This window comes from Neovison vison, chromosome 11 (assembly GCF_020171115.1).
Source record: "Neovison vison isolate M4711 chromosome 11, ASM_NN_V1, whole genome shotgun sequence".
Taxonomy (NCBI): Eukaryota; Metazoa; Chordata; class Mammalia; order Carnivora; family Mustelidae; genus Neogale; species Neogale vison.
Window position 1 is genome coordinate 17,958,381 of NC_058101.1, and position 72,089 is coordinate 18,030,469.

Sequence of the window (72,089 nt, forward strand, 5' to 3'; positions counted from 1 at the left end):
TGCTCCATGCCCTCCTTAATACCCACCACCAGGCTCACCTAACCCCACCCCACCCCTTCCCCTCCAAAATCCTCAGTTTTTTTGCATCGCTGTGCTTAGTTATACTATACTATCAACAAAATACTTCCCAGTTAATCATTTTTGTGACACGTACTCCATTGCCCAGTGACTAGACTTCAGTCATGCCTCTATGTCTACTTTCTTTGTCAGCTTTATTTTAAATGTTTCTGAATGTTCAGATATTTTCTATTTTAACATGGAGAAAGTTTTTTAAAGTTTTAATCTGGAAAATTTATCAGTCTTTTCCTTATAATTTTCAGCTACAGGCTTAGAAAGCTTTTTTTTTAATTTAAATTTAATCTTAAATCAGCTAATTACTAGTGTTTTCTAGATTTTTAAATTCATTCATTGTTTGTGTATTTTACTTTTAGTTGTTTAATTCATCTGGGATTTGGGTGTTTTGAATATAACAATGGTCAAACTTGATTATATTTTTTAATTTAAATTCAATTAGCCAACGTATAGAGCATCATTATTTTCAGATGTAGAGTTCAATAATTCATCAGTTGCATATAACAAACACCTAGTGCTCATTACATCACATGACGATTACATTTTTAAAGATTTATTTATTTATTCCAGACAGAGAGAGAGAAAGATTGAGTGTGCACGTGGTGGGGGAAAGGGCAGAGGGAGAAAGCAGTGAGAATTTTAAGCAGACTCCGTGCTGAGCAAGAAGCCCAGATCAAGGCTCAATGTCATGACCTTGAGATCACAACCTGAGCTGAAACCAGGAGTCGGACACTCAACCAACTCTGCCACCCAGGAACCCCTTGCTTATTTATTTTTAAGACCACTTCTCCATACATTTGCAGAAACTTTTACTTCTTTCCTATAACATGTAACATCTTTACTATATAGTAAGAATATAATAAATACAATATACATATATATTGTATTTTGTTTTGTGACAGCTTGGTCTTTTCTACTGATCTGGCGTCAGTTGTATATTATTTTCATAATCGCATTATTTTGTTTTTATAACATAACACATTTTTATATCTGGTAAGGCAAATCTATGCTTGTAACATTTAAAAACATCTTAACAGTCTGCCTTTATTATTTGTTTTGGAAATTTTGAGAACAAGACGAAGAGGGGGAAAAGGCTTTACACTGAACCAACACATTTGGAGTTGTTTTGTTTTTGTTTTTGTTTTTAAATCATTTTGTCTTTTATTTAAAGATATGGCATGTATCTTACATTATTAAAACTTTCCTTACTTTTCTAAGCAGAGAGGGTGAAGAACTTCAAATAAGTGTCATGTTTTTCTTTTTAGAGTAATTTCTAAATATTTACAATTTATTGGTAGTGTTTGCTGTTGTTTCCACAATTTAACTTCTGAGTATAGCTGGCATAATAAAAATGCATTTAAGAGCCCCTGGGTGGCTCAGTTGGTTGAGTACCCGACTCTTGATTTTGGCTCAGATTATGATCTCAGGATCCCAAGATCAGGCCCAGAGTCTGGCTCTGCTCTGCAGGGAGTCTCCTTGAGAGCCTCCCTCCCTCTACCTCTGTCTCCCACTGCTTACACTCTCTCTCTTTCTCACTCGCTTTCTGAAACAAGTAAATAAATCTTTAGAAAAATACACTTAGATTGTGTGTATATAATAATCAGCATATTAAATATTCTCATTATTTACAGGAATTTTCCATTGCTTCACTTTAGTTTTTTAATACTTAATTGTGGCAGAGACTACCTTGTCCTTACCCAATGGTCCTTCTCATCTCTGTTACAAAGAGATCCCTGATTTTATTTGATGTATCAATGTAAATTTTAAAACTATCTCTCCATTTCACTTGGAGAATAAGATGCTCGTGGGATATAGTCCATGTAAATGGAAATTCTTAACTGGACTTCCTAGAAAAAATGTATTTAAATAACAGGAAGACTCACCAAGCCATGATTTTTTTTTTCTCCTTTACCTTTGTTCTGATCCCTCTTGCCCAAGCTAGATAATGATGGCTAGGTCCAGTAGCTATCTTAAAAACATGAAGACTAATCATGCTCTAAAGAAGATGAAACAAAAATTAGAAGAAGCCTTATTCTCCAATGATGTCAGGAAATTCATACCAGTACTAAACTTCCTACCTCCAGTAGTCTTTTATGTACAAAAATAATAACAATAAATTCTCATTTTGTATAAGGCACTGTTTTTCAGGGCTCTCAGGTAAAATGCAGTTTCTAACAAATATAATGCTATATCATTTGTAAATAATGATTTTTTTTTTACCATTTATTGTGTACAATTTTATTACATTGGCAGGATGTTACAGACTATGTTAAAGAATAATGGTGACAGCTTCTTGGATCTTGAACTTGGTTCAAACATATCTCCAAGTCTATTTGAGGCTTGCCTGACTATATACTAATCACTAATATTTAACATGTTCTGGCTTATACTCTGGCGGGCATCCTTAGAATTAACAGGTCCCTGTATTCATTGCCATACTCAAATTCTAAGCTTTGGCTTTACCTTGCAGAGGTCACTATTCATTCATACTCAAAGTGATTGAAATGATCTCACCTTAACCCTTCTTCCATTCGTAACTGTGGTGAGCGTGAAAGAAACACAGCGGCCCGCGATGAAGAACAAGGTGTTGCTTATAATAGCCTGATCAGTGGTTTGGAAGCTACATTGAATTCTACTACCATTTGAAGTTTAAAAATAAAGTTGCTGAAGGAAAATTAAAACCTGTGACATAAAATGTGAAAAATTGTATCAAGTGAGTGAGATAAAAGCTAGCATTTAGCCTTTGATGAAAAGGCTCCAGGAAATTATATGTGGTCATGAAAATATTACGTTTCAAAAGACTCTTTCAAAAGAAATAGTACAAAACTCTCTTTTGAGGCACTTTTGTGATTATGAAAGAGAATTATGTCCTACAGAACAATGCACCTAGGATAGCTAAAATGGGAAAGTTATTTTTTATATGTAAGTGCTTCTCTGATTATCAATAAAAGCAAATATTAAATTGCAAAACAGGGAAAAAAAAACCTCAATCAGATCATAACTGTGATGTTCTGATAAATGAGTTTCAATATTTGACGTATTGAAACTCTCAACCAACTACCATAAAACAAGTATAAAAATAACTTTATTAAAAATAAATGATAATAATGTATAAGAACTAACAAATTGCCTAAGACAGTAAATAATGTATGAAGCCATATTTTGTTTAGGGAAGTCATGATTAAAAGGCTATACATAATACAAACATATGCTGGCTAATTACATGCATAGAAATATGACACATGGAGTATTCATTTGTGGTGGTTAGGAACTGTTATATCAAAGACTGGCTTATTTTCATTTCCACTGAATACTCCTTTCCCTGTCCCACATAAGGACATCAGAGAAAAAGAACACTGTAATCTCCAATATTAAAAGAATTCTATACCTGGTATTAGAGAGAAAAGGAGAAAAAGGCCAGCAATTAATTGAACCTGAATTAAGAAAGCTGATTTCCCTCTTCTTAGCTAGGGAAGAAGGAAAGTAGGCTGGCAATTAACGAGAAGGGCTGCGATCAGAAGTGACTGAGAGGGCACGTGCTATCTTCTGTTCCTACCTCCTCCATCCCGCTACCCCCCTAACTCCTGCTAGGGAAGGAGGGCAAAAGAGAGACATGTAAAATGTGAGCCCAGAAAAGTTACCTGCTGAGTACAGTACAGAGTGACATAAGTGGAGTTTGGTGATTTTGGAGATTTAATCTTTTGCCTTGGTGTCTCTCAGTACTTTGGCTTTGCCTACAAGCTAGCTCTACATCTGGTAGCTACATTTTTGTCATCTTCAAATGTCCACTCAAAACCATGTTCAGGGGTGCCTGGGTGGCTCAGTGGGTTAAGCCTCTGCCTTCGGCTCAGGTCATGATCTCAGGGTGCTGGGATCGAGCCCCACATCGGGCTCTCTGCTCAGCAAGGAGCCTGTTTCCCCCTCCCTCTCTGCCTGCCTCTCTGCCTCCTTGTGATCTCTCTCTCTGTCAAATAAATAAAATTTAAAAATCTTAAAGGAAATAAAATAAAATTGCTTTAAAAACAAAAGAAAGAAACAACAACAATGTTCATAACAAGTGTGTCTCTTTGGCAGAAATCCTCAGTCTACTTCCTCTCATATTTTAATAGCTAGAATTTTTTCTTATGTCCAAAGCTAAACAATTATCTGAAGGATGAAACTATTGAGTTAACCTTCCACCAGTTTGGCACATGACACCCTGGGAGATGTCCCAGGCAAGGATATTGGTGGTTTTTGTAGTTTTTTCTTTTCTTTTTTTCTTTTTTTTCCTAATCAGATGCTAGTAAACAACAGAATAACATTAATATTATCTAATCAGCGCCTACCACAAAACCTTGTAATGGTGATTTGTCTTCCCATACTGCCTGTCTACAGGGAGATGATATATAACTTTAAGACAGAAGTGTCTTGGCCCTTTCACAGGATCCCTCACACTAAAGTAACAAATTGGCTTGCTGATTTCTTTTTAAAAAGATAAAAAGGAAGATGGTGTTATAGTCAAAACATCCTGAAGCCAGCCTTGTCAAATATATCTTCTCCAAGAAAGTATTCCAGGGGCCTATTTACAAGGTGGGAGTAGAAAGTGAGAATAAAAATATGCATTGAGGGGCACCTGGGTGGCTCAGTGGGTTAAAGCCTCTGCCTTCAGCTCAGGTCATGATCCTGGAGTCCTGGGATCGAACCCCACATCGGGCTCTCTGCTCAACCGGAAGCCTGCTCCCCCCTCTCTCCCTCTCCCTGCCTATCTGCCTACTTGTGATCTCTGTCTGTCAAATAAATAAATAAAATCTTTTTTTAAAAAAATATGCATTGATTAGGTGGACCAGAATCAAATGCTTTCCAAAAGGGATGAAGTAGAGGTCATGACTAAAGCTAAAGTGAGGGCTTCCCTCTGGTTCTAATTTTAGGTGAAAATACTGGGATGCTGCCATGTTCTGGTCAGCTCCGCGCTATAAGCACTTGATGGCTTGATGAGATTCTTAGAAATCTATTGATTGTATGCTGTATAAATGGAGGAATATATAGTTAGATACTACATACCATTGGATCTTAAGAAGCCATTAATTTAAAACATACCATTATTTCATGTACCATTAAGAAATAAAACTACCAATTAAATCTTGACATCATTATCAAGAACATAAAGGGTCTAAGATTTTACTCTATTTCAAACCTAACAAGTTAGCTTTCCACAGTCTCACAAAGAAAGGACTGTTTATTTTTTCACAGTTAAAGCCAGAGTATCAGCATTTTTGTGCCAATTCCCAATTGCCAGTTAACACAGAGTAACATAAAAAGGATCATATGACACCTGTTCACATGGTAGCCTGCATTACCTTAGAGGAATTCTGTGCTAATGGAACCTGAATCTCTTATAATGGGTAGTCAGATACTTGGCAACCATATCAAATGGGTAATTTTCAGATCTTATTATCAAAAATATATATTACTTATAATATGATAATAAGTCTCAACTCATGAGATCATTTTGGGCATTACATAAGATAAAATGTATACATGTATGTGCAGAGTAACTGGCACATAATAGAGTTTAATGAATGTTTATTTTTCTTCCTTTCGTATTTTCCTCTGTGAAATAGATACTCCCTAAATGCCACACCCTACCTCCCTAAATTCTATACACTTTATCTGCTTAAAACTTGATTTTCTTTAAACAGGGAAAGGTATTGCTATTCCAAAACTACATGTATTGGTAATAAGTTAAATTCTTGCCTTACATAAAGGGACGAAAGAACAAGTCAAAAGATGAGTTTAAGAACACAAATGCATCAGTAAATGAAGGTAATTAATATGGATGAATGGGGAGTGAACATTCAGAAAGTCAAAGTGAAGTCACAAAAGAAACATGTAGATTGTTTCTTTCAATTTAGCATTTATATGAGTCCAAAATAATAATAACCACATGACTTTGCCCAGGCAATACATATTCCTCTATATGATCTCTTTTATGAAGTAGAACAGAAATTTTGACCAAAATTCAGCCAGGAGCTGTTAGGAAATTCCTAAGTTAGACTAAATAAACTAATTAATTCAATCAGCTCACCAAATGATCTGTTAACAAGTATAATGAAATTGTAAATGAATGAAGGATTGAATAAATGAATAAACAAGTAGACAATTAAGTACAGTTCTATACTTTCACCTACAAATCTTTTATCACAATTTGGAAGATATGGGTATCTGAATCTTGGAACTCCTTTTAGTATTTCTATTTTCTGTATTGTATCAAGTCCAGTAGATTTGAAATAATTATATAGCATTTCAAAGTAAATACGAATCACTTACGGTTTATTTTTTAAAATTTTATAATTAACTGTCCAATAATTTCTTTAAATATTTGCCCAAAATGGGGTATATTTTGAATGCAATATTAACACATTTCCAAATTATGAGCTTATTTAACTGAGAGCATTATGTTGGTTATTTGTTTCATTCTGCTTTATCATTTACATTTAATGCAAATCCAAAGTATATTTGCTTAAGTTACCTTTTTGTATTATGTCTACTTTTAAAGGAAAATATCTCTAATAAGCTTAAAACTTCGTTAAGAATTATTTCTATTTATTTCTAATGTCCTCCAGTATTCCTCATAGGTAGTAACCACTTACACTGGGAGACAACTACATTTAGAATCTCCATGGTACATTTATAGAAATATGCCACAATAACATGTACTCAGATATGTATAAGATTATATACACATTGAGGAAAGCTTTTAAGTAACTGTTAACCTAATATATAGTATATCATTATATTTGATTTCAGTAATATTTTTATGGAAGTCACTAATGATCATAAGAAGTATCATTCATGATTATAGAAACTTCTGATAGTAAGACTATCTATTCTGAATATATATGGAGTCCTCAGCTTCCCTGTATCATCTGTAGTCTATGGTTGTAGATATGGCCTTACGAGAAATCAAGGATATGATGCCTCCATAGCAACTTCTTCCTAGACACGTCTCTGGAGGCAAGAATAACAAAGGCAAAAATGGACTATGAGGACTTCAGCAAGATAAATTCTGCACAGCAAAGGACACAATTGACTAAACTAAAATGCAGCCTATGGAATGGGAGAAGATATTTGCAAATGACACACCTGATAAAGGGTTAGTATAAAAAATGTATAAGAACTTATCAAACTCAACACCTAAAAAACAATCCATTTAAGAAATGAGCAGAAGACACAAATAGACATTTTGCCAAAGACGACATCCAGATGGCCAACAGACACATGAAAAGATGTTCAATATCACTCACTATCAACAAATCAAAACCATGATGAGATACCACCTTACATCTGTCAGAATGGCTAAAATTAACAATACAGGAAACAAAATATGTCAGTGAGGATGCAGAGAATGGAGAACTCTCTCTCACTACTGGTGGGAATGCAAACTGGTATAGCCACTCTGGAAGACAGTATGGAGGTTCCTCAAATAGTTAAAAATAGAACCACTCTACAACGAGCATTTAAACTACTAGATATTCAACCAAAAGATACAAAAATACAGATTTTAAGGGGTACATGCACACCGATGTTTACAGCAGCATTATCAACAATACCCAGACTATGGAAAGAGACCAAATGTCCATTGACTGACAAATGGGTAAAAGAAGAGGTGGTATATGTGTATGTGTGTGTGTGTGTGTCTCTGTCTGTATATATATATATACAGACACACACACACATATATATATAAAATTCAGCCACCAAAAATAATTAAACCTTCCCATTTGCACTGATGTGGATGGAGCTAGAGTGTATTATGCTAATTGAAATAAGTCAGTTGGAGAAAGACAAATATCATATGATTTCATCCATATGTGGAATTTAAGAAACAAAAAGATGAATATATGGAAAGGACAAAAAAGAGAGGACGGGGAATCATAAAAGACTCTTAACTGTGGAGAACAGACTGAGGGTTGCTGGAAGGAATGTGGGTGGGGGATGGGTTAAATGGGTGATGGGCATTAAGGAGGGCACTTGTGATTGAGCACTGGGTGTTGTATGTAAGTGATGAATTGCTAAATTTTACTCCTGAATCTAATAGCACACTATATGTTAACTAACTGGAATTTAAATAAAATTTTGGAAAAATAAAAAAAAGAAAGAGAGAAAGAAAGAAAGAAAATGATGCCTCCAATTAAAGGTTTCCTTGTTTTTTAGTAAGTCAAAGCTTTCTTGTTGATATATCTCCATATTTTTAATGTTGATAGCACTCAGATTTCTAATTATTTACCATCTGTATTCCCTTTTTCTTTCTTGCTTGTATTTCCTGCCAGTCAATTATTCTTTTACACAGCCATTTCAAAATGGATTGTTTTCTATGTCAGCACTGTACAATCCAGAAGGATGCAGATCCTGTCAATATAGAAATAAAAGAAAAGGAAAAAGAGAGCAGATACACACACACACACACACACATATCCACCCAAGCCACTAACCCTACTCAAAGGTGGTCACAAGAAAAATTCAGCTATGCCCCTCCCCCCATATTAAAAAGTTCATATTTAGCTGCTTCCCTTCAACTAAGTAAATACCCCATGGAAGAAAATGATCTTTAGGTAGAGTTTTTATCAGATGGAGAGTGATGAATTGACAGTCAGCTTCTAAACCAAAAAAGTGAGAGAAGACAATGTGTACAGGCTGGCCTCCAGCCACAGCGAGACACTCGTAGGCAACCTTATGCAGACATCCTCCTGAAAATGTTCCTCAGGTTTCCCAAATGAAATCCAGTCTGACAAGTCCGTGCTGTGAAAGCCACAGCCCGTGCAGTCTCCAGTTGCTGATCACAATGTCACCGCCTCCTCTGTCTTGTCAGAAAGACAGCACTTCATTGAACAGCAGCTTATTGAGTGCTACACTTGAGCACAAAGACAAGTGATGCCTTTACACCCCATTCCTTCAGGAAGCCATGGTGTTAAATATCTGGCTTCATGTTTTAAAAAATTCAGGAAGGTAATTTCAAATGACAGCCCCACATGAAAAAAATTAGAAACAGGTGACGTGGAATTAAGCATTTAATGGCATTAAGGCTAATTCTTACCTCCATATCTCTATGCATGCTGTTCTCCCTCGGAAGGCCCTTTCTTCTCTGTGCCTCTTCCACAGAGGCCACTTTGAAGCTCTATCGTCTATGGAGTCTTCCCTACATGTTTTCAGCCATATTGATTTCTCTCATCGCTGAACCTGAACTCATCATTCACAACACACGTTTTACTATTCAGTCTGTTTCTAGTTATTCTGCTCTTGAACTTAATTATAACCTTCTACAAAAAGAAAAGAATACCTTTATAGAATTTTTTTAATATGTCTTTTCTTTGAATACTAAAGATACAGAATTTAAAAAAAACAAGAACCTTGTCCACATGGAGGTGACTTTTTTATTTGAAGGAGACAATCAACATGAAGGAAAATAGTCTGTTCAGAAGGTTATGGGTGATATGCAAGAGAAATCAAAACATGGTGATGTGATGTACTTGATGAGGGAGCAGTATTTTCTATTGGTTGATTAAGAAAATCCTCTCAAAGGAAGTGATATACAAGCTAAGTGCTAATTTATGAGAACGAGCTAAGCAGGCATTGATCTAGAAGAATGTACAAGGCAGAGGGAAGAACAAGTTATTATTTTGTGAATTAAATTTTTTGTTTCCTTTAGAAAGAAAAAAAAATTAATAGTAGCACTACAATTTGGCCCCCACTCTATTTTTTGCCTCTCTAGCTCTGTCCCTAGCCCTCCAGTTTATCTTTTTAATCTCTCCAACTAGGTTTGCTTATCTTTTCCTCACCTCTGGGAGCAGATAAATAAATAAAGGAGTAGAACTAAGCTAACCTAAAGAAAACTCAGGAGAGCAGAGGTAAAAATTATGTTAATAAAAATTAATGGAAAAAAAAGGAGAAAAAGAAATAAACAGATTTGACCAAAAAGGGAGGTTTTCTATTAATATGGAAGAGCAAAATGATTTGAAGAAACCCCTATCTACTTCATTCAACACACTCCATTTTCATTGCCTAGCAGACACGTAGCAGAATACTTGAATCATTTTCTCGTATGGAAAGCAGAGGTATGGTCAATTTTTTTGTTTTTGCCCAGCAGGAAAGACACAAAATTTTAATAGTAAAGACATGACCCAATGAGTTAGGACACAATTAAAGTTTGCTTTAGATGCTTATCTGGGGGAGAGGACACAAGATTTGTATACAATTTAGAGAAAAAACAGAGTTGACTTTTACAATCTCATGTTTTGTTTGGTTTTATACAATGAATTATGCCAAGAATTCATAGGAAAATGTTCCCACAGCTAAGGCTCCTTTCCACTGGTTCTCACAAAGTGTGTTTCTCGGGGTAAAGCAGGTTGTTGCTTTAAGTGAACCCAGGAACCTTTCTCTTTGGCTTCCTTCTTTTTTGATCATTTTCCCTATTGAGTTCTAGGAGCTATCACAGCTCTTATAGTGTGTATGCTCAGTACAGGCATTAACTGTCTTGGCAAGACTCTTGCCTTTGTTTGTTTACAACAATGTCAACAGCATACTTACAAAACATGGTAGACTCTTCCATCATGGTAATATTTGTGGGGCAATCCTTTTAGAACAGTGCCCATTACCTCAATGTGGCCGTGTCACCTTGCTTGTAGATTCATGTGTATGTGGCTAAATAAGCAATTCTATGTTTCCTAAAAGACCTAAAGTGCATATGATGAGTGTTTCTTTTCTTTTCCCTTTGTGTTAATCATTCTGGTGAATCCCTGGAAAATGGCAGTTCCCGTGGAAAAGAGCACAGGGTTTTAGTTTTTTAGTTGTTGTTGTTGTTGTTTTTGTTTTAAGCCACTCAGGTCCAATCCAACATTTTTTTTTTTTTTTAGATTTTATTTATTCATTTGCCAGAGAGAGAGAGCATAAGTAGGGGGAGCAGGAGGCAAAGTGAGAAGGAGAAGCAGACTCCCTGCTGAGCTGGGAGCTGATGCAGGACTCAATCCCAGGACCCTGGGATCACGACCTGAGCTTAACCATCTGAGCCACCCAGGGGTCCCTCAAACTTTCAACATACATAAAAACAGCACCTATTGTTTCTCTGTAATTGTGAGGGGAAGTACATGGAAATGTATCTGTGAGAGATGTTCCAGGTTAGAGAAAATAGGCCAAATAAAGATATCAAAATAAAAACCAGTGCTCTTGCCTAAATAAGAAAATCATAATGGAAGCCACTGCCTATAGATTGATTGTATCTTTGGACTAACGTAATTGAGGATTATCATTCACTCAATATTATGTCATCTTTTTAGTGCCTCAAGGTGGCTGACATTCTTCCAATACCAAATGATCTCTCTTTATGTGCTATTACCCCTCTTCTTGATTAATTCATTCAAGAATACTATATGCACATATATTTTAATCAGCTCAGGTAAAAAAGATGGATCTATGCTGCGCTAACTGAATAGGAAAGTGAGGTGTCAGGAAGAATTCCTCCAACTACAAAAGTCATTGTTTGTTTGGTTTTTGTTTGTTTTCTGATTGATGAGAATTACTGCTTTGTGTAGCTTTAGATCTGGAAAGCCCTTTCAGCAAATAGTTTAAACCGCACACTTTAATATTTAAGCAGGAAAGTGGTGGCAAGATTTATAACACAATAAACTACCAATTGGTAACATACTATGTTAGTCAAGATTATTATTAAGAGCTACTTAACTAGGTATTTCACATTTCACATCTTCATTAAACACTGTAATACTTGCTCTCTTCTAAGTCTCCCATGCCTCTGAGTGGGAGAACTGGTTAATTCTATATTTTCTTTATTTTCTAGGTGCATAAGGACTATTTAAGTTTATTGACATGATTTAAAGATCTGTCCAAAGAACAAAAAAGAAAATGAAAATGTCTTTAAGAAAAATTTAAATAAGGGTTCATGTGAAAAACAAGCCTGTTTAAAAAGGTTTAAAAAGTATACCTTATAGAGCTTGTCCACATTATGTTTTTAGAAATCTTGAGTTTTTTTGTTTTTTGGTTTTTGGTTCTTTTAAGTAGTTCTAGGGACCCTGTCCCTATAGTGTATAGAACTGAACAAGGCACTTTAGGTGAGTAAAGAGCAGGTACAAAAGCATAAAATCATGAAATAACTGAACTATCACAATAATATAATATATATTATAAGTAATATATATTACCTATATAACATATATAATTATAAATACTAACAGATATGCATACATGCACACACACAAAATAGCTAAGACTTTACTTTCCCTTTGGGAAACTGAGAACCACTGCAGATAAGCCCTACAGCAACACAATCAGATTTCATTTCAGGAAAAAAAAAAAATCAAAAATTTTTTGAATTTATTTCAAAAAAGAATTCTGGTGAGAAAGTAAAAAAGGGATGTGGAAGGATAAAGCTGCAAGAAAATGTGATAAGGACAAGACTTGAGGAGGGAAATAAGGATTATATGAGATTGGCCAGTGGAAATAGTGCTATGAATGGAGAAATAGTTAAGAGATAAGATCAACAGAGAAAGAAATACAAGGACGCCTCCAGGATTCCAGTTGTTATTATGAAACAACTTTCACTGATCTCAATTTGTGTGCCTATCAGTATTCACCCACAACAACCTATTTATTCATAAAGGAATCGTCTATCATTCAGTGAATTTTCATGTTATACACATTTTAATATAAGAAGTACTCTAATAGGTCATGCCTCATTTTTGTAAAACAAGAATGATGCTTTATTTTAAAAAGTCTAAGTCAAATGACTAAGTCGAGGAAACATTGTGTTTTTCACCACTTTGCCTCCATTCCAAGGCAGCTGATGAGTAGAAGCTCATTCATGTCTCCCCCCAGGCTGACCTCCATGGCTGGATGCTTAAAAGATGCATACACCAAGCTAAGGATCTTCTGTAATGGTTTTCTAGTTCTCCCAAATGATTCATCCAACCAATCTTTCACTTCCTCTCTCTTAACCTCTCTTTTTTCTCTCATTAATAGCTGTCTCCAGGGCCACTTACAATGTAATAGTTATAACATATGTAAAAGTTCAATAACATGTTAGGTGGATTCCAGCCAGTGACTATCTAATCTTTTTTCAGTTTTTTTTTTAATATTTTATTTATATATTTGAGAGAAACAGCACATAACCAAGGCAAGTGGGAGAAGCTGACTCTCTGCTGAGCAGGGAGCCTGACACGGGGCTTGATCCCAGGACGCTGGTAGACAATTAACTGACCGAGCTACCGAGGTACGCCTCCTTTTTCTGTCCTCTAACCCGTTAGAAAAGTAATATATGTCCCCCTATTTTTCTCCCTTCCTTCCTTCCTTCCTTCCTTGCTTTCTCTTTATTTCTTTCTCCTTCTTTTTCTTTCCCCAAATATGTTTCATTATTAAAAAAAAAAAATTCTTCCTCAGTTCTCTTGAGGCATGTTGTATCCTCCAGGCCCCTGTTGCATATCTATAATGCATATAAGCCTGCTAAAGCCTAATATTTCCTGATGCAACAAAATATATTTTACTTTGTTTAACCCAGCATTTTCCAAAACATATGCAACCTGAGAATTATTAGTATATATGTCAACACCTAACTAAAAATAATTCAAGAAGTGCACTTGGGGACAATTATCAGAGTACTCTAAAGATGATTTGCTTATGAAAGTACCTGAAGAAATAGCAGGATGTTGTTGCTGTATGTTCTCTGAGGAGAAAATTGTGTATACATGTGCACGCGCGTGTGTGTGTGTGTGTGTGTGTGTGTGAATAGGCAACTTTCTGTTACTTATTTTAATGGGGACATAAAAACAGATTGGTTCATTTTAGTCTATGGCTAAGGTGCTACTTATATACATTTTAATATATGGTGGCATCTATTATACAGTAAAAATACAATTATTTTTACCTATTTTATTAACGCATAATTATAACACTGCTTTTAGTTGGAAAGAAAGAAAAATATATTTATTTTGTATGAACATATATATTTGTCTGCATGTTTCCTTATATATAAATGCATATTGAAGTTTAGCTATGAGAAAGTGGCTGAGATAAAAATACTGAAACCCCTATAAAGGCTCTAAAAGATTGGAGGAGGCTGAGGCTGCGGGCTACTGCTTTGAGCTGTGGAGGTGCTGGTTATATAAATAATGTTGAAAGATTTCTCCTTTCATACAAATAAAAGGATCAGGGATGCTCGCGGTTCCTGGTACAAGAGCCGTAATATAGCAAGGCCATGAGTGATGGCTTGATATCATGGACTATGACCAATTAAAACCATATCAGTGTGGATGAACCAGAAGGATCAAAATATGTGATTTCAAAGGGCATCAGTATAAGCTTGGAATGTAAGTACAGGAGTCATGAAGATCAAGGCTGCTGTCTTCTGCCCACCCTGTCTACTGCTGTCCTTTTGAGGCAGCACAGATCTGAATGGAATGAAGTCTCCTCTACATGACCTTTCTTAAGCAAGAAGGGTAGAGCAGCCACTCTGACTTGGTAGCCTTAATTTATATCTTTAGACTGAAGTTGGGCAAATGTGCTTTAAACACTAGAGTTTTAGGACAAAATTAATGTACCTTAAACAAATTTTATATATACAATTGGACTTTTAACACAATGCAAAATCACATTTCTTCTTAAGTTCACTGTTTTCACTCTCTGACTGGTGAAAATGACAATTCTTACAGTCTAGTCTGATCATACCTAGAAAAGCAGAGAAAGATTTAAAAGACAGAAGAAAGGACTTTATAGTTATAATAATGTTCTCCTTAGATAACATATCTCTAGATCCTATATTCTTAGGATAAGATATGATAACAAACATTTATTATCTCACAGTTGTTAAGGGTTAGAGATAGAAGAGTAATTTAGCTGGGTGTTTATGCCATGGCATCTCTCACAAGACTGCAAACGATGGGACAGCCATCGTGGGTCAACTAGGGAGGATCATTTCTGCGTCTACTCATATGGCTTTTAGTCTTAAGATGATTAATGTCCAAATTCACTTACATGGCTGTTGGAAGAAGCAGAAGATCTGCTGCCAACCTCATGTATGGGAGATCCTCCAGAAGGTTGCTTCAAGACATGAAATCTAACTTCCTCCAGAACACTTAATATAGTAGAGGGAGGGACAGCACCCAAGACAGAAGCCATAGACTTTATAAAAACCTAATCTCAGAAATGACTATCCACCATTTCTCTCCTTATCTTCTATTCATCAGCAATGAGCTGATTCAAGTCCATTTCACAATCAAAGGCACAGGATTACAGAAAGCTCCGAATGCTAGGTGGTCAGGACCATAGGGAGCTATCGCAGTGACTGCTAAATACATATAAAAAAGAAATTAACTGAATCTTCAAAAAGTTAGCTGACTTGGTCAATGGAACCTGGTTCTCTTGATTAGTTTGCATTCTAATGTCTATTTCTAGGAGTAATGTATGGCTGTTTAACATTTTTGAACAGTGATTTTTTTTTTGCATGATCTTTAAAAATGGTTACAAACAATATCTAGATAATGAAGAGTATGGGAATGATTCTATATAATATACACAGACAGGATTCTTTGAATAATAGAAGGTTTGCAAATTTTAACAAATGCAATTTTTTAATTCTTTGCTACATGGTATAAGATAGCAATGGTAACCTTATCCCACAAATATTAGAAGTTGAATGTATAGTATTTGTAACTTTTTTGGCATTGAGGTCCCAAATGCCCCTATCAGAAGACAAATAGACATTTTGGATATAGACACAGCTGCACTGCAACAGAGACAGAGTTCATCATCTTTACGGTGTTTTGAAAGAACATCTGATTCAATCCCAGGTGTTCCAGTGCAAGAATTCCTTATAATTACAGAACTAAAATTTAAAAAAAAATGCTCTCAGAAATCATTTGGTCTAGGACCATCAAATTTATTTCTTAGTGCCTGTTCAAGGGAAAGAGTAGGCTAGTCACAGCGAATAGGAAATGCAAAAATCTCGGAGTGGAATTTTAACTAGTGTATTTGTACACAGACCAAAGATGCCCCAAAGCCAGGCAAAACGGAGAAAGAAAGAGAAGATTGGAAAGAGATAAGATCAAAAAGATAATGGGTAGAGAGGGACAGCTCCTGTAAGGCTTTGTGATGTGAGATACCATATGGGGCAGGTCGTGTAGGGCCTAAGTGATAGGGATGCCATTGAAGAATCATGAGCGCAGAAGTGACCTGATTTTACTTATCTTTTAAAAAGCATTATTTGAGCTGCTCTGTTGAGAATAGACTGTAGGGTAACAAGGGGAGCAAAAGGGAACCAGTTGGGAGGTTATTGCAATAATACAGGTGAGAAATGATAATGGTTTTGAACATGGTTTATAACAGTGGGGATAGTAGAAAATGATCAGACTTTTGAAAATAGAAGCAGTAAGCCAGATGTGTCAGATATAGGCTGTGAGGGGGAAAAAAAGAGAGAGAGAGAGGAATAAAGGTGATTCTGATATCATTATTCTAATAGCAAAATCTTTCCTTCAATTAAAATATTTTTATCCAGTGGAAACAGAGTCAAACGGATTGAAGCAGAGGTGTTGAGCTCAAATCCCTCACCCAAGATACCCTTTTGACCCTGATATCACCCTGACAACCTGTAGAAATTCTCAGAGAACAGTTTGAGAAACACTTGTAGTAGGTACACATTTCTCAATCTACATGTGTCTTTTAAAAAATCATGCTTGAACTTAGCTTGAACTTAGTTTCAAACTTTCATCCCAAGTGATTACCAAAAACATAATCTTATTCAATCTCAGGTAAAGTCATTTCAGGTTATGATCAGTAAAGTTTTAGAACCTTCTGTAACTCCTTTGAACCAGGAATTTTAAGGTGCCAGAGTGACACTGGTGGAGAAGGTCATAATGCTAGCTAGTATTGTTTACTGGGCCACAATTTGTATCTAATGCAATGTAAATTATTATATAGCCATTGGCACCTCTCCATTCATCTTAGTGCCCCAAGTTAAATTCAGGCTACATATGTATGACTCTTTCAACTGTTACTTTGTTATGTCTCCTTAAACTGACAGAGACACAGTAAAATGCAGCTCTATTCTTATCCAGGTCTGGTGCTGTAGAAAGCTTGGTAGGGCGACTTCAAACCGTATTCACCATTTACAGCTAGAGCGATCATCTAATTTATCATTTGAAACTGGGACATGTTATCTGAGACAAATGATATTGAAAAGCAGATGTAAATCAGGACTGTCCTGGGCAAACTAAACTATATAATTATTCTATGTCCAACTCTGGTAACTATCTATCTTCTCTTGTTCTCATGCCATCACGTTATAGTAAACGCCTGCAAGGCTGAAGATTTTCAGGTTTTGACAGACAAATTTGGAGAGCACAGCTTCTTTAAAGTCCCAGATACCCAAAGTCAGCAGGTAGTTTTATTACCCTATAATCTCTTCTGGTGTGGGAGCAACTGTCCAGTGTCTTAAGTGCTCAGGCTGTTGTAACAAATGCCATAGATTGCTGCCTTATAAACAACAGAAATCCATTTCTCACAGTTCTGAATGTCGGGAAGTCCGAGGTCAAAGAAGATTCAGTATTTGGACAGAGCCTACTTTCTGGTGCATAGATGGCCCCTTCTAGCTGTGATTTTACTTGGAATAAGAGAGGAGGGAGCTTTCTAGTGTCCCTTTTAAGCACACGAATACCATTCAGGAAGGCTTTCCTCCATAATCGCCTCTCAAAGGCTCCACCCTCTAAATACGATCTCATTTCAAGGATTTAACATACAAATTTGGAGTAACACAAACACTCTGTATGTAGCACCTGGGAAGTATTCTTCCAGATCTCTTAAGTTTACCCATGTTATTTACTTAAAGGTCAAACATGCACAGTTTTTGTTTCCTGATTTTGCAACTATGACCATGTAAGCAACTGTAACCAGGTGACTATGGGATTCATCTATGGGATTAAAGGGAAGTGTGGGGTAGAGTAAAAACACAGTAGTAATTTCTACTGTCATTCAGTCAACACTGATCACATAGTAAGATAATAGCAATGTTGGGATGACGATCAGTTCTCCTGTCGCCTCTTCTATTGGACTTAATTCTTTGATGATACCTTTAAAACCACTGAATTATCTTGTTTTTATTCTTGTTGTTGTCCCTGAACTCTTGCCAAATAATATTGTATCAAGGTTTTAAATCTCTAGGCTTTATAACATGCACAACAGTTTAAGAGAAATTTGGTATCTCTCGGTATATGTCAACTTCTTGATTTAATGCCCTACATTTTTAACTTATCTCACTATATTTTAAAGACTACTATAAAATATGTAGTGAAATAATTCAATCAATTTGTTTAAGTAAAAAAAAAAGAAAAATCTTTATAGAAGTTAATATTGCTATAAAGACCACAACAATTTTGAAAATCTGCTCAATTTTAAAAATTATGGAGGTTTTATTACTTACTGGGTTTAGTAAAATATATCCACCACCTAATACAAAATTTCAGAAGCTTAACTGCACAAAATGTTGACATTCTTTAGATTAATAGCATTTGGGGATAATTAAAGGTTATACTGTTTCATTTATAAAGTACTCATTTATAAAATACTAAAATAAAAAATTAGTGAGGAGCAATTAGGAGCACACTTTGTTCCTAACTATAGATAAATCATAGCATGTAAGGCTAGAATATCCAAGACATAGATTATCAACATAAAAAGGAAATAACTCATTTTGTAAATATGGAAAATACTCGAAATATAAAATTAGGTTTCACTTACATTCATATAAACTCCTAAATTCTTACCTATGAGTTTAGTTTTATTCAGATTAATTTCTTGATCCTATTTGAATCTACATATACAATAAGAATAGAAAAAAGCAGGTGCTTTTAAGATTTTTATTTATTTATTTGACAGAGAGAGACACAGCGAGAGAGGGAACACAAGCAGGGGGAGTGCCACAGGGAGAAACAGGCTTCCCGCTGAGCAAGGAGCCCGATGTGGGGCTCAATCCCAGAACCCTGGGATCATTACCTGAGCCAAAGGCAGAGGCTTAATGCCTTAGCCACCCAGCTGCTCCAGGTGTCCAACTCTTGATGTCAGCTCAGATCTTGATCTCAGGGTTGTGAGGTCATGCCCAACATATAGTAAGAAGCATATGTTAATTGAAATATGTTAAATATGAAAACTATTTCAAATTTATTTACTTATTCATATGTTCATTTATTTGACTTTTTTTTTTTTAATACTATTGCTTAGGTCCTGTTCTATCAACTAAAGCAATACAAAGTATCCAAACTCAGGATGGTTTAGAATCTAATTAGGGAGTTCATTGTAAATGAATTTTAAAGTAATTATTTAGAAATATAATGTAAAGTAGTTTTGAGCTATGTAAAAATAAATAAATAAATAAATAAATAAAATGAGTGAGAGGAAAAATGAAAGATGTAGAGAAAGAGAGGAGGGTGCTATTTCAAATGTCTTGGTCTGTATCCATAAACAGAGCCTTAGTCAGGGGCATCTGGGTGGCTCAATCCATTAAGCATCAAACTGGGTTTCAACTCAGGTCATGATTTCAGGGTCATGAGATCAAACCCCACGTCAGGCTTCACACTCAGCACAGTGTCTGCTAAAGTTTGCCTCCCTCCCTCTCTCTCTCTGCCCCCTCCCCATGTTATCTCTCTCTCTTTCTTTCTCGCTCTCTCAAACAAATGAATGAATAAATAAGTCTTTTTAAAAAAAAGCCTAAGTCAAGGATTAATGTTCAAATGACTTATCAGGAAAGTATTCTCAGAGGAAGGGAAGAACTTGAAGTGAACATAGCAGAAGAAAAAAGCATAATAAGAATATGGTCTACTGCTAGAGACGAGCTTCAATCTGATCCCATGGGGAAGATGTAGGATATCAACTGACCCACAAACTTGGCCTCATATCCCTACCAGTTAGTGTATGGCCAGAGTTTTTGATTTTCTTTCTTGAGGAGAGGGTAAATTCCAAGTGATTCCTCTTGACCTTTTCCTCTAGCTTCTACTCTGCAGGTCAAGGAAGAAGCGTGAGGATTGTATCAATAGCTAAATATATTCATGAGGTACCAGGAAATGAGCATAGGCTGGACCAAGGTGGGTCCAGTGGACCCTCTATGAGATGGAACTGAGCTCTATTTATTAACTGCTCTCCTCCTCTCAATGGGGGGTGGAGAGATGATGAAAACACTTTCGATCTCAAATATCATTGTCAACTCAGTTCTTATATCCAAGAGTCCTCTAAACATCTATTATTCCCCCTCGTGTGTGTGTGTGTGTGTGTGTGTGTGTGTGTTTATTCAAATAAATGATGATAGGTCATTCTGGGGAAGAAGTAGGAACTGAACAAGTGATCGGGACTTTCCACTGGGGCAGGTGACCACCACTTCTGCTTGTCCATTTCTGATTATCTAATTATATACTAAGTAATAAACTGTCAGCTGCTTATTTATCTTGCTCCAGGAACAGGATGGATCTCTTCAAATCTTATCAAAATTCACAGACCATCTAAATTTATTTTCAACATTTTTATATATTTCACTAGTGCTGCATAATTAATGTTGCAAAATGCTATTCTTCATGTTATAATTTTAATTTGACATACCATCTGAAACTTTTAAAACCGAAAATAACATTCTGTAATGTAAAATAATAATAATCATCCTCTCTGTGTTAGGCACCGTGCTAGGCACTGTGTTAACTCAGATCCAGCAGTGTCACATTCAATTGGTAAGGTAATTTCAGAGAATCAGAGGCATAGTCTCTCAACCTCAGTTTTCCCAGGCTACAGACTGTAGATTCTCATAGTACTCCATGAAAATAAAAATATTTGCCCTATATTACCTTTCCATTTTAAAGTCCAAAATTAAAGATTTATTTTGAAAGATATAAAAGCCCTGTACACATTCATTTACATATATTCATTTGAGCAGATGTCTCACATTTGGGCTAGTTTAGAATACGTCTGTGTAGTTATGTATACATATATGTAGATGGAGAGAGAGAAATTAATACATAAGTGATGAGTTGGAACATTAAAAAAATTTGGTCTACAGATAATTTTATATTAATAACCACTTTGTTAGCTCATAGAAGAATGTTATTCTTTTTTTTTCCCCACTTTTTGAAATTCACTCTACTATTCTGGTCCTAAAATAAGAACTTTCTTTTTTTTAGCTTAAATTTAAAACTGGCCTTTCCAACACATGACTTTTCTTGCTTTCGAAAAGGCCTCCTCATAAAAGCTACAAAGGACTCTCACACTTCAAATAGTTCCCTCAGACATTTCGATAAGTGTAAATGAATTTTTTAATCTTCTGGCAGATTCATAATGCCCCACAGATGTGTCCCTGGCTAAGAAAATCACATAGACGTCTGTAAGAGGAATGCTGTCCACTCACAGCTGCTATATTGCTTCCAGGGCCTAAAGTGCTGTCCCCAGCTGCCATTTCATTCTTCCTAGAGTGCTTTTATGTTACAAACTTCCACGTTTAGGAGAGCTTCTCTTATTATAGCAGCTCAGGGGCATCTTCCTTCTGACAAACTCCCCTGCATATGACTCGAGACTGAGAAAATGGTCACCAAGTCCCTTTAAGGGTAACTTGTCAGGAGGAAAGTCTGTCTAGGTGTGTGGGGGGGGGGGGACCAAGGGAGGTAAAAAGGAAAGGACTGAGAGAGGTTTAATCAGAAGTGACTTACTTATGTGTTATAGGGAAGATGTAGTTTCTCACCCAGAAGGGTCTGTGTTTTTAAGGAAATATTGCTGAGGCATGTTCTTCAACAGTATTTGCTCTGAGGAACCCAAAGGGTAGACGGGAAATGGAAGAATTCAATTTGAACATGGCCCAGTGGCACAACTAAACACTTCTCATCTGTGAATCATGCCTTCCCATAAACTCCGTTTACAATACCCGATTTCTTGAGTTAAAGCAACCTACAATGCTATAGTTTAATATGAATTAAAAGAACATAATTGCATACAGCAAAAACATTTATTGAGCATGACATTTGTCATTTCCTGTTACCACTCCTGCTTACCCCTTCTTCTTCTTCTTCTTTTTCTTTTTCCTTTTTTTTTTTTTTAAATGAGGTATGGCTAAAAAAGGTAAATTTTATAGGTTATCAGTTTCGTTTCTTCTTTCAAGCATCAGGCATTTCATTTCAGTGCTTCACTTTTCAATTTCTTTTTCTCATTATACAATGTATTCATTTTAAAGATCTTGTAGTTTAACAGGTATTCACTTCAGAAGGCTTTTCTGGAATGGATTTTCTACCAGGAAGGTAATTTATCATATTGAGTACTGTCTCTCAAGCTAAAAAGGAAATTGGTAGATAATAAACATTCCAATGCACCCTTCGCATTTGCAAGTGCAGTCTTTAAAATAAGATGGATGTAGTTTAAGCAGTTTCAACAATGTAGAAGGCAGGGTCTGACATGTGTGTACATTTGGTCCAAACCACTTTTTGAAGTTGGCCATCTTTCTTGGCACACTGTATTAAGCATTTGTAAAACTTGAAACCTAGCCATGCTTTAAGATAACCAGAAGTGCTACTTTTATAATTCAGACACCTATTTTAGATACATCCTATTTTAAGAAATCCTTACACGAAAACACACTTCTCTATATACAAGTTTTTTTAAGTAATTTAAATGGTAAATATGAGACATATTTATAACACTTTATATTTTTCAAAATTTTTAATAAAAGTTGATTTCATAGCCAAGTTTTTTAGGAATGTTTCATTTTCAGGAAAAGAATGTTAAGGACTGTGTCAGACCTGTCAGTTTATGGGAGAATGAGCATATAACACAGGTGTTTCAATGTTGGGGACTTAGTTGGGGGCAAATTCTGCATGTCTTCCTGCATCTAAGTGCCAAATTATATTTTGTAAACATACGCTTAATGAGAGACTAGACACAATATTTCACAAAAACATTTTGATTGACTCCTGAGCCTTCTCCATCATTCCTGTTTGTGCAGAAATTACTGGAACATGGAGGACTGTGGCATCATATGCTCACTACCATGACCTCTCCAGAACTTCATTCATTCCCATACTTCCTAAATGCCCCCACTGGCTGAGTATTTACTTCAATATAATATGAATACAGCAGTTAACAGAAATAGCCTTTACTCCATGGAATTTAATTCTACTGGGATTTTTTTTTTTTTTTTTTTTTTTTACTTTTCTTAGTTTCCCTTTCTCTTAACATAACTAAATATTTCAGATAGTGATAAGGGCTATTATAGACCATTAAGCAGAGTAAGGGGTTAGAGGTTGGAGTGGGAAGTGTTTGTTAACTGTGCCGGTCAGGGAAAGCCTTGCTGAGGAAGTGGCCGCGCTCTGGGGAGTGAGGCATGTCAGGATCCGAAGTTATCCTATTCAGGCAGGGGAAGCAGCTCGGCCAGGAAGGGGGAGATCGTGGAAGATCAGAAATTTAGACCATGGTTTTGGGTTTCACTTTATTCTGGATGCAAAAAGAAACACTGAAGTCTTTTGGCAAGAAATTTTCATGATGAGATTTTAAAATTTAAAAAGATCACATTACTGAAAAAAAAAAAAAAAAAAACTGTGAGCATTCCAAGGGGCAGGGAACAAGTTAATGGCAAGCATAACGTCTAGAATCTTTGTTTTTGCATCTCTACTGCCCAGCACAGTCCTAGACAACATGATAATTGCTCAATATATGTCCGTTTAATTACTGATTTCAAAGTAGTTATGAAAGTGATATACAGAAGGCAACCTTAAGCCTACTCCTAGTGGAGGTCTAGCTCTTGAGGAAAGATTTAAATGGTTGGTCTGATACTTGTAACTAGGCAAACAAATTCTCTAGTCATCTGTACTTATTTAACAAAGGTTTCCCTTTCTAAGAGTACAACTCTCGTAACAGGACATTATTCTGTCCCACACAGTCCAAAAGGTAAACTATGATTTGCTCAATATACACTTTACTTAAAAGGACACAATGCTGGGGCATCTGGGTGGCTCAGTGGGTTCAAGCTTTCGCCTTCGGCTCAGGTCATGATCTCAGGGTCATGGGATTGAGCACTCCAAGTGCTCCCGCCTCCACTCCACGTTCATCCGGGAGCCTGCTTGAGGATTCTCTCTCTCCATCTCTCTTTCTCTGCCTCTCTCAATCCCTCTCCCTCAAATAAATAAATAGTTATTTATTTATAAAATTGTAAAAAAATTATAAAATTATAAAAATAAATAAAATAAAAATAAAAAATAAATTCAAAATAAAATAAATTTTTATTTATTTATAAAATTGTATAATAAAGGTAAACAAAAGTAATATAAAGATTTCTAAAGAGCTATGGACATGGAAGACATCAGGAGCAAAGACTGTAAGAATTTCTCGTGGTAATCATAAAGTCAAAGCCTCTGTCTAAAGTAAAGGGTAATTTTATTCCGAATTTTATTATTATAAATGTTTACAAACTTGGACCCAATTCAGGGTGAAACTGATAGCACATATTTAGAAATTATACGTTTTTAGCGCAGTCATTACACAAGCATTCTTTTTTCTGGGGGTGTTTTGTCTGTGAACTCCGTTCTCATGTTTCACTCACTTTCAATCACATTTCCATATCATTGTTTGGAGAATAAAGCTCTAATTCATCGCCACATGCAATTTACAACAGTGATGTCTGGGTGGACGTTTCTTCTCTTAAAATGCGCACGCACACATTGCTGCACAGTCTAGCGTCTTTTCCAAGCCATCTCTTGCAAAAAGAGATTCTACCAACAATCTACCAGCTCTGTTATCACTCAGAAGCTTGATGGCAGCAACCTCGGCTTCCCTGAAGCATTCCCTGAGTCACTGACACTGTCCGTTTACTCTCTTCCTTTTGGTTAATTTGGTCCGTTTTTCAATTCATCCCGGTTGTCAGTTTATACAATATATCAGCATCTTTCAGGTGTCTCTTTGGATCACACAAGGTGAAAAAAATACAAGTGATGACCTGATTCTTGGGATCAAAAATAAAAAGAATTCTCCAGAATAGAAAATGATAGAAACAGAAGAAAATATTGAAGACAGTAAAGGAAATATAATTAAGGGAAACTTATAATTTGGGGATAATTACCCTGCCATTAATGCCTAATAGTAAAATATGATATATGTCAAAAGAGTTTCCATAATATCATTTATTCGGTAACTTCAGCCCCATTGAATGCCTACCATGTGCCAGGCTTAACACTAGTGCTAACATTAGAACAGTGAGCAAGACAGGATTCCTTTTCTTAAGGAGCTTATATTTTAGTAGATACATCCTGATAAAAATGTAATTCCAATGTAATGAGAGAAATGTTATCATGGGAAAAGTATGGATTAATTAAATAGAAAAAAGAGGTTTCCGTAGTACCTCCAAAGAGCACCTCACCCAGATTTGAAGGTCAATAAAGGCTTCCTGTAGAAAGTGATATCTAAACTAAGACCTTAAATATGAATTAGATTCTCGGCAGAAACGGCTCCGGGCTGAAATTTCAACTTGTACAAAGTACCGGAGGTAAGAAAGAACACCATCTTTTTCAGAAAATGCAAGCGTAGTTTGGCTGAAGCATAGTATAAGAAATGAGCGAGAAAAGGGTAGAGAAGCCGTTTTCTCTACCTCATGGATGCAGGGGTAGAGAAAGCGGCTGAGAATGCAGGGAATTTCATGCAATCCCATGGTCAATGGGAAACACGGAGGAGTTTGTGTAGAGATCACTCTGTAAGTTGACTTAGGAATGAACTGGAAAGAGTTAAAATTGGGAGAATGGCAGAAATACTAATTGGGAAATTTCCATAATAATCTGGCCAAGATATTAACATATTCATACTGGGATTGGCGATAAATTAATGGATTACACGGATATTTAGGAGAGAGAACAAATTTTATGCTCCCAGGTTAATCATTAAGTATCAGGAGAGTGAAGAGTTATGAGTGTCTCCTAGATTCTTGACTCTAGCGGGTGCTACGTTCTTGACAGTTGACCCAAGCAGCATGTGCAGATCAGACAGAGCTTCTTGTCATAACACATCCTATTTCCCTAGTTACTAGGGTATTTTTTTAAAAGAGTTTCTCATTGTTCAACATATCTAAACCCCTGTAATTATCTTAGGGACTGAATTGTGTCCCCATCAAATCTTTGCTTTGAAGCTGTAGCCCCAAATTGACTGTATTTTGGCAGCCCCTTAAAGAGGTCATTAGAGCTAAATAATCAGCTCTTCGGGTGGCCCTAATCCAGTAGGACTGGTGTCGTTATAAAAGAAGAGATTAAGACCTACAGAAAGAAATGCCAGAGAGCAAGGCATATGAGGACAAGAAAGAAGAGAAGTTGGTCACTTTTAAACCAAGGAGAAAGGTCTCAGGGGAACCAAAACTCCGAACTTTTTAAGTCTGGGACTTCCTGCCTCTAGATTCATGAGGAAGTGAATTCCTGTTTTATAAGCTGCCCATTATGGTATTTTGTTATAACAGACCTAGAAGCTAACACAAGCCCCAAAACAGAATTCATCTAAAAAGAAAATTTGCCAAAATTATATGAGAAATGCGTCACATTTATCAGAGATCATGTTAAAGTCTAAAGATAGTACATACAAGCTTAAAAATGTATCTTTTAATGAAGAATAGCAAAGGGCATGTTGTAACAAACATTTCTTCTCAGTTAATGCTGCCACAAGTATTTTCAGGATTTCAGGCCAATGGAAATTGTCTCAAGAAACTAATCAAAAGAAATTAGGTTAACACAGTGCAATCATTCAATTAATGATCTCATGCAGTGGTTATGACATGGTTTGGCTTGAGGAAGATGACCCCCACATACACACATACGTAGTCCTCTCCATCAGCCTTCTAATAAGAAAAAAATAACGGGCTTCCTAAATAAATGAGATACGAGGTAAATTCACTAACCCCTCTTCCAACCAGATTTCTAAGACTCTACTTCCTAAAACTTCTAGTACCACGACAAATCTCCTACAAGCTTTTAATGTTTTCTTGGTTTCCTGGTAGCTGCTGTAGTCTCAATACTATTGGGTTTCTGAAATTAAACAAACGGCCCAGCATTTTATCAATCATATTATTTTTCAATGGGGTGAAGTAATTTATGCCAGTGATTTCTACCTTCATAAATTCATAATAATTTTGGAGGAAGATTAAGGCTCACATATTAGATTTTTTTAAAAAGAGTTACATACTGTATCCAGGACTTCCTACAATGTTTGCACTATTTGCTAAAATCAAGAGCAGCAGTTGTAACAGTATCAAATTTGAAGCACTAAATTTACAAATAGCTTTTCTCCCAGAGTATTTTAAAAATAAAAATGTGGTTATCTAATAAAATTTGAAGAGGGTATCTTTAAAATAAATTGCCCTTGGGGTGCCCGGGTGGCTGTCAGTTAAGCATCTGCTTTGGGCTCAGGTCACAATCCCAGGGTCCTGGGATTGAACCACACATTGGGTCCCCTGCTAAGCAGGGAGCCTGCTTACCCCTCTCCTCCCTGCTTCTGTTCTTTCTCGTTATCTCTATATCTCTCAAATAAATATATTAAAAATCTTAATAAACATTAAAACAAAATATAACTCTGGTTTAAAAAAAACAAAAAAATAAGATAAAATAAAATACCAAAAACTCAAAAAAATTTAGTTACTCATATTATTGTGTGGAAATAGAATAACAAACAAACAAAAAAATCCTCCTCTCTGTTCTCCTACATTTTACCATTTTTAGAGCATTATCTGTGCTTGAATTTTAGTAATTTTTTGCTATTGTCTTAGATTTCCAATATAGTAACTTAGGAAAATTACCTTGTATCATTTGTTTTGATTTTTACATACATAGTATCATTCAAAATGGCTCATATACAATATATACTTGTAGATGATGCAAACAGATAGCCTCATGTATATATACTTACTAAAAATCAAGAGATTTTCCAGACAGAGCCTGATGATTCCAGAGAAACTATAGGAACATACTTAGTATTATTCCTGCCAGGTCAAAGTTTGAAGCAGGCACTCCAACTGGTCTTCATCATTGATGTAAATCTTATCGAAAAGCTATTACTGAGAAAGTAACTAAGCTTAAATTACATTGAAGAAAAATTCCACAAGGAGTTTTTATTCTTTTTTAATTATTAACATCAAAGGGCAAATTTAGTGGCATTAATTTAGGCTTGAAAGAAGACACACTACCTTTGGAAAAGATGGTTCCACAGGGATCAATTTATAACACCAGTGTAACTGAAAATGTATCATGTTCAACAAGTTTAAAGCAAAAATAGTTGAAAACTGCTGGTATAAAACAATCTAGTCCTTTTCCAAATTAGTGCTTTAAGAGGCTCATAGAAAATTAATTAATGGCTCCAAACTACTGTTCAATGGTGGCCAGAATTTCTGTTCTCTTCTGTACTGCCTCATAAGGGAGACTTCTCCACATCTAATCCGCTGAGCGTGTTTTGGGGTGTGTGCGTGTGTGTGGGTGTGTACAAAATAATAGTGGAAATAAAAATGGGTCACAAAAGAATGATAAAGATGCAAAAATTATTTTACTGTTAATGCAACAGTTATATGACAACATCTTTAAAATACGGAATTTATAGACATTTACTATGCAAACCGTAATATAAACAAATAGCATGCCAAACAAACCAGGAATTTATGTTCTTGGATGGATGGAATTTAAATCCTAAGATACAGAGCAGACTCAAATATTGACATCCAGATGTCTAGTTTACTTTGTGCGATGTATGCAGTTGGAGAAAAAAGAAAAGCATAAAATAGAGCAAAGAGTGGGAATTATATAAAAGATCATAGAAGGTCAAAAAACACAGAAAATGAGGGCAAGTCACAGACCTAAACTATAGAGAACCTTGAGGGGTTTTCATGAGAGCAAAGGGAGCGCTATTGACATTGAGCTAGCCACTATTAAGAAATGTGTGAAAAAGTGTAACTGAGAGATCAGGAGATGGAAATCAAAGTCAAGGTTATAGAATTTAGGATGCTCACGGACAGCCAACCACTACCCAGATTAGATGGATTTTCAAACACCAAATTCCTCCTGCCTCCAGAAATCAGAACAGAACTTTTCTAATATCATTTTAATTTGCAGGTATTTCTTATCGCAATTTGCAAAAGTTTTATACTGAGGATGTGAAATGAAGTTGAAATGAAGTTTTGTTTCTAACTAACTTGCTAATGGAGCAACTTAGGTCTCTTGTTAATATTCACTCTCATTGATACAATAGGATAGTACATAACGTATAAGATTTTTCAACATCTAAATGCACTGTATTTCTTTGTCTTTTATGAGTATTATAACTCAGAAGAGCGGTGTCAAACAAGCAAATGGGAATAAGCAACACTTTCAAGGTGAGCAGCTAGTGCTCTAAAATAGGAATAGTAGGGACAGTTAATTAACCATTGCTTGAGTATTTAGGATAAGTCAGCAGAAAATAAAGAAGGCTAACATGAGGGTGCCTCGGTGGCTCAGTGGGTTAAGCCTCTGCCTTCATTCAGCTCAGGTCATGAACGCAGGGTCCTGGAACAGAGCCCTGTGTCAGGCTCTCGAGAGCCTGCTTCCCTCTCTCTGCCGGCCTCTCTGCCTACTTGTGATCTCTCAATCTCTCTCTCTCTCTGTCAAATAAATAAATAAATAATCTTAAAAAAAAAAAAAAAAGCTAACATGGCAATGCCATTCTCTTTTTACTCCTACACACACACACACACACACGCACACATTCAATTTAAGATTGAAGGAATGAATATTGAGTTCTTAACTCTTAATTCAGTTGTGATCTTAATTCAGTTGTTTTTTTTTCTAAAATCCAACAAAAACCTGACCTCAGGAAATCAAGATGCATCTCTAGTTTTTAAAGATTTTAAGATTTTTTTTAAAGATTTTTAAAAAAGATTTTTTAAAGATTTTTTAAAGATTTTAAGATTTTTTTAATATGTTGTAATCTTTGAACTCTTTGAAAATCCCTTTATTTGGGGCTCCCATCATACAGCTATCCAATGGGCAGAGATGTTTCTCAATGAAATGTGGCCCCATCCCATGTGGAAAAATTTAAAGGTTTGTCCTGCACAGAGAGTAGGTGTGAAAGTAACAGCCACAACATATCTGATGAGCAGCATGACTGCTTCTTCCTCTTGCAAGCAAACCAGGTGATAATTGGAAAGTTTTGCACCTGTCTTGGAACCTGTGACAATATTTGCCACAAAGTTTATAGAACAACATGCTTTCAGTCTGCATCTCTCTAGCTCTCCTGTAATGCTTGTGTTTATGGTCTCTCCTACATGAGTAACCAAATCAACACAAGGTCTAGTATTCATAAACATCGTAAAGAAACATCTTTGTTTTGTGAAGTTTGCTAAGTTTCAGTTGTTTCACTATCTGATCAGAATTTTGTTCTTAAAGACTCGCAAAGGTGAGTCACAACTTCTATCAAATATTTGAAAATGGTCGGGACGCCTGGGTGGCTCAGTTGGTTGGACGACTGCCTTCGGCTCAGGTCATGATCCCGGAGTCCCGAGATCGAGTCCCGCATCAGGCTCCCAGCTCCATGGGGAGTCTGCTTCTCCCTCTGACCTTCTCCTCACTCATGCTCTTTCTCACTGTCTCTCTCTCAAATAAATAAATAAAATCTTTAAAAATATATATATATTTGAAAATAGTTCAAGGCATTTCCCTTCACGAGAAGAGTCTGCACTTGGGATTTCCTTCCTAAGTAATTGTCACTTGGGTTTTTACTTCAGAGATTGGGACATTTTTTCAAAACTATTGTTTTTAAGTTATTAAAAAAAAAAAAACACAACTATTGCAAGGGAGCCTGGGTGTCTCAGTGGGTTAAAGCCTCTGCCTTTGGCTCAGGGTATGGGGATCGAGCCCCACGCCCCCCCTCCCCAGTGCTCGACAGGGAGCCTGCTTCCCTTCTCTCTCTGCCTGCCTCTCTGCCTAAGTGTGATCTGTGTCAAATAAATAAATCTTTAAAAATAAAAGAAAGCTATTGCATTTTACATAATAGGATGTACCACTATAATTTTGACCCTAAAATAAACAGAAGACGTATCGTTTTATTTCTTTTGGTTATAAAATATTATATAACAGTGTTCACCATTTTATTAGATAATATGACTAGCTGTCCCATTAACACTAAATTGAAAAGCTGTAAAATTTCTAGGACTTCTTTAACAAACTCAACTTTTTTTCATTCGCTATATCCTGTTTCCCTCAATACAAAATTTCTTTGCTGAGTTTAAAATAGAAATTCTCCTCATCAATCCAAACACACCTCTCATTATTCTCCAACAGCCACTACTGCTTTGGACAAGTTTACCTTGCTGTCCCTAATGTAAGTTCTCTGCTACCTCTGACCTTAACTGTGTTCCACTTCACTTGGGGAATGTCCTCTCTAGGGACCCAAACATCACTCCTTGGGTAATCCACACATATAAGTGTGGATTTTTCTTACTATTTCAAAGAATAGTAAGAAAATCTAGAAATATTATTGATAGGGGCGCCTGGGTGTCTCAGTGGGTTGGGCCTCTGCCTTCAGCTCAGGTCATGATCTCAGGGTCCTGGGATCGAGCCCCACATCGGGCTCTCTGCTCGGCGGGGAGCCTGCTTCCCCCTCTCTCTCTGCCTATTTGTGATCCCTCTCTTTGTCAAATAAATAAATAAAATATTTTTAAAAATTAAAAAAAAATATTATTGATAATATTGTAATTATCTGCTCTTTTTCATATTATATGATCACAGAAAATTGAAACTTTATTAAATAAAATCTTGTGTAGGTTCAAAGTCTCTTAACAAAATAGCTTAATAAAGTGAATCACTAGCATTTTACTGTATACTAATAATGTATTAGAAACCATGAAAACATGGCGCCTAGGTGGCTCAGTGGGTTAAGCCGCTGCCTTTCAGCTCAGGTCATGATCTCGGGGTCCTGGGATCGAGTCCCGCATCGGGCTCCCTGCTTGGCGGGGAGCCTGCTTCCTCCTCTCTCTCTCTCTCTGCCTGCCTCTCTGCCTACTTGTGATCTCTGTCTGTCAGATAAATGAATAAAATCTTAAAAAAAATTAAAAAAAAAAAAGAAACCATGAAAACACAAACAATTTAGCTTTATAGCAAAGCACTGGGTAAAATGTTAATACATATATGCACTTGCCTATTGGTTATTATCATGTTAATTTAAATTGCTAGCTGCCCCAGGGCTCAGTTGCTCCCTTTGACTTTCCTCTAGTGAACCCAAGGCAGCTTCAGAATAAGAGCTCCCAACTCTTGGACAGTTGTGCTTGTTAGGCTTCAGAGTTTCTTGACATGTTTAATCACCCTGAGAGAAGTTCTCAGAAATTTCCTAAGGACTGTGTTACAGAACATTTGACTACAGTATTGCCCCTCCTTTTGACCTAACTTCTTCATTCCTCAGATGAAAGATGAACATGGAGAGTTGGGGGTGGGGGTGGCCGAACAGCAGGGGTCATGGGAAAATGGAATGATCAGGAAGGAACTTGCAGGAACTAAGTGTGAATGAGGGGTTGAGGGCCTTGCAGTAAGAGTATCAAGTTTCAAGCGGGACAAAGTCAGAAAAACAAGAGGATGAAAAAAGACATCCAGAAAGAGAACTGAGTAGCTGACTAGTATTTTTTGTACTTCAAAGTAACAGAGCACCGCAAATGCTAGAATAACGGAAGTATTATTATAACAATCACTACTTCCGATCTAATCTGTGTACTTAGATGAGGAGACATGGCTGAGTTTGTGCTGACTTTGAAGGGAAAGGACCTGGATTTGAGACTTTTTCAAAGACACTTTTCCGAGGGAAGGTAAACTGAGTCCCAGCGGAAGTTGGCCAGATGGAGGTTGAGAGGCTACTAGCTCAAAAACTCATGAACACCTTTGAATGTGTGGATCCTACAAATGTTTCATTCTGTTAATTACTTCAGCAGCAACAACAAAGGCCTGGCCCCTTTCTGTGTTAGACTCTGGGCCAGGGGGGAGAGGAACAGTGTTGCTACTGGCTCACACGGAGAGTGGATCTACTCAGCATCCTTTTCAAAGTTCTTTCTATTATATTTCTCTTCTATTGTTCCCAAGCCTTCAGTAAAATCTTGTTAAACGTTACAACCTGTTCTCAGTGATTCCTGTGGGGAGCTAAAAAGCCGGCTCTCTGCCCAAACTGAACATGCAGCAGTTTAGACCAGCAACAGCCGCTGGAGAGAAGTTACTCTTAAGATCAAGGGTGAGATAACATGCTCCAGGGCTTGTGGTAAACCGTGAGCAGCGAGCAGAGCAGGATTCTAGAGCCAGATGGCTGCTTGATGTGGCAGTGTCCAGAACAGATGTATATGCATTTGCTGGAGACTGCCAGATGTTCCAAAGTAGGATAATCTGGGAAAAGCCTAGACATAATAGAGTCAGCTGGAGTTCCAGCTACATACTATGCATTAGAGGGAAAGGCCATGTGATGTATTATTGCCTCAATTCTAGGATATTTGGTTAGCATTAACATTAGATTTGTAATGGCAGCACATAATTATATATGTTATAAATATACATTAACATTTTTTAGAAAAGGAGTAAATGGTCTCAGATTTATTTTCATTTTGGCGCATTTTAATAATTTATTATATCACGGCTTGAAAAAATTAAAGGATGCATAACTCTCCTATAAGTAACTCTAATTATGTATTCACCTATTCATTTTAACTTTTAAAATCCTCTAAAATTCAAAGCAAATGCTTTTTTCTCCGTAAAATCTTTAAAAATAAAATCATTATTTTTCAAACGCCTAAATGGTCTCCTGCAGTGTACTTCCTCAGTGGCAGGGAAATGGATTCAACTCAGTACCAAATCTAGAAACCAATCTATCATGCCTGGGCTATATGTGAATCAGAGGTGTGCGTATGTGAGCACATGAGGAAAGGAAACAAGAAGAAAGGAGGAAATACAGTAAAAGGAAAGAGAGGTAATGATAATAGAATAGAGCCTTCCCCTACTCCTTTCCCCCATTTTAGACACCAGTGAAACTCTAGACACATTGTAAGTATTAATGGACTTTACTCTGGATGCCCCTTCAGATGTATATGCACATAGGAAATCCATTACATCTTATATCCACTGCCTCTTAAAAAGAAGTTATGTCTTCTGGGACACATGTGGCTTACAGATTCCTCCAGAAATAATAGAACCTCACAGGCTATTTCATAGGTAAGAAAAAATGGCCTAAGAATTCTTACTAAAAAATTTGTTGCTAAGAACTGCAATATCATATATATTTCCCCCCATTGGTTATATAGGGTTCCAAGAAAATGCAATACATTTAAAATGAAAAAATATTTTACATAGCTTTGTCCCTATCATTTATGTTTACCAATTTTGTGCTTAAGGTACATTTTCTAAATTTATATTCCAGGAATCCTGCAAAGCAAAAAACCAAGAAATTAAAGACCCATATTATTGTACTTGTAAAATAAAATATGACCTAATTACAATTATTAATATAAATTAGACTTGCTTCCCAGATGCTAAAAATAAAAATTGCCGATGACTCTTTTAATAATTTCATAATTCTTACACTGTGTGTAGGATCTTATACTATGACAGATTTACTACTATTCTAATTTAATAGAACATAGTTATATGTTCACCAAACTATGAATTTATTTTAACTGAAATTCTTTCTAAGATCCAGTGTAACTGTAATTTTTGCCAGCAGTAGTATAAATTGCCAGCAGTGTTCCTTAAATTTAATCTTTTTTCTCCTTTCCATTTAATTTACCTCATCAAGCCACAAAGTAGTTAGGTAAATATTCTTTCATTTACAAAGATTGAACCCAATTAGAAATATGGGTTCAACTAGGGTTAGAAGGAAATGCATCCAACCAACATGGAGAACGAGTGAGTGAATGGATAGTATATCCAGCTGATGGTGAGTTAATAAAGATATAGAAGTCTAATTTTTATCTTACTCCATTCATTTTTTTTAATTCAGTGACAACTCAGGTATTTATCTGCAAAACTTTGTTGAGAACTAAAATTTGTATTTTAAAAGTCATTGTCATTAATTTTATTAATTGTTATCTCCTTGATTTTTGATGCATAATTTCACAAATAGCTTATATTCTACTCTATCATTTACAAAAAATATCCTCCTTTATTCTTCATAATTATATTCTTTTGCAGTTATATCATATTCGGTCATGAAACCCACAAATATTCCAAATTCTAGCTGTGTATGCCATTGGTTAAGAAAGAAAACATTATTATTTCCAACATCCCTTACTTACACAAAGGTTCTTATTGAATTTGATGTTTCAAATAACACACTTGACAATTTTATTGTTGTCAGTGATGAGTGCAGCTCAAACAAAACAAATGTCCTTTGCTGTCAAAGACAAGGGTATCTCATGTCTTGAATGCCATCACAGACAGGAAATTGCTAGCACTGGTTTGAAACAGGGATTTCAGGAAGGAAAAGGCAAAGGCTTCTTGACAAACTACATTCTTTAAAAATTGTCCATCAATCAAAGGAAGAAAAATTCTTTAGATTAGATGTTAACTCTTCTAACAGAAGCATATGGTTATGCAATTACTCTCCACACAAGAAAAGCCCAGGAATTCTAATAATTGCAAGGGCATATTGTGAAAGACTTCATGAGCTTTATCTATTCTGTTGAAATACTAGTGTTAATTAAATTGCATGTGATAAATTGAAGCTATATAGAAACAAGCATGTTAACTATACTTTTAAATCATATTGGTTAAATGCAAAGACAAAACAGGTAAAAATCTGAAAATAAATAAAACTCAACTGTTCTAATTTTTCAAATGTAATCAGAATTTGTAATGCATGTATTTCAATGAAAAGGGCATGTGATAAGTAAATCACTCAAATGTTTTAAAGATTACACATTAGGAATACAGTTCTGTGTGTACCCCCTCCACATTTACTGCTACTAATGTCTTGTTATATTATCTCAGGTAAAACCTCAATTGGCTGGCAATAGATGATCCAATTCCTTTTTCTTCCAGAGCAACAAGACATTTTACTGCATTTTCTTTACTTTGCGTCTTGCCATAGTCTTTTTCATCAAGATATACTGTATCAAGTGTGCTCGGCATGTTGTGAAGAGGATAAGTCTCCACTTTTAAATTGCCTTTGGGATGTGGTAAGAAAATTAATTAAATGTATTGTATATTATTGACTGAATGACTTCAATGTCATCATTTATATTTCTCAAAATATTACTACATATCACAAAGGCAAATCTGATGTAGGAAACAAACCCTAGCCTGTGAGAAATGGGGTGAAAAAGTCGTTGCTCACAAATGAGTAGGATTTAATCAATAATTCTTGCTAACCCATCCTATCAGTAAGTTATTGCAGAACTCAAATATATTTCATGATTAAAAAAAAGATATAAAGTAAAAAGGGGGGAAATATCACATTACTTTGTCTCTGAAATTAATAGAATAAGAACATAAAGGTCTAGGAAGCATTTGTATGTTTTGGTCTCAAGCATTTGTATGTTTGGTGTGAGCGAGGTGTTAGATGAATTAGCTAACAAAGAGCCTATGCTTAAACCTGTAACTGAACTGGAAAAATATTGTCACTAATGGAAAAAAGGGCAGAGGCTTTACATCTTTTCCGTATTCCATCTCGCTGTGAAGCCAATGGGGCGAGAAATATAGGCAGGCAGAGAACAAAGATTCATGACTGAGAACTCACTGAGAAACAGTTTAACATCTCAGAAAGAACAGAGAAGGCATCCCTAGTCATTAATTATCAAAAAGTCACAATAAAAAGCATTACATTGAGCCTGTTATCCACCAAACTGGTAGCATTTAGCTAGAGGCAATATTATGTAGAACTCTGAGCTGGGATTTGGGTGTTTGACGACATAGGCTCTCTTTCTGGTTCTGTCCCTCCAGTGTTTTATAACCCTGGCAAACCTAATTAATCTTTCTTAGCCTTCATTTCTCCATATTGACAAATGGAGCTAATAACTACAATCCTGAGGTACCCCTATGCCTGCAAGTCAATTTCTGCTGCTTCAGACACTGCACTGATGAACCTTGTATATTGACTTACAATAACTTCCTGCAAGTCATCAATGGATTCAAATCACCGTGGCACTCTGTTAGCTACTGATAGTCTTAAAATCACAAAGTAAAGATTGGCTCGAAGTGATGACTTTGAAAGTTTTGCAAGAAGTTTAAAGATATGTACTTGCTAATTCTTCTAAAGAGAGAAGCTCCTGATTTAACAACAACAAAAAACTTTACATGATGACCCACATTTCGTAACAAGCTCAAACTGTTCGTGAAAGCAAACTGACAAGTAGATAGTTTTTCCCTTTATGTTCAGACGCAAGTATTTGAATGATATGGACTGGAATTTCTTGCTCCACGGTCTGAAAGATCTTTACATAAAGTTTCTAAGTATTCATGTCTATAATGAAAGTTATTTCTTATGAAAACAAGCTTCATGCTGTATTTAAAACATATGACTTGATCTTGCAATAAATAACCGAGAATCATTTTTAATTAATTTTAATAATTCAAATAAAGAAAAGAATATAAAGATATATTCCATTGTTATTAAATATTAAAAACTGAAAAGGCCAAACTGTTTATATTATCATAGTCAGACTTATTCTAGCAAATATATTAAAAAGCGTAGTACTATTACTATGCTCTATGCCTCCCAGATACCCATTAGCCTTTTTTCTATTCTGCAACTATTTCAGACACATTCCCACTTCTAATCTTTGCACCTGCCTTTCATTTGGACAGTATGCTTTTCTTGTCAATGTTCAGGTTGGCTGACGACTTTTTATCATTCAATTCTCAGCCCCTCTGTCACCTTTTCAGAGTCCTTTGCTGACCACACTATCCAAAGTCTCTGCCCCAGTCACATTCTGTCACAGGACAGTATTTATATCCTTCAGAGCACTTACTGATCTCAGAAGTTACCTTTCTTAAATCACTAGTTACATATTTATATCTGTCTCTAATACAGTCTAGCCAGTATGGGAGACATCCTCAAGATTAATATCCAGGGATTAGAGTGGGACCATTCTAAACTTAATTGCAGGTGGCCCTTTTTAGAGACAGGGTGCTGAGAGTCCATTTATCTTTAGTTTTAAGCCTGATATTCAATTTGGGGACAACAGAGACATTCCAGATAGTTTACATTGACATTGTTATTTACCAAGAAACAAAATCTATTATCATGAATAGGTGAGCTAGAGGTGTAGTAAAGAGCCTAGTTCTCACACTTCACACCTGGCTGAGAAAATATATCTCATCCCAATTATACATAAAACATTGTTTTTTTAAAAGATCTTATATGGGGCGCCTGGGTGGCTCAGTGGGTTAAGCCACTGCCTTCGGCTCAGGTCATGATCTCAGGGTCCTGGGATGGAGTCCCGCATCAGGCTTTCTGCTCAGCAGGGAGCCTGCTTCCTCCTCTCTCTCTCTGCCTGCCTCTCTGCCTACTTGTGATCTCTCTCTGTCAAATAAATAAAATCTTTAAAAAAAAAAAAAAGATCTTATATGTTTATTTGACAGAGACAGAGATCACAAGTAGGCAGAGAGGCAGACAGAGAGAAAAGACGAAGCAGGCTCCCTGCCGAGCAGAGAGCCCAATGCAGGTTTCCATCCCAGGACCCTGAGACCATGACCTGAGCCGAAGGCAACGGCTTTAACCCACTGAACCACACAGGAGCCCTACATTAAATATGTTTCCAGAGAATTTTTTTTTTTCTATTCTGAACTAATGGCAGAGATTCAAATTTCAGGTAAATCAAAGTCAGACAGAACTGAATAGTTGTGTTACTATCCTGTTAATATTTCATTTGTTTAACTTCAATGTAATATTGTAAAAATACGTAAATAGCTTTTTATAGAAATATAACAAATTTCAAAAGCTCTGTCAATTCTTTAAGGGTGTTAGAATTGAGCAAACTTTTAGTAAAACTACCCTTCTTACTTAGTAATTAGTAGAATTACTTGCATCTTCCATTTCCTCCCCCAATACAATTACATTCATTGGCTTAGCTTTTATTTGTTGGTTTTCTTTAAACAAAAAGAAACCCAAGTCTCCAGAAAACACAACTAGAAGGCTTCAAGGAACACAAGGAGCATGTTCTTTCTATCTCATTTATCTGCTTCTTTCTGATTATCTGTTTAAACAATTTTTCTCAACATACATACCCTCTCTGGTACTCAAGCCACATGAAAATGACCATCAATATCCCCTTAAATTCACATGAAAGAGATCTAGTTGCATGGAGAGACCAAATTTCAGACCATATTTTAATCTTTATTTTTCTTTCCCTCCCTTTGTCCAGCCCAACTCCAAACTCCTCCCACCATCCACCCCCCCCCCAGTCAAAAAGGGTTTTGAATTGCTTCTGCCTTATCCATTGCCCATCCCTGGACCAACCAATGGCTGTCAAAAGCTTCAGTAATGGGTTCTCTTTACAGTTAAGGGAATTTTTTTGGATAGCAGTGAAATCCCCAAAGATATATTGAGTCAAGGTGATGAGCCTTTGTAAGATATCTGGACTTTTGACAGAAGGAAATTCATTACCATTGAAGGTTTCTATCTAAAACTCTAGTATCATATCTGCATTTTGTAACAAAAATTAATGGAAGTGGAGAAAATAGTTTAGAGTTAGGCAGATTATGGAAATAGATATTAAGAGTTAGGAAGCTATTTTAATAGTTTAGAACACAGGTTGGGTTTCTAATTTAAAGCAAAGTCAGTGAGGTTGTGATCAAAGTGGACAGATTTCAGAGATATTTCAGGGAGAAATTTTATAAAGCTCAATGAATGATTAAGAAAATTAAGGGACAGGTAAATGTTAACGATGAGTCTCTTGTTACTATCTTGAATCATAAGTTAGATGGTATTTCCAATGCATTGGTATGGAAAGTCAGAAAAGCAGATTTGGACTGTGGATAAATTGAGAGCAATGAGTTCAGAGAAGATGAAATTATAGATAAAAATCATATAAAACTAGGCAGGCATAGTCTGGCTATAAAACCCAGGGTTCATCACGAAGAAATATGAGTCTAACTCTTTACACAATGACTAATCAGAAAATTTTGATAATAGGTTTTCTTGAGAATGTGACCCAAGGATATCACACAGCTGTGCCATCACACCAGTAAGCATTTTTTAAAAACTCTCGTTAGACCCTCATGCTCTCACATTTTATTTTCAAAATATTAAGAATCTCTCTCTCCTTCCACTTTGTCCCGGCACAAACACAGTGTGACACTGTTCACCTTTCACTACATTTTCTCCAAGTCTTGACATATTTCCAAACATGACTAGTCACTTGGAAGGCATCATCCATCATCCATTAACTGCATTTCTTGAGAGGAACATTTTGCCCAGAATCCCATTAGATAAAGTCTTCTTTTTAACATGTCATAATTTGACAGTTATCAATATATATAAATACTGTGAGAAGTGAATAAATTAATTAAAAATTCTAAAGAAAGTTTTCCTGAATCAAACTGGGTCTAATGTGAGAGGAGAAAACAAAAGGACCTAAATACCCGAAGATAAGGATCATTGGCAATTATCAAAATAGGCAAAATAGAGAAATTCTTCTCAAAGATGAGAGCTATGTTGAATTAAATTTGAAGAATCAATATAGCAATGTTAATACATAATATTGATAAGTTCACTTCATTCATAGTTAAATGTGAATATTATCAAGTCACATTCAGCTCATTGATACATTTCAGTAGTTTAAATTTAAAAAAAATTCCAAATAACCTTGTATTTGTCAAAGATACCGTCACACATGGGGATGTGAACAATGTATATTCACAATTACTCAAATAAGCTGCACAGAAGCATGTATTCTTTGAAAAGTAAACTACCTCAGAGGATACATTAGAAAAAAAGAAATTATGTAATTATAACCTTAGCATATTAACAATCAAATTAAACAGACTCCTAGTTATAAATACGTACACTGAAAGCAAACTGGCAAGTTTCTATAAATCCAAAAAAACTTATTGTCAAGCCAAATTTAGCATACGTTCTTAAACCTCTGCTGTTTCTCTCTCTCCCTTACCTTCTCAATTTCTCTCTCTGTCCCTTTCTCTTTGTCTGTCTCTCTCTCACACACACACGTTATTTATCTTTAAAGATGCTTTAAATCCCACCATTAATCTAAGAAAGAGTATATCTGCTTATATTTTTTAAAGTGGAGAGAGAAACCAGAAACAAAAGATTTTAGAAAAAAAAAAAAAAGTCTATGGTCATACCATCCTGTAAACCCCTGATTTCTTCTGACCTCGGAATTGTGCCTCCTTAGTACTTAGGTAGGAGAAAAAAGGAAACAGAGTTGATAAAAGAACATAAATATTTTTATAAATACAAAACAATTTTTAATATCAAAATTCCAATAGAAGATAAAATTCCAATAGAAGATTAATAAAAAAATAAGCATAGCCTACATAGAGTTGATAAAAGTAACTACACTGAAAGGAACTATTTAAGTGATTTTTACTTATTTATTTATTTTTAATTATTTTTAAAGAATCTTTTTTTTTTTTTTAATTTGAGAGCAAGAGAGAGTGCACCCCAGCACACGTGAAGGAGGGGAACAGAAGAGGGAAAATAAAAGAGTCTTAAACAGACTCCCTGATGAATGCAGAGCTCCACGCGGGGCTCAATCTCATGACCCTGAGACTATGACCTGAGCTAAAAACCACAATTTGGACACTAAACCAATGGACTAAGGCCCCAGTTGCTTCTTTTTTTATTTGACTTTTAAAACACAATGAACTGTTCATTCTTAGTGGGATATACACTAAGGAAAAAAGTGAAAGAAAAAATTCCCAAGCTAAATTTATAGTCATTGTATTTTTGAGCATTAGTTTTGCTTTCCTTAGTATGCCAAACAGATTTAAAAAAAAAAAAAAGAGAGAGAGAAAGAGAGAAGAAAATAAATAATAATAATGCTGTCTATAAAAACTGAAAATTTTGGCCATGAGTAAAAGAGGCCTATATGTAAGAGGAATTTGATTAAGTCAAAACCCTGAATTCCTGAATTTGTTAAATTTTTATTGGAGCATAAACATGACACCATGACACCATATGTATATATATATGATTTTTTTAAATATGCTCTACTTCTTTTCACTAAAAATGCCTACAAAGGAACAATAAATATCCCTCTCAAACAGAATTTACTTTCCAAATACCATTTCTCACAAAGGAACAAGAGTTCCTCAAAATTTCAAGCTGGGGCAGGAAATATACAAGATGAGCCTAGAACGTGTTGTCAAACCAGACAGAAGAAAACAAACATTGGGATCATGTCAAAAGGACTCTCCTTGGGAGAAGTTCTCCCTATTCAAAACTGAGGAAATTTGAGCTTGAATAAGAATTATAATTTTAAGTGCTTAAAAAGCACATCAAATGTTTAAAACTGCAAGTTCTTAATAAGGGATGTCCCAGTGGTTCAGTGGGTTAAGTGTCTGCCTTCTGCTTAGGTTATGATCCCAGGATCCTGAGATTGAGTCCCACATTGGGGTCCCTACTCAGCAGGGAGTTTGCCTCTCCCTCTGCCTGCTGCTCTCCCTTCTTGTGCCCTCTCTCTCTGTCGGACAAGTAAATAAATAAATAAATTCTTAATAATATTTATTTTTTAAAACCTAATTGGAGATCTTGCAAGGGTCCTAGTGAGCCAACTCATGATTTTGAAATACTATAAATAAGGAAATGACTCAAGCATCTCTCTTGCAATTCTATCCATGATGCTCTGAACTCAAATAAAGAGTTTATGGGGTCTATGCTCAGAAAACTATAAAGTACTCATGAAAGAAATTGAGGAAGACACAAAGAAATGGAAAAATGTTCCATGCTCCTGGATTGGAAGAATAAATATTGTGAAAATGTCTATGCTACCTAAAGCAATCTACACATTTAATGCAATTCCTATCAAAGTACCATCCATCTTTTTCAAAGAAATGGAACAAATAATTTTAAAATTTATATGGAACCAGAAAAGACCTCGAATAGCCAAAGGGATATTGAAAAACAAAGCCAAAGTTGGTGGCATCACAATTCCGGACTTCAAGCTTTATTACAAAGCTGTCATCATCAAGACAGCATGGTACTGGCACAAAAACAGACACATAGACCAATGGAACAGAATAGAGAGCCCAGAAATAGACCCTCAACTCTATGGTCAACTAATCTTCGACAAAGCAGGAAAGAATGTCCAATGGAAAAAAGACAGCCTCTTCAATAAATGGTGTTGGGAAAATTGGACAGCCACGTGCAGAAAAATGAAATTGGACCATTTCCTTACACCACATACAAAAATCGATTCAAAATGGATTAAGGACCTCAATGTGAGAAAGGAATCCATCAAAATCCTTGAGGAGAACACAGGCAGCAACCTCTTCGACCTCAACTGCAGCAACATCTTCCTAGGAATATCGCCAAAGGCAAGGGAAGCAAGGGCAAAAATGAACTTTTGGGATTTCAACAAAATCAAAAGCCTTTGCACAGCAAAGGAAACAGTTAACAAAATCAAAAGACAACTGACAGAATGGGAGAAGATATTTGCAAATGACATATCAGATAAAGGACTAGTGTCCAAAATCTATAAAGAACTTAACAAACTCAACACCCAAAGAACAAATAATCCAATCAAGAAATGGGCAGAGGACATGAACAGACGTTTCTGCAAAGAAGACATCCAGATGGCCAACAGACACATGAAAAAGTGCTCCATATCACTCGGCATCAGGGAAATACAAATCAAAACCACAATGAGATATCACCTCACACCAGTCAGAATGGCTAAAATCAACAAGTCAGGAAATGACAGATGCTGGCGAGGATGCGGAGAAAGGGGAACCCTCCTACACTGTTGGTGGGAATGCAAGCTGGTGCAACCACTCTGGAAAACAGCATGGAGGTTCCTCAAAATGTTGAAAATAGAACTGCCCTATGACCCAGCAATTGCACTACTGGGAATTTACCCTAAAGATACAAACGTAGTGATCCAAAGGGGCACGTGCACCCGAATGTTTATAGCAGCAATGTCCACAATAGCCAAACTATGGAAAGAACCTAGATGTCCATCAACAGATGAATGGATCAAGAAGATGTGGTATATATACACAATGGAATACTATGCAGCCATCAAAAGAAACGAAATCTTGCCATTTGCGACAACATGGATGGAACTAGAGGGTATCATGCTTAGCGAAATAAGTCAAGCGGAGAAAGACAACTATCATATGATCTCCCTGATATGAGGGAGTGGTGATGCAACATGGGGGCTTAAGTGGGTAGGAGAAGAATCCATGAAACAAGATGGGATAGGGAGGGAGACAAACCATAAGTGACTCTTAATCTCACGAAACAAACTGTGGGTTGCTGGGGGGAGGGGGGTTGGGAGAAGGGGGGTAGGGTTATGGACATTGGGGAGGGTATGTGCTTTTGGGTAAATTGGAAGGGGAGGTGAACCATGAGAGACTATGGACTCTGAAAAACAATCTGGGGGGTTTGAAGTGGCGGGGGGGTGGGAGGTTGGGGTACCAGGTGGTGGGTATTATAGAGGGCACATCTTGCATGGAGCACTGGGTGTGGTGAAAAAATAATGAATACTGTTTTTCTGAAAATAAATAAATTGAGAAAAAAAAAAAAGAGTTTATGGGGGAGAATTTTTTATTCATCTAAGTATTTCGGGTAATAGTTGAAAAGGAATGACTTAATTAGAATATCACCCTCCTGCAACCCTTTCTAGCAGTGATTATCAATGCCTGCTAAATTCACCAAAAAAAAAAAAAAAAAACCAAAAAAACCACACAAGCATCTTCTCATGGACATATACCACCACCGCACAAGGAGCTCTGCCAAAAACCAAAATAAAATCAAGACTCAACCTGATCACTGTATAGGAAAAAGAACAGATGACTCCTGTAGAAGTACCACAGGATGCAATCAGCACAACTCAGACTGTGAGAAACTCTATAACACAGACTGTAAGTTTTCTTCAACAGCAACAACAAAAATCACAAGAAAGATACTACTGAGATGCAAGTAGAAGGTATAGGATGAAAGAGACTTAAGAGCATGCCTACCATTTGCTATGTATGGAAGTTATTTGGATCCTAATTCGAAGAATAAAATTCTTAGAAAGAGTAATATATAATTGTGGGAATTTAAACAATCTTTTTATGTTTAATCATATTAAAGGATTCTTGTTAGAGTTTTATATAATAAGAGAGGTTATATTTTTAATAGTCATCTTTTAGAGATATATTGAAAATACACATAAATGATATAATATGATTATCTTCATAAGATCTTCAAAATATTTTCAAAATAATCTTCAAAATAATCTTCAAGCTATCTTCAAAAAAAACCAGGAGAGAAGAATAGGAACAAGATGAGAATATAAATGAACCCAGCTGGACATGAGGTTGATTACTCTAAGAGCTGGGCAATGAGTGCATGGGATTATACTATATCATTTTCTCTTCTTTTGAATATGTTAAATTTTTTCATAATAAAAAGATATGAAATGTAAACAAATTAAATTAAATAAACATTTGTCTGAGTCTAACCAGAACAGAAATCAGAGGAGAAAATAGAGTAGAAGTTCTTAGGAAATTAATGGTTAAGGGAAAAATTTCAAGGAACCCTCCATTTCCGGTGCCCTCCCCTAAGGAACTCCTTGGCCAAAGTTTTTTTTATCTTCCACATACTCTGTCTGGAAGAAGGGATGAATCCAATGAAGCTAAGCTCATGAATTGAGTAGAAAAAAAGAAAATAAATATAAAGGTGTTTAAGATCATGGGCTACACCCTTAACCAGTAGAACTGAACCTTGAAATAGAACTACTAACATTACAAGGGAATAAGAGCAAAGATCAAATCTGTAACCATTATTTTCCGACATGTCTATCTGAAAAAAAGAACTGAGGAGGGGACACCACACGGCAATGGGAAAACAGAGCCATAATTATTCTGGCTTGTAACTTTTCATTCAGTAGGGTTTAATATCCATGAAAACAAACAAAACTACCACAAAACTAGAGTGGTCATAAAGAGAAGTAGAAGGAATGATAAATGTACTAATTCTTTTTAGCCATCATGCTAGGTAGTCAACAAAAGACAACCTCTAAAGTTGATGAATCGGTAAAAAGATGTTTAAGCATATATAAATTTATAAAATTAAGCATATATAAATTTATATATTTATAAAATATATATATATATTTATATATATAAATATATATAAATTTATAAAGGAGCAAAATAAAAATACAACCTCCCAAAATAACAGAAGTTTTAAAAAATCAAAAAATGTAAAACTGAATAGCAGAATCTCTAAATAAAACAGAGAATATAAATAACAGTCTGGCACATAATGCATAGAAAACATACTATGTTAGTAGAAAATTTTCAACAAATTATGAAACATTTATAAAAATTGATCACATGAAATTTTCAATAATTTGCAAAATTTGTTTTAAACTATAGATTCCACTAGCTGGCTCTGTAATCATTCTGAAAAGTTTTGAACTTAGAAAGAAACAAAAATACCAGTTAAAAGTTTTAAAACTTTATTTTCAACCACTCAGGTTAGAAACTACTTAAGAACCTAAATGTCTGATTGTTCAGAAAATATTGGTAGCCACAATTAAAATTACTCATGAATATTCTATTACCCCTTTTTTGATGGGCATATAGTATACACACTTCTATTCCACCTTTGATATTTCCACATCAAACATTTGTTTCAATTTCACTGATTAAATGTTCTCCCATTCTTTACTTACTGGCCATGCCAGTTCTGCCATAAATAAAATTCAATAAATTCATGTTTCTGTTTTCAAGCCCTGTGCACTATTTTATTCTATTCCTTATGGAGTATGTTTTAATGACTACAGCTTTATAAGTCTTGATTTCTAAAAGGGTTAGTCTCCTATTCCTAATTTCATTCTTCAGAACCATCTTTGTTATACTTGGTCCTTTACTCCTCCATGTTAATAGAGATGTACAGAATTTAATTTTGTGCATTTTGGTATTTGAAATATATAAGCTGTATCATGCTAGAAACCTTACTATGTTATTTTTCCTTTTTTTTCACAAATAACTATGTTCTTTTTTAATTATCTCTTTAAATTTCTTTTCAGTGTTCCATAATTCATTGTTTATGCACCACACTCAGTGCTCCATGCAATATGTGTCTTCCATAATGCCCATCACCAGGCTCACCCAACCTCCTACCACCTTTCCCCCAAAACCCTCAGTTTGTTTCTCAGAGACCATAGTCTCTCATGGTTCGTCTCCCCCTCCACCTTCCCCCAACTCACTCCTCCTCTCCATCTCCCAATGTTTTCCGTGTTATTCCTTATGCTCCACAAATAAGTGAAACCATATGATAACTGACTCTCTCTGCTTGACTTTTTTCACTCAGCATAATCTCTTCCAGTCCCATCCATGTTGATACAGAAGTTGGGTATTCATCCTTTCTGATGGAGGCCTAATACTCTATAGCATATATGGACCGTTATCTTCTTTATCCATTTGTCCATTGGTTCTTTCCACAGTTTGGTGACTGTGGCCATTGCTGCTATGACCATTGGGGTACAGATGGCCCTTCTTTTCACTACATCTGTATCTTTGGGGTAAATATCCAGTAGTGCAATTGCAGGGTCATAAGGTAGTTCTGTTTTTTTATTTCTTAAGGAATCTTCACACTGTTTTCCAAAATGGCTGCACCAACTTGCATTCCCACCACCAGTGTAAGAGGGTTCCCCTTTCTCCACATCCTCTCCAACACATGTTGTTTAATATCTTGTTAATTTTGGCCATTCTAACCGGTGTAAGGTAGAATCTCAATGTAGTTTTGATTTGAATCTCCCTGATGGCTAGTGATGATGAACATTTTTTCATGTGTCTGTTAGCCATTTGTATGTCTTCTTTGGAGAAGTGTCTGTTCATGTCTTCCACCCAGTTTTTGATATGATTATCTGTTTTGTATATGTTGAGTTTGAGGAGTTCTTTATAGATCTTGGATATCAGCCCTTTGTCTGTAGTGTCATTTGTGAATATCTTCTCCCATTCCATGGGTTGCCTCCTTGTTTTGTTGACTGTTTCCTTTGCTGTGCAGAAGCTTTTGATCTTGATGAAGTCCCAAAAGTTCATTTTTGCTTTTGTTTCCTTTGCCTTTGGAGACGTATCTTGAAAGAAGTTGTTGTGGCCAATGTCAAAGAGATTACTCCCTATGTTCTTCTCTAGGATTCTGATGGATACCTGTTCCATGTTGAGGTCTTTTATCCATTTTGAGTTAATCTTTTTGTATGTATGGTGTAAGAGAATGGTCAAGTTTCATTCTTCTACACATAGCTGTCCAATTTTCCCAGAACCATTTATTGAAGAGACTGCCTTTTTTTCCACTGTGCATTTTTTCCTGCTTTGTTGAAGATTATTTGACCATAAAGTTGAGGGTCCATATCTGGGCTCTCTACTCTGTTCCACTGGTCTATGTGTCTGTTTCACAAATAACTATATTTTTAAGAGTATCAAGTTTTTAATGTATATCTAATCAGAGTTTCTAGCTGCTGCAGGATATGTTGTAGAGCTTAACCACATTACAGTTGTCCATTTTCCCAGTGATAGTTAGATTACTGCTAACATTTTGCTACTACAAATCATCATCCATGTCTCCTTATATCTTGTGTAGAATTTTGCTGGAATGTCTACCTACAAGCTGGGTTTCTGGGTTGTTGGGTGTATATACTTACTTTCACCAAGTGGTAAAAGATGTCTTGACAATGAGGTTAAGCCAGTCTATACTTTCAACATCAGTATACAAGATTCCTTTTTACCTAAATATCTTCCAACATTTGGAGTTATAAAACTACATATTATTGTTTCTCAATCTGATGAATACAAAATAATATCACATTTTAATTTTAATTTATAGAATTAAAAATAAGTTTGAGCATCTTTTTATATAACTATTAGTCATCTAGTTTTCCCTCATTTGCATTTTATAACTTGGTCTTTATTGGAGGTATGCTATCTTTTCTTGCAATACAGGGTTCTTATAAAAAAGAAATTATATTAGTATTTTTTTAATCCATACAGAACATTGAATCTTGGAACATAATACCACAAAAGGAACATTGTTTTGATTTCTGAATTCAATCAAAACAATGCCCAAAATTGGAACTTTTCAGATATACAAGAAAAAGAACTCAAAAATGAAAAAAATAATAATAATAATAAATCTTAAAGCACAAATTCTTAAACTAGAAAGCAGAAGAGGCAAGCAAACTAAATAAAAAACAAAATATGTTAATAAAGCCAAATAGTAATATAAAATTATATATTAATTATAAATATAAAATAACAAGAATTTTAATTTTATCAAGAGAAAAAGAAGATAAAAAGTATTGTTAGGATATAGTGAAAAGAAGGGCCATCTGTACCCCAATGATCATAGCAGCAATGGCCACAGCCACCAAACTGTGGAAAGAACAAAGATGCCCTTCAATGGACGAATGGATAAGAAAGATGTGGTCCATATATACAATGGAATATTACTGGGCTATCATATACACTATAGAGTATTATGCCTACACCAGAAAAATGAAGATCCAACTTTTTTTTTTTTTAAAGATTTTATTTATTTATTTGACAGAGAGAGATCACAAGTAGGCAGAGAAGCAGGCAGAGAGAGAGAGAGGAGGAAGCAGGCTCCCTGCTGAGCAGAGAGCCTGATGTGGGGCTCGATCCCAGGACCCTGAGATCATGACCTGAACCGAAGGCAGCGGCTTAATCCACTGAGCCATCCAGGCGCCCAAGATCCAACTTTTGTATCAACATGGACGGGACTGGAAAAGATTATGCTGAATGAAATAAGTCAAGCAGAGAGAGTCAATTATCATATGGTTTCATTTATTTGTGGAGCATAACAAATAACATGGAGGACATGGAGAGATGGAGAGGAGAAGAGAGTTGAGGAAAATTGGAGGGGGAGATGAACTATGAGAGACTATGGACTCTGAAAAACAGTCTAAGGGTTTTGAAGGGACAGGGATAGGAAGGTGGGTGAGCCTGGTGGTGCGTATTACGGAGGGCATGTATTGCATGGAGCACTGGGTGTGGTGCATAAACAATGAATTCTGGTATGCTGAAAAGAATTAAAAAAATAAAAAATTCAAAAAAAGGAAAAAATTATTGTTAGGCGTTGATACAAACATAACTGTAAATATAATGGAAATCTAAAATATACAATGAGTGTTAAATATAATTTTACCATTAAGGGATTTGAAGATAGGGTGTGGCACATAAACAATGAATTTTGGAACACTGAAAAAAAATTAAATAAAATTTAATTTAAAAAAATGAAATTATCAAATTCCACATTCATAAGTCAAATATTATTTTTCATTAAGAAAATATAGGGAAGGGCCAGTATTATAAGACTTTCTAGTATATTCAAGAAGAGAATAATGAAGTTCTAATTAATATAATAAGTAATAAATGAGTATGATTATTTAAAAGAAAATGAAAATTCTCATTTATATAGATGACAATTTTATATCTAGGCAATAAAAATATAAATTCAGGGAATAGTAGATTCACTAATTATCAAGATTGTCATAAACTAATCAGCAGTGAAATTCAATAGTTTTTCTATAAATAGTAACAACCAGATATAAAAGAAACACATGTCAGCTTAGAAGTTACCATCCATTTTAACAGCAAGTAAAAACGTTGAACAGGCTGAAATATCAACAACTCTTCTAGGATCCGAGAGAGGAGGGGCACAGGGCATTCTGCAGCCCTCAAGACTGCACAGACAGACAGGCAAATACAGGAAATGGCAACTTCCTGGAGCAAAGACTCAACCTGCAGGAAGCAGGGCTAGAGTAAGAATATGTGAACTGTAATGACCAACTACTGTCTCTCAGCGCACACAACTCTGACAGTTAAAAACTCCAATGGGACTTAAGCATAGGGGCCCCCACAATACCAAGAGACATACCACCAGAAGCTTGTCTGGGTTTCCACACTATATAACAGAGGAAAATTCCCTTGGGCTATAGCAAGGGGAGGGCAAAAATGGTCATTTTGAATTACACCACAGCATTTGTTTCTTCTTAACCACTCCTGTCCCCGGGTGAAATTAGGTCACCAGAGCCAAGGATGCTAGAGTATTACCAGAGTCTGACATGGGAAAAGTAAGATCCTAATACTAGCTCTAGCCTTCCCTATGAGAGAAGGGAAATTACCCAACTCCAGCCCATTCTAGCCTTCTGTCCCACTTAAGGGGGTTTGGGGTAGGGAATGAGAAACTCTTGTAAAGCACACAGTCCAGAGGCACAGGCTCATTAGGGACAAACCTGATGACCGGAACCTAGAACACCGCCCCCCCCCGTAACATACCTTACCACCACATTACTAAAGGCCCATCTCCAGCAGTTCCTTTTAACCAGTACATCATGTCCAGCTATGAAGAAAAACAATAAAACATACTAAAAGGCAAAAATCAGTTTAAAGAACCTGAACGAGTATCAGACATGGTAGGGATGTTGAAATTATCAGACCAGGAATTTAAAACAACTAGGACAAATGTATTAAGAGCTTTAACAGATAAAATAGACAGTATGCAATTGGACATGCCAATGCAAGTAGAAAGATGGAAATCCTAGGAAAGAACCATAAAGAAATGTTAGGGATGAAAAACATTGTAACAAAAATGAAGGATATCTTGGATGGAATTATTAGTAGACTGGACACAGTTGAGGGAAGAATCTCTGAGTTTGATATTATATCCATAGAAACTTTGAAAACTTAAAAACAAGTAGTGAAAAAAATAGATCAGAAAACATTGCAATATAGAAATGTATCCAATCAATATATTGTATACCTTGAATTTGCCATGTTTTATGTCAATTATATTTAAATAAGAGAAGCAAAATTTTTAAAATGTAAAATTCTAAGAATAAAACTAATATGAAATTTATCAGACTTGGGGCGTCTGGCTGGCTCAGTCAATAGAGCATGCCATTTTTTATCTCAGGGTTGTGAGTTCGAGCCACACACTGGGTATAGAATGTATTTAAAAAATAAAATCTTCAAAAAAAAAAGAAAAAAAAAGAAATTTGCAAGACTTGAATGAGAAATAATTAAAAAAAACTAAGAAATTTACTGAAGGATACACATACACACACATTCTCACTCTCTTAAATAAATGATGAAAAGAGTCAACAGTATGAACATTGTGATTCTTTCCAAATTCATGTACAAATGACATGAAATCTCAACCAAAGTTTCAACTTTTTAATGGAATTTGTAAAGCTGACTTTAATGAATGGAAGATCTTTACCGAAAAGAAAAGCCCTAAAATAGTTTGGGGGAAAAAAAGGAAGAGAAATTATGTACAATTGCATGTTCAGGTACAGCTTCTAGAAACATAAGTAAAATGAGGGGTTGAGAAGAGATATAGGTAGGAGGAGCAATAGAACAGAGAAGACATTCCAGAAATAGATTCATTATATATAAATAAGTCAGTACATTTATTTTGACTTTTGAAATCAGTAAAGAAGGCACAGTTTATTCAACAAATAGAATAGAATAATACTCAGCCATAATAAAGAACGAAATCTTGCCATTTCCAATGACTTGGATGGAGCTAGAAAGTATTATGCTAAATGAAATAGTCAGTCAGAGAAAGACAAATACCATATGATTTCACCCATATGTGGAACATTTAATAAACAAAACAAGCAAAGAGGAAAAAGAGAAGCAAGCCGAGAAACAAACTTCTCTCTCTCTCTCTTCTTAAAGATGTCTTTCTTTATTTATTTGAAGGAGAGAGTGAAAGAGAGAGACTGAGCATGGGGGGGGAGGGCCAGAGAAACAGACCCCCTGCTGAGCTAGAAGCCTGATGCAGGACTCGATCCCAGGGCTCTGAGATCATGACCCGAGCCCATGAGCTGAAGGCAGACGATCGCCCAACTGAGCCACCGAAGCACCCCAAGAAACAGACTCTTAACTCTACTGGATCACTACACTCTACCCCTGAAAGTAATTATACTGTATGTTAACTAGCTGGAATTTAAATAACACTTAAAAAATAAGACTAAAGGAATAGATTAAGTTTTTTTTACAGATATTTCACAGAAAAGAATACGAGCAGCTACTTAACAAAAGAAAATTTGCTCAGACACACTTAATAATTTTTAAATATCCAGTTTTCCTTTGCACAAATAAAAAAATTAGTATGTCTATCTTTCCATATAAGTTGGTGGATTTATGTTGGTTCCCAAACTTGGGAACGTCCTGGGTGAAATCTGAAACTGGTACCCCAACAGGGAAGGCAAAGAGAGAGACAGGCTAAGGCTACTTTGGGTTAGTAGGTCACAGTTTAATAGTCAAGGCAACTAATTTAACTTACTTAGGAGGCTTATCTCCAGCAGCCGCAGGTTGCGTAGATCTTGGCCAGAATCTCAAAAGCTTATACTGAGGTCTTAACTGGGTTTAGGCATGTATTCAGTCCAGAAGGTCCCAACAGCACCTTACTCTCTCAGAGCTGTCTTTGAAAATGACTCCAGCGAAGGGAACCTGGAAGGGAACGTATATTCGAAAGACGGGGTGGGGAGAGACTCTGATTGCCTGGACCTAGCTCTGGGGTCAAGTAGTGATCACATCCTCTTGATGACCTCTTCCAACAATTTATTGTGTAAAAATTTGTAAAACCTTAATGAAAAGTAATTTCCAGTATCTATCACCTCTAGAAATTTATTCTTTAAAATATTCCAATATCTTTATAAGCTACCCACTTGTTTAAAGAAAATAAACTTAAACCTATGTAAGTGCCCACCAAAACATGAAAATGGTTATAAGTTATGGTTTTCTATATTAAATAATACTATGTACCAATTTAAAAGAATAGGATAACTATTCTGAATACAAGAGTTTTTTTCCTAGGGTGCCTGGTGACTCTCAAGCATCTGACTCTTGATTTCAGCTCAGATCATGATTTCAGGGTTGTGGGATTGAGCCCCGACTGGGGAGTCTACCTTAAATTCTCCCTCTCCTTCTTCCCCTCCAGTGCTCACTCTCTCTCTCTCGCTTTCTCTCTCTCTCTCTCTCCCTCTAAAATAATAAATAAACAATTCTTTTTTTTTTTTTAAAGATTTTATTTATTTATTTGACAGAGAGAGATCACAAGTAGGCAGAGAGGCAGGCAGAGAGAGAGAGAGGAGGAAGCAGGCTCCCTGCTGAGCAGAGAGCCCGATGCGGGACTCGATCCCAGGACCCTGAGATCATGACCTGAGCCGAAGGCAGTGGCTTAACCCACTGAGCCACCCAGGCGCCCCAATAAACAATTCTTTAAAAAGAAAAATAAAAGCTTCTCTTCCTGTGTTGAGTTTTAAAATCAAGTTGCAGAAAGAATATTGAAAGCTATTAATTTTATCATGCATTTGTAAATAAATAAATCAGACACTGTGTAAGAGAGAGGGTATGTGTAAGTCTGTATGCATGTTCCTTTGTGGTTAAATCCACAGAGGTATGCCTGAAATGATTCACAGCAAACTGACAAAGGCTGTAGCTAGAATAGGGAAGAAAATGATTTCTCATTTTAATTCTTGTGTCTATACAGTTTAAATCCTTTATAATAAAATGTACTTATGAATTATTTAAGAACTCGATTAAGTTTATTTTAATGAGTCAATATGTTCAAGTCATGATCTTGAACAAATCTGAAATCTCAAATTTTTAATTCATTATATATAAAAATAAGTGAGATTACCTAGATATTCTCAAGATCCAAAAGACCTAGAATCAAGTCCAGGTTTGGTGCTCAAAATCAAGATTACTCTGAGATTCAGTTTCCATGTGAGTAATAGGGATAAAAGGAAGTGACTAATTTATGAGTCTCTGAAAAATCAAATTCCTGCAAATAATTGCAAAAAGTCAAACAAATTCAATGTACTATTATTAGTACAGTCTTGTAGCCTTATGGGTCTATCAGTGATATATCCTATTGCCCATAGAATAGTACAATCATAGGGGCACCTGGGTGGCTCAGTGGGTTGAAGCCTCTGCCTTCGGCTCAGGTCAGGATCTCAGGGTCCTGGGATCGAGCCCCACATCGGGCTCTCTGCTCGGCGGGGAGCCTGCTTCCTCCTCTCTCTCTGCCTGCCTCTCTGCCTACTTGTGATCTCTCTCTGTGTCAAATAAATAAATAAAATCTAAAAAAAAAATAATACAATCATATAAACAACTATATAATATATACTATATAGTTCTATATAAAATATAAAATTATATATATAATTATATTTATATATTTTTTCTTACTCTTACAATATCAACTTGTTTCTGTAATGTGTTCCTCTGTCCTTTGTTAAACCTGAGCCCTATCTATAAAGAGTCCATCTAGCAATATTTGTAAAATACACATAAGCATGAAATCCTATTCTAAAGAAGTTTCATATACCTTGAAATTATTTCATCCTTATTTATAAGTGAAATTTATAATTTAATTTAACTAAAAGTACTGATTTCTTCCTTTGGAGGGGAAAAATGGAAATAGCAACTTAATTTCTTGGAATAGTTTTTACACATCATAGAGTATCAAATAGATGCCAATTGATTTTTCTTCACTTGATTGTCTCCATGTCAAGGTAAGTCTAGCCAACCTCACCTCTAACTCATTCCCCTAAGCTTTAACGAACTGATTCTTCCTAATAGAACAATTATGCCCATGTAACTAAATCAATCATTCTTCCCGAGGCATGGGCTTGCATTTACTTGTCTGGATCAGGAAGGCTGAGGATAATGGGCCATTAAGAACTGTGCTGCCCTAGCCACAAATAGGCATGAGTCTTACTGGCAAAGAATGGGTTTTTAGATAAGAATAAAAATCTTATGAGGGTCAATTTGTCTTTAATTTCTTTGGAAGACTGCCCTTTCCTTTAAAGCCTCACAGTGACAGAGTCGCTTATTTTTACTTCTGAATGATTATTTTAAATTAGGACCATACAGTTATGGAATTACTGACACTGGGAATCTTTTATGAAAAACAAACAAATCATCTCAGATTATAAACTTTAACATCAGATTAATAACCTAAAGCTGTTTTGAAAGAAAAAAAAATGTCTTTGTAAAAGTTAACGGTAACTGATACCCAAAATCTGGAGAAAGAGTAACTCTCCATTTCAAGCAGGATTCTACTTGATTTTTTTTTTAATTCCCCAAACTGAGCAGCATATTTGAATTGATAATTTGCCAAACTCGAATTAAAAAAAAAAAAAAAAAACAACCTTTCACTTCCGCTTGAACTCAGACATTTGCGATGAGAAAAATAAGAATGTGACTCTACAGTTCTAGAAAAAGGCAAATGTGCAAATGCTTCTGCTCTGTAAGTAGTTCCTCTCTGAAGTCCCTTGGACCTATGCAATAATATAAACAGTAAACTTAAGACAATGACAGGGCAGAGGCATGGAAAAAAAAAGTTACTAGTTACTTATCAAGAGCAGAGTGTGCGTGAAAACTGACACAGTCTCTCTAGAAGCCCATAGAAGTCATGCTCTTTGGTCCCCCGACCAGTATAATGCCTCAGTCCACAGGGACCGCCCTTTAAGGGAACATTTTCTCTTTGATCACTCTTTCCTTGTTTGCATGCTAGCACTCAGAAGTAGCAACACGATACCTAGAAGCTCTTTCTCAGAGAGGCTATTTATTTATGGGACAGGAGAGCTAATGACACCAGTGGGAACCATTGGTGGTAGATTTGCATCTCACCTGTGCATATTAGCCTGATAAAATCAGACTTCTCTGTTTCTTAAAAGGTCCTACACCTGACAAAGTGACCTGCATTTTGTCAGCCATTCCTTCAATTCAATCCCTCTAGCAAAAAGCAAAAAATGCCCTTGAATGTAAGGGAAAACAAAAACAAAAACAAAAAAAATCAAAGTTGCCACAAGGTTAGCTTTCGTTTTTCCTTCCACTATGTATTAAAATTGATACAGTTAAAGAGAATAAAGTATTGGATGAACTCTATAGCAGTTTAGAAAATTTTCTCCTATTATTGTTAAGGAAGATAGATAGCTCATGGTTTGGGGGTTTTTAAATTAATAATGATTCCTCTCAAAAGTTATTAACCAAATAGCTATTCTTAATGACTATTGTTCTGTCTGATGGACCATGTCTTATCCAGAACTGCATTTCTAAGCCACAGATTCATGGTTTTAGATTATTTTCAAAAATATTTCTTTACTTCCCCAATAAATTCTTTTTTTTATAATTTCATAAATATAAAGTGACACACAGATGGTAAATATAGGACCATAATTTTGTGGGTGAGAAAGCTAAATCCTATGTGCAAGTTAAGGATTTTAGAATCCCAGCTGTTGATTCAGCTGCCGCAGCAAAATCTCCCAAATGTGGTATTAGTGGTAGCTACCAGGTGCCGGGCTCGCTCACCACTCCTGCTTCCAAGAGTGACCTGAGGTGACCCCAATTTGAAAACCAACTCATTTGCAAAGTAGCTGTTGCCCGAAGAACAAGACTATATCACCTTTCCACACCTTGGTCTCACTGGCACCCTGGGCCAGCTACAAGGAAATATCACTTTTCCAAGTCACATAGGAAGGCCTGTAACAATACCACTTAAGCTAAAATCCCTTAGGAATATAAGGTCCATGTCCATTTTGTCCAGTGCTCTATTCCCTGTCTAGATTAACAATGCCTTCAAAGAATCTGTTTGGAACTGGCAAGCTGGGAGATTTATTACTCATTTTTAGGATAAAACAAGGATTTTACACTGTTGGAGTTTGGTTTCTTTCTGAAGGTTGACCTGCAGAAACTCCAAGTTTAGTGCATGAGGGCTCTTATTCTTTATACTAATGTAAAAGGAGGAAGGGAGAAATTTTTCAAAATCATAAGTTATTTATAGCATTTTCATTTCTGAAAATTTCTCCCCTTTGACAAACTGTATCTGTTAAAAATATATATATTTTAAAATATCAACAGAAAAAATCAAGTTTTGCCACACAGTGGAACAAAAGAAACAAACAACTACCATTCCCCTAGGAAAAGGAATTCTTCCTTCTAAATTTGGGGCATGACTAACCTGGCAGGGTCAAGATGTATTTTAATGGTGGAAAAGTCCTAAGTAATTAGATGAGCACTATAGACAATCTTGTGTAATACATTGCAGTTTTTAATTGCTCACTTATTTGGGACGTGCTGATGGGGCAAAGAAGATTCTGCATGTCTTTTGAAAATAAAAGTGAAAAGTTAGCAAAGCATGTTTTTCAAAAAAATGGAAGGAGGTCTTTTACAGCTTAGAGAATTTACATTTACTCACACAGGCAAATCACACATGTCTCCCTCCAAATTTGTTCAATTTCCTGCAAATTTCCTTCCTAATATACTTGATTCTTTTAATTCATTCATTTGTGATATTATCAAGATCCTGTATTATATGAGGGGTCCTTCTAAGCACTGGGTACAGTGAAGAAAAAGACCTATATATTTTCCAGCCCTAATAGAATTTGTGGTGTAGAAGAGAAGGGGAGAGATATCAAATATACCGCTGCATTGGTAAGTTGGTGAGTGAGTGAATGAATGAAGGAATGAATGCCAACTTTGATAAAACCATGAGGAAAGGTTAAAAAAAAAAAAAGGAAATAAAATAAATAGAAGGCCATGAAAGGAATAATAAGGATCCAATAGTATCCACAGATGAGGAAGTCTTCCTGGCAAAGGTGATGTTTAACAAGGAACCAAATGAGGTATAGGGTACATCCAACTGAAGAAGTGAGGGAAACACATTTTAGGAAACCACTTCAGGGGTTGAGGCCAACAGAAGAAAAGCTATAATGTTTGCACAAGCAAGTTGTTGCCCTGGGGTGCCTGGGTGGCTCAGTTGGTTAAGAAGCTGACTTCAGCCCAAGTCATGTTCCCAGGTCCTGGGATCCAGTCGAGACCCACATTGGGCTCCCTGCTAAGCAGGGAGCCTGCTTCTCCCCTGCCTGCCATTCCCCCTGTTATGCTTGTTCTCTCCCTCCCCATCCCACCCCTGGTCAAATAAATAAATAAATAAATAGAAAGATGTTGCCCCATCAGGAAAAGTTACACATATAAATGTATAATTTGAGTGTAAAGATAGAAGTTGTCCAGTTAAGACTTCTGCTGCTAAGATAATTCTCAAAGTTCTTCAAAATCTCAAAATCATTCCTCAAATAATTCCTTAAGAAATCTGATTCTCAATAAAAACAAAAATAAAAAATAAAAATAGCTTCTACTCACCAAGTATGATATTCTATAGAGAACTGTTTAAATACATGGACTTTCATTCTGCGTTCTATTTGAGAAATTGTAGCTAACATAAATGAACTTAATGTGGGTTTGTTTTACAGGGTTGAAGTTAAAAATCATAAATTGCTTTCAGAAAAACTGTGCAAAAAAAAGAAGCCACACATAATATGCACATATATAATTTCAGAAAAACTATGCTTTCAGAAAAACTGTGCAAAAAAAAGAAGCCACACATAATATGCACATATATAATTTCAGGGCTTAATTTGTAAGATAGGCCTGATCAAATGAGTAATAGAGAAGACATCTCTACTTTTCTACATGTTGGAAAATTATGGTTGTAAATGTTTCTGTATTCTTTGCAAGATTATGTCCATTCAAATTCCCTCAATAAATATGTATTGATTATCTACTATCACCAGGTCTTGTGATTGGTACTAGAATTGGAAAAATGAATAATAACCAGTACTAGCCTTCTATTATGAGATGATAATAGAATTACCTGAAAAGTCAAAATTTTCTTCAACCAATGTAATGTTTTCATAGGTGTAATTAATATTATAATTCTCTCATGTGTGGTGAATATAGTGCATTACAAGCTGTTATAAAGAAAAGCTCAGAGGCAAAGAGAGTGGAACTTTCTAAAGGAAGTGATCAAACCATTTAGTGATGAAGAAGTAGATGTGTGTAGGGATCCTAAGCAAGGACTATGTGTTTTACACAGAAAGAATAGCATGCGTGAAGCCATGAATGTGGAAGAAAACGGAACACTAAGGTAAGAATGCACCATGGGAGACTATGCCTATGTAACAAAGATGAGAATGAAACTAGGCAATTATATCCTTCATCAAGCTAGTGATGAAAGATGAATCACAGAAGCATTTCTATAGACACAATTCTACTTTTTCTTTTAGGGCACTTGTTCCATTTGACATTATTTTTCCAAATTGGACAGAAAAGTTTAAAATTAAACATAAAAGTCTTCCTACATTTGTCACATGAACCTTGAGTTCCAATCCACACACATTACCACTATTAGCATTTGTGAAATTTTATTACATTACTGTAATCTAAGTTGTTGAAGCTTTGTCTATAGGATGTTCCTAAGGGAGGGAGGGGAGGAAACAGAAGTGGGTTTAGGGCACAGTGAACTGGTTACAACTCATAATTTGAAAGTACAGATGCTGACTTTCAAATTTCTCAACTTCATTGGAAGAGGGAAAAGGAGAGTTGTTATTCCCTTAAGATCAGTCTGATTCCAGACTAGATTGGATATAGTACTCCTGAGTGTTTCTCATGGACCAGATGTATGCTATACATAAGAAGGAAACGGGGTTTTTTTTGTTTGTTTGTTTTTTATACATTTTTTTTTAGTAATCTCTACACCCAATGTAGGACTCAAAGTCATGACCCCAAGATCAACAGTCACATGCTCTTCCAGCTGAGCCAACCACGCACCCCAAGAGAAAAGAGTTTCAAACCTTACCCAAGAGAACCACCTGAGAGGGTGTTATGAATCCACAAGAAAGAACATTGATAGAGTAGATTGACAAAAAGGGTGGACCGTTGGCAGCAGGAGAAAAATGCATCTACCGTATCATAGATGTGTGTTCATTTTTTTCTAAAAAAGAAGTCTTCAAAATACCTACAAAATTTCCTGCAATAGAAAAAGTCAATTGTAAATAGATTCCAGCCCCAAAGCACACAAAATCATTCTTTTAGGGTATCATTCAAGATACAGTAATAATCCTAGTAATTATAGCTATTATAATAGAGGGTTTAATGTATGTCAGACACTGTTCACACATAGACATACACAGATACATGTGTTCATATTGTATTTTATGAATTTCAATATGTCCACATTCTCATATCATAACACTTTTGAAATCCAGATGCATCTGACAATCAGTAGAATTTTCTGGCTAATTATTAGCCAGTTACAACGATTGTCACTGGGCATAGCTTTATTTGGTTGCCTCTTTGGCGTGACTGGACTACTGCCCCTCTAAATATTTTAATCAATATACCATTTAAGGATCTTCTGAAGATGAAGTAGAAGCTCTGATTGTTGACTAAAACCCTTTTCTTGATATCTTCTGATAAAATTAAAGATATGTTTACCAAAGCTTGTAAGAAGGGTGTCAGCCATGTGGACAAAATTCCATCAATAACAATAGAATGTTCTTTTGAGAAATGCCCTAATGATGTTCTTGGCCTAGAGGAGGAAATTGTGTAGAAAAACATGACAGTGAAATGATGATAATGACAGTGAAAGAGTGATTGCAAAATGTTAGACTGAAGATGAAAACATTTTAGAACTACAATAATATATTTATTTCACTTATACCCTCTTTTGTTATTTCTATATTAGAATGGTCAAAAAATCATATATAAATAAATCCAAAGTTTACTTCAATAATTTAAAAAATGAACAGTAAATTTGATTGAAAACAGTATTATGTCCCATTTTAATTGGCAATATTTGTTTTTCCCTTCTTAATGGTATATCAAAAAGTATGGTCTACAGTCATTAGCATCTTGGACTCCATTAAATATGGTGTATTATTTCATTTCTCACAGCAACTCTATGAAATAAGGAATATTTTCCCATTCTCTTTTGTCTCAAACCACTGAAGGGTAGAAAGAAAGGCTTATCAGTGGGGAAAAAAGTGAGAGAGAAAGAAAAAAGACCCAGAATAACCTCTTCCCCAAAGGCAGGCAGCTCACCCACAGAAGCTGAGGGATCTGGGAAAAGTCTTATCTTTGAAAGAATACTGAAGTGTCAGTCAGTATAGTGAACCAGAGATGTGAAGGTCATGAATCCACACTTGTTTCGCTATTGACACTAACCGAAATACTCTTAACAATGAGGAGGGAATAGAAAAGTCATGCACTTTCTTCAAAAAGTAAGGGACGCTTATCCCACTTTATCAATGGGATAAAAAGAACAGTGAGATATAAAAATAAAGTTGCATTTATGATTATACTCTGTGAATTTTCCTTGTTCAATGTGCCCACTATACAAGGAGTCAGTTCCTGTTTTGAAGGAAGTCTGTACTAGGTTAATTAACGTAGGAGACTTGTAGTTGGCTGTCTTCTGTGTACAGATGGTAAGACAGAGAGAAAGAGATAGAGAGAGATAGAAAAAAGAGAAAGAACCTTCTCCCCATCAATAGGTTCCTGGAATAGGGGACACTAATTGGTAGTTTTAGGTCATGGGGTAGAGCCATTAGGGTATATAGAGAACCCCTAAGTAGGCAACTGGAAGCTCCTCCTCCCCTTCCCCAGCCAAGCAATATTTTACAAGTGCAGAAGGGTATATATAGCATATTTTTTTAGGGAGGAATGTCTTTTCCTACACCCATTGTTCGAATCTATGTTTACCCCAAATTTCCCTATGCTTCTTTCTCAGAACCCAGTGAACTCACCCTTGCAAACTCTTAGAGCAATTCCTGAACCAAAGGGTAAAAGTCACTGCTGCCGGCCTAATTATTTACACAGAGAAAGAAAGAGGCAGTTCTTTAATGAATCACTGTGCGGACGGATCCCTGGCCCAAGCACTTGCACATGTTGTATTTGACCTTGGAGTTTCTAGGGAAGATCTATGCTTATGTCTAGTAGCTAGGGCCACAATCTTTTTTTATTCTTTCAGTTTTATCACTTGATTCCTATTCTCTAGAAATTCTGTTCTAGTAGAAACATTTCTTGATTTCTAATGACGGCATTGCAGCTTTGTCACTTTTTAAGTTTTTTCTATAATTTCAGTAGAATAGAATCCTCAGGGGAAAGGAAATATTTGCCTGAATTTAGTATTTGGCGACTCTTAAATGATTGAATTCAGAGATATTTTTCAAACAATTGCAACAATTCGTAATAATATATTAACTGGATTTGGCTTACAGCATTCAAATAAATTAAATTTTTTTTTTTTTTTGGTTATGGAGACATTGGTATAAAGAAATAGCTATTTTTTCCACTTGCTAAGAATTAAGGCAAAATTAAAATGCCTTTGAATCTACCAGTTACTTGGGAAATGTTTTTATTTTTTTCATTTCTTTTTTAAAAGATTTGTTGATTTATTTGAGAGAGCGTGCATGCAAGCATGGAGAGGAAAAAGGAAGGTGGTGGGCTTTGATGAGGGAGAGAAGCAGATTTCACTGAGCACAGAGCCAAGAGGAGGCTTGATCCCACGACCCTGAGATCACGACCCAAGTAGAAATCAGGTTGGATGCCTAACTGGCTGAACCATCCAGATGCCCCTAATCTTATTTCTTTCAAAAAAAAAAAAAAAAAAATCAGAAAACAAACAATAAACAAAACTGTATAGACGTTCCTCATGATTCAGACTTGAGCCTGAAAATAAGAAATAAGCCTGAAAATAAGAAATCCACACACCTTCTTTGTCTCTTTGGAGGCACTTTTTTCAAACATGACTCTTCTGCTCTCCCATAATTTCAGTTTACATGTGGCTTAGGTACCTCAGGCTTCACCTCTACTTAAGGCAGCTCACAGATAAAATTGAGCTATTTCCATATTATCATTGTGTTTTTCTCTGTCTCTTGAAAAAAGTTAATCACATGAGGTTAGAGGTAGCTGTGGCATAGTGGAATGAATAATGAGCCAAAAGTAGGAAGATCTCAGTTTGAGAACTAATTCAGACTCCCAGTTAATCACTAAACCTCCAAGACTCTTTTTTTTTCCTGTAAAATGAGATTAATAAGAAATTTCAGAGGGAGTAGTCAGGACCACATCTGTACTAAAACAAATGAGGAGGGCATTATAAAACTGATATAAAATATAGTTGTTATTATTAATTGGAAAACATTATGGTCAGAAATGACATCATCTGACCATAAGCCTAATTTAATGTACATTACAAACATAAAAAAAAAAAAGGACCTTTTTCTTTCCCAACTTGACATAACAGGACACAAAAAAATGCCCTCTGTTTTTTTAAAGTAATGGTTCCACTTCCTTACTAGTAACTGAAGCAGGAAAGGTATCTACAGGTCGGATGTAGCAGGCTAGACTGTAAAAAAAAAAAAAGAAAGAAAGAAAATTATAAATAACTCTTGACCAGACAAAGGGATTTGTTTTCTTTCTCTGGAAGAATCTTTCAAGCCCTAAAAACTGAAATTGTTCTGAAGTTCAGAAGTTCAGTTGAGTTAAGTACCCAAAAAATTTGGCAGCTGATCCAAATGTTATTTGAACCTTTAGAGCACATATAATTAGACTGGAAATCTTATTAAAACAGGATCACTGTCTGGTACTATTTCCACAAATTTTGCCTCTTCATATAGCCATAATAGAGGACTAGAAACATATGTAAAAGTAATTGATGAAAATTGCCCACATTTTTGTGCAATACAAGACAAGACTCAAGTTGGATCATGCTCACGTATAAGATTCAAGTTGTTTTAAATGTATTCCCACGTGGCAGTTCAAAAGGGTGAAAAGTGAATGATTCAGGTGATGGCTTTCTCCTAAACTAAATTGTGAAAGCAGATTAAAACAGCCAAGTAAAGAAAACTACCAATTTTTTCACATCCAAAAAAAAAAAATCATCATTCCCCATGTAAAATCCAAATATGCATAGATATATATGTAAATACACTCTTTGGTGATATTATATATATATGTGTGTATATATGTATAGACACTCACACACTCTAGCATTTTGTGTATGCATGCATATATATGTATATATGTATAGATATAGATATAGATGTAGATGTAGATGTAAATATATAGATGCAGATATAGATATCTATATTAGGAATACCAGTCTTCTTACAGGCTGATAAAAATCTGCTTGGTCAAAGGTTATAAAATTCTTGAAAATAGAAATTGTACTGTCTTTTAAAATACATCAACTAATTCAATTCATATGGCCACTCAACTGAGGATAACACGCTTGAAAATGTAGGTTATAAATTTAATTCCTCTCTATTCCCAAGTAGTTTTCTACAGAGTGACTATATGCTACTATCAATGATTCGATTTTAAAACACACACAAGAGTAACATGACCATCAAAAAGCCTAACAAGAGCTCCCCATCCCTGTGTGAACTCTGTCAACCCTACCAATGCTTCATTTTCTAGAGGGAAGAGAAAGAGGAAATAACATTTTTTTTTACTGCCACTCCATGTCAAGTTTTGTTTTCTCATGTTATTTTATTCATCATCAGTCTAGACTTAGACTAAAAAAACAAAAAATGCTGTGGGATTGTACACATAAATGATAAATACTATTAAAGTATCTGTGCAGTAGAAAACACAATATGAATGCAGAGTCTACAACTTGAAGTCAAGCTTTATTTCCTATTATTCAACATGTATTTTGGTCTATGTATACTTATGACATCCTACTTCTCAATCCTAGGAGGGGAGAGGGAGGGAAAGAGAGATAAGGAGGGAGGGAGGGAGAGAGTCTTGTGCACTCTGTGCACCCAACTTGCTTAGATCAATGTATTAGTTAGTATTAGGTTCCCCTTTATGTAACAATGCAACAAACAAACCAGGTTACACACACACACACACACACACACACACACACACACAGAGCTCTAATTTTTTTCAACAAATAGTCCTGGAAGGAGATGGCAGCACCACAGTCCTCAAATTTCTTCCTTTTTCTGTAAAATCCCTGCTTCCAAGGTCTTGAGGTTGCATTCCTCCTTGGGATCCAACAATTCTCAGAGATTAAAATTTCTTATTAAACATCTTTTTTCCATAAAAGAATATAAGTACTTACCTAACAATATCTTTTGTTTCAAAAAACTTTCTTCATGAGTCACATTTTCAAGGTGCCATCCTGTATATTTTGATTACTACCTTATTCAATAATACTCCTTATTTGAGTTAGAAACTAAAAAATACAAGAATACAAATTCACTGGGTGTTACCAACAGAAAGAAATGAAATCCATACCCTAATACTTGAAGTTCTTGAGCAGGTAGGTGGCAAACTCTCTCGTCTCTTAAAGAATATTGTTTCTGAATCATTTTACACAACTCAGTCAAAATGTGGTATTTCCGCAATAAACTTTAAAATTAATATATTTTTTTATTTTACCAAAAAGACCAAAAAACAAAAAACAACAAAACAAACAAACAATCCAAATTGAGTTTGGATGAAGAAATCCAAACTCAATTTTCCAAAATCATGTAAAACAACAACAACAACAAAAATAATCAGGGAACACAGAGAGAAATAACTTTACTCCGTGTAGTCTTTTATCTTTTATTTTTATTGGGGTAAAGTACACATAACTTTTGCCACTTTACCATCTTATTTTATTTCTTATTTTAAGTAATTGCTACTCCCAGCTCCAACTCAAGACCCAGAGATCAAGAGTCACAAACTCTTCTGCCTAAGCCAGCCAGGTACCCCACTAACCTCATGCAGTCTTAACACAGAAAACTCACTCTACCTGTAAGACTACTCACATGCTTGTAAAAATCCAAGAGGGTATGATCCTAAGGCATATTTTAAATAGGTATTTGGTATTTGGCCCCAAATTTATATGTTATACAAATCATCCTCCATCAAATAATTCCTCAGTGTTATTTAACCTGTCAAAGTCTTTCACATATAGTTAATATTCATAAGTTTCACTTAAGAATTCTTAGTTACAGGGGTGCCTGGGTGCCTCAGTCCATCAAGCATCTGATTTCTTGATTTCAGCTCAGGTCATGATCTCAGGGTTGTTAAGATCATGCCCCACATCAGGTTCTACACCAGGCATGGAGTCTGCTTAAGATGATCTCTCTTCTCACCCTTTCCCCTCCCCCCATCCTCATCTTCTCAAAAAAGAACAAAGAGGGGCACCTGGGTGGCTCAGAGTTAAAGCCTCTGCCTTCGGCTCAGGTCATGATCTCAGGGTCCTGGGATCGAGCCCCGCATCGGGCTCTCTGCTCAGCGGGGAGCCTGCTTCCTCCTCTCTCTCTGCCTCCTCTCTGCCTACTTGTGATCTCTGTCTCTCAAATAAATAAATAAAATCTTTTTAAAAAATTAAAAAATAAATTAAAAAAAGAAAAAAATATTCTTAGATACAGTTGGCTGTTCCATTCTTAACACTAACAAAAGAGGACACTGAGATTTGAGATAATGGGTAGAGCTAGAATGGACCCTTAAGAGAGTATGAGAATATCTCATCCTAAAGATACATTTTTACTCATATGAATACCAAAAATGAAGAAATAATCTAAGGACTAAATGCCATTTTGATTTTCCAGGAAGCATAATGCTCTCCATTGTAGCATACATTAAATGTTATATTCAAGGCCCTGCTTTAAAAGAATGTGAGTTTCATTTATTTATCATCATAAGTACAATTATTAAAACCATCATCTCACTCTAACATTTGCTCAATTATTTTAGCTATATTGTTTCCAAAACATTTTTAAATTTCCTTAACTATGAAAAAGCTTCTGAGGAAGGCATATAACCCTTGCCCACCTTCATCTTCATTCTAAAACCTTTCTTCTTATTGAGTTTAGCTAAAAAAGGATTAAAACGTATCTGGGAAATTTTATAATAAAATGATGTTTTCATTTTCATTTTGATTATTTATGTCTTCTTTGCAGAATCCCTAGAAATCCTCCTGGAATGTGGGCCTTAAACTGACACCTGTCAGAGACAGCCAGCCCCACCAATTAACAGCCAATGCTTGTTGCTGCTAAATCCTGGCAGCAGATCTTTTCTGTAGAAAAGAGCCTCCAGAAATCTCATGAACTGCTTTTTCCTCAGAGGGCAAGAGAAATGAACCTCTATATTAGCAGAAAGACAATATTAAACAGCTGCTCACAAGTCTCTCTCCAAAAGCATTTGATTTCTATAATAAACAGAATTAAATTGTGTCCATTTCTGGTCCTAAACAACAGGGCTGGGCTTTCAAATGTAGACCAGGCACATAAAACCTCACTGTAAAATCCAGCCTCTATCATAAATAGGATAGTCTAGGGAAATTCCGGATTGATTGTAATTGTAAGCCAAAGCTTATTAACCAACTGCTTTAAAAGGACATAGGCGAGTTTTGTTTTAATTATTTTTTATCTTTATCCCTGGAAACCAAATTAAAAAAAAAAAAAAAAAAAACTTTTGTTTGACAAAACAACAGGGCTTTCCTTTTTTTATTTTATTTATTTATTTATTTGCTGTCCTAATTTGGGGGATGGAGATAAACTTGAAATTGCCACTCCTGCTTAAATGCCAACACATGTCATTTGTGCCAAAATGGCTTTATCTGTGTACCAGCCCCATCAATTAAAATCCAGAAATATAAGGGACTGGGAGATTTAGTGCTTTGCCTGCTGAGTAGCCACTAAACGGAGAATTTCTTTTCTTTCATATGTAATCCCTACTGATGACATGAGTGTACAAAAGGCCTAGTGAGAATAGCTGGATTGTTTCCAGGCACCTTATACCTCCCCATAATTCTTTGAGGCTCAGTTGTTGTTTTGCTCTATGTGCCCTGAAGATTTCAGAAGTGAGCTCTTGGATCTATCCCCCTAGGATATGATTCCTTTGGTCTATTTATTTTAAGTACTACCTCTTCAAATAGTTGAGCGAAAGAAAGCACTAGAAACCAGAAGAAATAAAGGTAGAAAGCCCTTAAGAAATATTTGAATGGCAAGAGAGGCCTGAAGGGTAGACATTTTGGAAGTCCTCTCTATTGTCTTGGGATTTTTTTTTCCCTCTTCAGCTGTGAATAGATTCCACCCCAGACGGCGAAATACAAAAGCAATTTAAGCTTATAAACCTCTACAAGCTCCATGCCTCAGATTCTTAACTCAGGTGTGAGAGCCTGTAGCATCCTGAATGATACCCTGGCCATTCTAAGACAAGCACCACACTGCAAAATGGCCAGTTTGTTAGCTTGAGCCATCTAAACAAAGGAAAAGATTGTCTTTGACATGATCCAGTCGCTTAAATAGTTAAAAGCAAATTGTATGAGGTGCTGCCAAATTCGGTCAAAATGTGTCAAATTCAGTTACTAACAGGCCTGATTAGCAATGAAAAGAAATTATAACAAACACTTATAAAAGTATATTTCTAAAAACATAAATTTACTTTCCTAAAATACATATGCATGACTGGAATCCAAAAAAAAAAAAAAAATTCCTAAGTGTCAGGACTTTCCAGATCACCGAGCAAAGAATAAAAATAGTAACCTCAAATTATTACAAATCATTTTAAAGAAGTATTAAATAATGTTCCAGAAATCATACATGTGCTATACACTCTTTCATATTATTTAGTGAAATTGTGCATTTTCTCTAGTTATTAAATTTATAAGAGTAGAAATTGAGAAAAATCCTATAACACTATTTCGAAAGGTTCAATTGGGTGACATTGAGAATCTCCTAATCTATTTTTTTCTACAGTAAAGATAGTTGGAAAATGAATAATTTATCTCATCAAGTAAGTGTAAAAATGAAAGACAGTCTGAAAACTTACATACTAAAAGTTCTAAAAATAAATATTCAATTGAATTAATTCTATGTCATATGTAGATACATACATACATATGTATGTATATATAACTCTTCTTCCCATTATTAGTCCTTTAAATTCTATTATGTTGAACATTTATATTATTTATTTGTCTAAAAGTATCTGCACACATGCACATGACACATGTATATTTCAATCAGGATCCAAACAATAGAATCCATTCTAGGCAATCTGGTAGAAAATGAATTTGTTGGTGAGGAGGTGGCCCCCAGATTCTCTGGCATCATGCTCAGAAGCTACAGAGTTAGAGACATTTCCCAGAAAAAATATTAGAGGCTGATCATGGCCAAAGGCATTAGGGCTTTTGCTACCTAGGCTCCAAACAACTGAAATCTTTTCAGCAGGCTCTGTCACAACTGCCTCTGAGGGCCTCCTTCTTCATGTCACTCTCTTCCCAACAGAATCCTTGAGTGGTATGTCTGGGGAGGGTAGAATAAATGACTAATACCCACTACTATCAATTTCTTGAGCTCCCAACATCACCAGATATTTTTCTTCCATATTTAAATTTCAAACAAGAAAATGGCCCAGCCTAACATACTATAACTGTCCTTCATATATATGAAAATACAAACACCCACACTCTAAAGCCTCGTAGTTTTCTGCATCCAATTCCAAATTTAAGAGAGTATCTAGATGATAGTCGTAACTCTTCTAAGTCTGTTATAATGCAGTCTTCATATTTTCTTTAACTTATGAACTAAATTGTGAACTAAAAACCATGTAATTATCAAATCATAGGGGAAAAAAGAAAAGAAAAATATTCGAAGGTATGTAAATACATGTAAGACACTGTAGGGAATATGAGTAGTTACTATATCCCATTTTTGGAACTGCTCATTATGTTAAGTTTTTATTTTCTTTCTGTACTATGTATTTGAGGTTTCTTTCTCCTTCAACCCGCCCTTTAGTTGTTCAGAGTTCTGATTTGTCATGGATCAACAAATTGTATTTCTTAAAAGTAGAAACCTTGGTGTTACTTCTCGTATGTTCCTGTCTATGGAAGTCTTCCATTCACTATACCACTAGCTGTAATAGCACTACGAAGACCAGAATATCTCTTATATTTCAAGTATTTATTCCTGTACCCATTGTGTAGTCCCCCATTATCTCTGATAATCAAAAGCAACATTCTAACTCCCATTCCTGGTCAATTTACAAGAAGCTTGTAATGACCATGAAGCACTTTCAGCTCCTAGTTCTATAAAAATATAGTTAAGTATTAGGGGGAAACATTCTTCACTTGGGTGCTAAGACATCCAAACCAACAAAGCCATGGGCCATGAATCATAGTTTTTGTCAGTAGGCCAGTCATTAGGAGTAAAAGTGAGAGGTGATATTCTGACTCCTAATCTCTTTATTCCCAGATCGCTGGAAGAAAAAGCACCATATACTATTTGGTGGTACATAACATCTGCCATATTCTTTGAGATGCCATTCTAGCCTCATAAGATTGCTACCATGATGTGTCTTCAATAATCTTTTACACATCTATCAAGGCCAGCAGCTCTTGGATGAGAAAAGTACATATCCAGACCTCTAAATCTAGTGTGTCTAATATGTTTATAGTTCAATTTTGTCCCTGTAAAATCAGTTCCATGTTCAGAAGCACTGGTACATGGGCTATCATTAAGGCAGACAAGACATTCAATTAATCCACAGATATTACTCCCAGAAAAGAGAGAATATAACTTTAAATATCTAAATGCAAAACAGTAATTTATTTCATTGAGGCCAAATCACTGTTCAGTTCATGGTAAGTTGTCATAACCTACCACTGAGTATAGATGGTTACCTCTGGCAGGGGTTGAGAGTCTTACCCTCTGAGGCTTCTACCACTGGCTAACTGCAAATCTAATATAGTGACTGAGTGGTTAGATTGTGTTAAGGGAAGGATGTGTTGATTTGGTACATACCCTCCTCAGTGAAAATAAGAATGAGCCCATTCAATATTGGCATAATTACTGACATTTGTTAGCGAGGTTACCTTTTGTACCTGAATATTAATAATCTCCTTTGTAGCGAGAGCCTTTAGTTTATCATTCACATGGGAAACAAATAATCTCATGTTCTAGGTACATTTTGTTATCCGTCTAAATAGCTCCTCTTTAATGTACCTTGTCAGCAGTCCTCCACTCTTGC